The following is a 72,089-nucleotide window of genomic DNA, read 5'->3' on the forward strand; positions in this document are numbered from 1 at the left end:
CTTTAAAAAAAAAACAACAACCCCCCAAAGTAGGTATTTATAATAAAAAAAGGTTAAAAGAAAGCAGGCAATCCCTCCGGCGCGCAGGCAGCAGGCAGGCAGGTGCGAGCGGAGCCGAGAGCACCCAGCAGGATCAAGGGCAGCACCGCCGCAGGCAGCGCTGCGGGGCCGGTGAGGCGGAGCGGAGCAGAGCGTCCGCACGCAGCGCGAGCCCAGCGCCCCGCCCCCCCGCGGGGCGCCCCGCCCCCCCTCGCTGCTGCGGCTACGGGCGCCAGGCGCCGGGAGCGGGCGGGCCGCGGCGCCGGGCACATGGGGCAGCGCGGCAGCGGAGCCCGGCGCTGCCGGCCCCCCCGCGGGCGGGCAGCCCCCGCCCTCCCGCCCCGGCACAAGCGCTGCGAAGCCCCCCCAGCCCGACCCCCGGCGCGGGCAGCTGCGGCCGCTCCTCCCCCGGGCCGGCCGGCGCGCTCCTACCTACGGGACACACCGGGAGGGTGCAGCAGCCGGAGCCGCCGCCCCCCCCGCCGGGCCGGCACCGCGGGCTCCTCCTCCAGCCCCGCCGCCCGCCTGCAGCTGGGTGGGACGGCACTGGGGCGCGGGGAGGCAGCGCCGGTGCCGGTGCCGGGGTCGGGGCCCGGGCCCGCCGCTGCCGCCGTGCCCGTGCCCGAGGCGCTGCCGCCGGGAGCTTTGGGCTCAGGCTGATGCAAGAGGCCCGGAATTCGGCGGCTGCTCCGCGCTGGCAGCGCTGCCCGGTGCGTAACGCTGCAGGTCAGACCTGAACCTCGGCGTGAGGCCGCAGCCGGGAAGCAGCGTGTGCGGAAACCCTGCAAAGCTTCCGCAGCCGCGCAGAAAGCGCACACGGTGCGGCGCGGCGCTGGGAGCCGCCATCGCTGCCGCGGCTCCCGGAGAAGGGCCAGAGGCGGCTTGTTGCCGCGCAGCCAGGCTCACCCCTGGGGCCGCCCCGCAGGAACTGGAACATGGCACAAAGGTAGAGCGGGCCGCCTGCTTGGAAACTGTTCCGCCTGGCAGCGGCCACTTGTTGATAAACGTGTCAGCAAGAACCGCTGGAACAGGAAGCAGCTGTTTCTTCCAGCTGTGATACGCTCACCCTTGGTCATCGAGAACATGGTGAAAACACCAATGCGACACCCATTGACCTGTCAAAGCTTCATTTATTGCAACACTGCTACAAGTCTGACAGGGGATCCAGCTGGCAGCTGCTGCACATCTGTCACCTCCAGAAAGCACCCCTGCTTCCAAGGTACGTCCACCAGCAGATGGAGATCTAGGAAGAAAAGGGAATACTGAGTACATAGCAGTGCTTGGGTATGTTTCCCGTGGCAGCATACAGAGCAATCGCATTTCTATCGGGTACTATAAAATATGCTTTCAGTGGCAGACTAGAACCTGATCACCTGAGGCCTACCCTGCCTGAGCAGGGGTACAACAGAACACACAAGGGAAACCACATCCCACCCTGTCCCATTAACAAGACTATCGGTAAAAACATCTTATTACAGAAGTTGCTACTTATTTAAAAATACCTTACTACAAAACATCTTATTACAGAAGTTACTACTTGTTAAAAAATATCTTATTACAAACCATCTTATTACAGAAGTTACTACTGGTTAAGAAATATCTTATTACAGAAGCTGTAATGAAAGGTTTCGCCTCAGTTCATCTTACTGCCCGGTGCTTTCTTAGCACATCCTGGCCACAGCTGGGAGCTACACAAGCCGAGGTGGTCCTGACAACTTCTCTGCTCCCTTCTTGTGTGTTTTGCTCAGGACTGGCTCGTATGAACACGCATGAAGCCATTACAGCGATGGTTTAGGTGGTCTTCCACATGGAAAGTAGAATTTAGCTGAGAAGGTTGGTTAAATACATTGTTTTTCCATTTGAAGGAAGCAGATAACCTATTTCAGTGATTTATGATGCTGCAGAGATGGGCTGGCAGCTATGGAGGGAAACCCTGGGGACGGTGTTTTAGTGAAAGGACGCTTGTCTTTTCTTGCTACAGAATAGCTGTGAAATGCAAAGAAATCCAGTCCAGTTCTTCAGAGGGAAGCAATGCCTTCTCTACAAAGGCGGGCTTGATTCTTGGTGAGTTTTTACAGATTAACACCTTGGGTTTGGCTCGGAGCTGCTCCCAGTCACTGAAGTGACTTTTCCTTCCCGCTTCATTATGTACCACATTATATTGGCTCTTGCTGTGTGGTATCTAGAATTTGGTGTCACCATGTAACAAAAAAAGTGAACATATCAACAGCCTACTGAAAGAGATGGAACAAAAGCCTTTTCCACAGCAGGGTATGTATCAAAGTGCAGGCTCGGAAAACTTGCAGAGGAGTGCCCAAAGGAAAACACTCAGAGGGTAAGTTGCGAAGAAACACATGGAAGTCATCGTGATGCATTTTAGCACAGAAAGATTAAGAAAGAAGTTGTTTCCAAAGTCTCACAGAGGACAGGAGGTGTTGACAGACAAAGGTGTAGTCAGAGCAGCAGAAGTCAGCTTGCATTTGAGCCTGCCTGCTTCAGGCTTACAGCTGACATGCAGCAGACAGGCTATGCCAGCTTTGAGGCTTGTATCATGCACCCAACTTATTTTGGGCTAGCTTGAGCCTGATCATGTTTGGCTCAGGTGTGTCTATCTCTACCCTTTACACGCACACCAAGCCTAAAAGGTACAACAGTGGAAATGCAGACCTGGATGACCATCACATTTCCCAGAGAGTAGACTATGCCAATTGTTGCTAATTAGCGTTAGCATAACAGTGTTTCATCCCTGTGGAACAATCCCATGGGAATGCTTTCCAACATGTTCCTGTACATAACTTTACAACTGGCACGTTAAGCAAATGTTTTGCTTCAGATATGAAAGCTGAGAAGTTTGCTAATTATCCATGATACCAGGAAGTAATTGAACAAGAACTCTCGATTCTGTGTTTTAAACAAAAGCTTGTCTTCTTTCAAGGTGGCATCTGACCTTTTTTCTCAGCTTCCTGACAGAAAGACTTTATTTCTTACTTAAATATTTGAAACTGATGGGCATTATGAGCTGAACTATTAACTAGCATCATGATCTGGAATCTAGAAACTATCCTTTGAAGTGAGCAACAGCTCTTCAAACTCTACCATCAGCTCTTTGATGAACAGCTGTGAGGGAAACAGCTTCTTAGAGACTTGCAGGCTGCACCAAATTCTCCTCTAGAATGGATCCCAAGTACTTTTTGTGTCCTCTTGTGTCTCTCTAATCTGTGGACATTTAGGTTTTTCCTTCAGTTACTAGATTTGTGCATTTTTTAGCCTCAGATACTCTGCTGCTTGTTTTTCTTATGTGTTCCAGGACACGTATCAGACTGGTACAATGTATTCAGTGATCCGAGACAAAGAGTTCAGACTTCTACACTAACTTCATCAGTTTGGTGGCTTTTTCCCCTGGAACTTCCATAGTTACCTCATTACTCAGCATTTCCTTCACAGCACTGTCGCCCTCCAGCAAACACATCTATGGACTTAATCTCAATATTGTGACATCCAGGTTTCTGACACAACTCCCAGAACTTCAAGTTTTATTTACTTACATAATTTATACCCTTTCCCACATCAGAGTAATTAGCGTAAGTGCCTCTATAGAAGTGTGTTGGTAAGTACACTAAGAGGTTGTACAAGTATAATATTTTAACTGAAGGAACAATGAGGTACTTACACGGCAGACAACAACTAAATTCTTCTACTCTCCCCTTTCTGTAATAGTTTCAGAGTAGCTGTCTCCATAATCTCTGAGAAAATGTAGAATCTTTCTTACCGAGGGAGTTGCCTGTGTCTGAACTGCATCTTTTCCTGCAGAAAGATTTTACAGATTAATCTGTCTGTTCTACAGATTAATTCAGAGGCTCAGTTCCTGAAGTGAATTGTCTCTCTTCTGTCTCCGATGTCCTGGATTCACTTTTAACACTAGTATTATCCTTAAAAAAACCCACAACACATCAACAAAAGAAATAAAACCAAAGGTCACTCAATGTTATTTTGTAATAAAACTAATATAAACCAATAAAACAAAATAAAAGCTATTCTTCTCCACTCCAAAAGGGCATCTAACAGGTGTTGAACACTGCCTAGACAGTTGACATAGTGTTTTTAACTCAGAATTAAGGTTGCCAAATTAAAACAACCTCTTACAAAATATCGTATTAAGCAAAATATGAGATCAGAAAACTAGAATACACAAAGTTAGGGTACATGTCCTCACAGCCTGAGCTTTGCCCTCAGTTATCAAACTAGCTAGAAGAAATAAGCTAGAAGAAATCCAGGTGTGCTCATTGTTACCAGCACGTGTATTAATAACGACAGATCTAGCTCAAACAACTTGACAGAGCTGTGTGATGCAAAACCACACATGTGAACCACACATTTCTGGTTGGGAATCTTACCCCACCCCATCCAGTCGTTAAGACATTAAGTTATAATGTGTTGCTTACTTTTTGGAGCCCTCTGCTGCTGCTCCACATGGATTTTGCAGGCAACAATTTAGTAAACTGGTACATTTCCATGATCATGTAACAAAAATCTGTAGCTTAAAAAAAAAAAAAAAAGGGCCAAACAACTAAGTTCTGTTTCTATTTCACTGAGGCAGTACAGGCACAAAGTTAAGCACCTGGAATTTACCTTTAGACAGAAAAAAATTCTATCACCTGTTTTCAGAAAATTCATCTCTTCTGCAAATATCTTATCCATCAATAACCTAAAGATGAATGACTGTTCAGAGCCTGCAATGTTTCCTTCTATTAAGGGGAAAAAAGCTTTTGAAAACCAGTATGTGTGAGTTTACAGAAGACAAGAGGTCACACTTGGTAATAAGATAGTCTTTCCAAAAATCACGCCCGCCACCTTGAGTCTGTCATTACTCAATGTTGAGTATATAACAGGCTATGTGTATACATGTCAATAGAAACACATATACATTCCTTGACAAAGTTGTATAATAACATTCAAAAAGGCCTGTGCAAATACAGTAATGGAGTACTCCAGGGAGAACTAGTTCCCTCCAACACACCTCCTGCACTTGCTAGATACCCACTTGACTCTTTCTTTTTTTCCTCTTTGAAATGTGCTGTCTGGATGTATTGCATTAGTACTATTAACAAGGCCATGTGAAAAACATGTGGCTAGCAGTGCCTTTTGTCTAATGTCTGAACCACAACTCCTTCCCAGGCATAAAAACAAAGAAGGAAGGCAGGCTGTAGGTCACTATCTTCACCAGCTAGAATCCAAGTTTCATGTCCTGGTGACATTTACATAATAGTAAGTTCTAGGAAAATTAGTGAGCAGCCTTAATCAAGCAGTGAGAGAAGGGAAGATTTCTCAAGTAAGCATTCTAAACTGCATATTCCACAGGACAATTGCTCTAGAAACAATTCTGCAAATTTCATTATTTAAAAAAAAGAGAATAATGAAGAGTAATACCAGGCAGGGGATGTAGAAACCAAATTGCAGTGTCTGATAAAGAAAAAACAAATAACATACATATTGGGATAACCATTATTAAGAAACTGTTACTAGCCTACGTGGTAAAAGAAGTCCAGACAATCTAACTAGCAGTTCTGCAAAGGACGTGGGGATGCTGCAGTGCCCAGTAAGGCTAACGACACCTTGGGCTACACCGGGACGAGCGTGGCCAGCAAACTGAGGAAATTTCATTCCCCCTCACTGGTGAACCTGTACTTCCAATGCTGTGTCCAATTTTAACCCTTACAGTTGCGTGTGTGGAAACTGAAGAGCAGTCATACTGCACAGTACCCCTTTCAGATTCCTTTTTATCACTGTGTTTATATAATATTACACACCAACTCTTCAGTAATCTAATATAATAGGTAATAATAAGATTTTCATCCTAACAGCATCAGCCTAGCCCACACAAGTCTGGTTCCCAAGCTATCTTTTTTTTTTTTATTGTTTGGTCTTTGAAGTGAACATGTTTCTGACCACGGATTCACCACACCTGTGGACAGACCCTCCACTCAGGTCTAATACTTCTGCAACTTCAGAGTCCGAAACATTGTTTGGCAGAGAATCAAACAAAGCTACCAAAGCTGACAGATGTGAAAGTTTTGCCTTTTCACTTCAATTACTGAAAACCATCAAAACTGCTGCATCTCACTAGTTACACGACTTACAAGACACTGACTGGACTATACCTATACCCAGCTGGAACCATGATGGGAAGTTGAGGTACTAAAATTAGCAACTCACATGAATGAGGTTTGCTGGATTAACCTTCCCCAAAGAAAGCAAGCGTTTCAGCCTTCAGATAGGTATGCTGCCAAGGAGACTGAACAAAATTGGAGGCAAATTCCTCTTGATCAAGCATTACAGAAATGTTCTATTTCCACTTTAAGAAGAAAATAAAACATTTTTAGGAGTAGGAGTGGAATAAAATAAGCCCATTAAAGGCCAAAGCCTGTAAAAGTCTAGGACAGAAATTCACTGAGGCTAAGAGGACAACGCTGGATCTGAACTGTTGAATGTACTAACTCTTTTCACGTAAAGAACTGCTCTTTAATTTGCTGTCTATTAGGAAATCAGGAAAGCAGAATAAAGCAGGTTTCTACTAAACTGTTAGTTCTATGAGGAAGACAGTTCAAGGCTCAGTGCTGGTCACAAGAGTAATTAAATGCTAGGACATACTGTGAACGAAACAGAAAAAAACCCAGCAAACATCTTTGTGTCACTGTAAAAATGTTCTCTTCATTTCAGAAGAGGATGTACTAGAAAAAGTTGAGAACAAATCCAACGCTAACCAGAGGTGCACAGCAGCTGCCATGCAGAGGAAACTACAGCAGGGCTGTACAGTCAGGAAAGACGACTACTGAGGCGGCTGTGATAAGCGATGCGGAAAGTCACAAGTGACATGCAGTAAGCAGACAGGGATGACAGCTGAATGTCCCTTCTGAGATGGAAATGGGGAAGCATCACATGAAACTAGTAACAGCCACGCTCAAAAGGAGCAAAAGGAAGCTCTTTGTGCAGTAATAGCTCGTGAGCAAAGTACCAGCTTGGTCAAAAGGTCCCGTATGCTAAAATCGACAGTTTCAAGGGCTGACTTCAATCCACAGAGCAGAAACCTAAGATGAAGTACACAATATCATTGCAAGTCCTCGGGTTGAAAGTAGCTGGAAGGTATAAGCAGGAATGCCCTGTTCTGTTTGCGTGTCTTGTTCTTGCTCTTCCCTACACATCAGATTACAGCTATTGTTTTGAGACTTGACACTGGGCAAGACAAACCTTTGATCTGACTCAGCAGAGCTGTTTTGATGCTCTTGTATGAACAGTGGAGGAATTTGCTCCTCCTCTGATCCTATAGAGAGGAATAGAACTGTCTTCTGTGCACGCCCACTATTCTGTCATAAGCTTGCTCTAAAACACAGGGTACCGACAGCCACTGAAAGCCTCAGAGTGCTTCCAGATTCAGGGATGAGGAAGAAAACTGTTGGAGCCTGATGGGGGGAGTACAGGCACAGAAGCCTCCTCTGGAGAGTTCTGCACCTGCCATGATCCCAGGCTCTGGACAAGCAGGGTGTTAAGTTAACCTTCCCTCTCCTGAGTTTGGGATGAGGAGACTAGTTAAAGAGTATTTCTAACAGAAAGAGGGAATCTGTCAAACAAAATGCTAAAACAGTCCCTTAATTGCTCTTCAACACAGAATGAGGCCAGTTATTTAACCAGTTACGGTCCAGGACCAACATCAGGATTCTCACAAATATACAAAACCTCCCTCCCAAACAAATACGTGGTTCATGCACTTAATCCCCCAGTTCGTGACAAGGAAGTTCGGGTCACGAACTCCAAAGGCCTTCAATGAAGAGGGTCCCCCGTGGAGAGTTGGCCAAGTCACGACAATCACACCAATATGGCTACATGCCGTGCTCACTTTATTAAAAAAACAGGTTATATTTATAACTTAAACCGACCACTCACCCGACTTTACACACAGGTGATTGGATAAAAGTCTCTGGGCCACGTGGGGGTCTGTGTCGCTGATTGGTGGGCATGCTGCAGGCGCCTGATCTGAGTGTGCCGATGAGAGTGTGCTGATTTCGTGGTTCCCAGGGCTTGCTCTGCACCTGGCTTCTTGTTTGTGCATAGCTTGTTTTCCTTCTCCCACTGCTTGTTCCCAGGACAATTTAAAACTGCTCTGCAGCTTCAACTAACAGGCCTGGGTTGTCCAACCCAGACAATGGCAACATATGTCCTCGGTCCTTTAAAAATCCCTCTACATATCCCCCTTTTTCTTTTTGGACAACCCATGTCTGTTTCACAATAGATTGTTAAACCTTTCTTCACACAAGAAAACAAACAGCTAAAAACTAAAAACATTACAACAATGATTATAACAAAGCGTATTCCTTTCATCAATAACATCTTTAACCAACCTGATATCCCAAATCCTCTCAACCATTCATCAAAGGGATTATCATCAGCAAGAATATGCTTCATGTTTCCCTGCAGTTGTGACAACTTCTTGTGTATAGATATGGAATGATCAGAAAGGTTCATACAACACATCCCTTCAAAATCCTCACAACCGTGTCCATGTGCTAATAAAAAAAAATCTATTGCAGCTCTATTTTGTAATGTAGCATGCCTAACACTATCTACATCAAGCAATAACGAACTTAAAATATGCGATGTAAGATTAAATTGTTTCTCTCCCCAACACGCTAATCTTCGTATATTCTTAGCATATAATGCAGCCATTGCTCCTGGCATAAATATGGAGGCTAGGACATTTGCTGTTACAGACTGCAGATCGACCCGGTCATTACATGTTTCATCAAAGGTGCGCAGTGCCCTCCGTGATCTATGAGATTGTGGAGTCATTTTTAATAAGTCTTTCATATGTGGAGAAAAGTCAAACACCCTAAATAACATGGTCCACCGACAGGATACAAAGGAATCCCTGGCCACGCTCTGTCCCCACATATCAGAAAGACTCCTGGTGGCAACTGATAAGCCCCTGATACATCTATCTGGGACCCCCAAGTTTTCAATTCACCCCAAATAGGTGAACCGGTTAGATTCTGAAACCCTGTATAAAACCCCCATTCACCTTGACATGTTAGCCATAACTGCCACGGGTCACCAAAACAAATTACTCCAGTGCCATTCACGGGTTGAAGTGGTGATGACATGTGGGTACAGTCTGCCATACCAGTTGCAGTTACATTAACATATTTAACAGGTACAATGCTAGCCAATAGGTCTAACTCCTGCAAAGGTAAATGATATGGTCGATTCAAAATATCAATAACTGTCTTCTGCCACGCTGCATTACTCATAGAAGGCCAAACATATTGCCCATTTGGACTCATACATGTACCATTCTGATTGGAAGTCAGATCTACTGTTTTAACATTCCAAAAACCATCAAAATTTGTTTCATTCTCTTGCAGGGGAATGCCAATTAAACAAGTTCTAAAGGGGTTGTCTGCCTGTTGCAGACTTAAACAAAAGTCTGTTACTCCCGTGATATTTGCCCATGTCACCCATATGTTTGTCCTAGGCAAGATGTCAAAAATACTTTGGCCAATGGGTAAAAAATTCATCAAGACCGTAATCCAAGTCCACCACTGAAACACGTTTAGTCCTACAATTTCCACCTTTTTATTTATTTATTTATTTATTTATTTTTAACATTCCACCCCACAAATCGGTGCTTTCACAGATTCTGATGATGTATACTGTCTCAAATCAGCATGGTATTACACTAGTCGTATGCTTTCTCTTGCTTCATGCTCGGTTACTAATCAAACACATACACTCTTTACACCATTTACATTTCAGCTTTGGCTTACAGAACCGTTTTACCCCACATAGCATACATCGGCACAATACCCGCGGGTTACATCCCTTACAACATAGACAGTTTGTTCTGTCTACTCGCTCTGAGTCTTCTCTTCCGTCTTCCAATCTTGAGATACAGGTCGCACAAACTTGCTAGGGACCCATATAGGTCCTTTATCTGTGGAGATACAAAAATAACCTCTACTGATAAATAACACCGGATTAGGTCCTTCCCATACACCTGAACCCATATTTTTATACAGAACATTCAAACCAGGAACTGTAGTTGTTTGGTTCCCTCGTGCTGTTTGGTGATGGATAACAACAGGTGGTCAGTCCCTCTCTGTCCTCCGTAAGGGAGAGATAGTTTAAGGTAAACAACACCTTAGTCAACCGTTTAGTTACATCTATGTCCTGCAATACTTTCTGTCTCTGAAGATAATCCTTCAGGGTACGGTTTGCCCTTTCAACATCTGCTTGCCCCGTTGGGGAGTGAGGAATCCCTTTAACGTGTTTAATTCCCCAAGTTGTCATAAACCTAGTGACTCGCTGACTACTATACGCTGGACCATTGTCTGTCTTTATTTCTACAGGTACTCCCATGACAGCCAAACAAGACATTAAGTGTCTCTCCACATGTAATGCCTTTTCACCGGTTTGTGCAGTGGCCCATATAAAATGAGAATAGGTGTCAATTGTGACATGCACATACTTAAGCTTACCAAAGTCAGGTACATGTGTTACATCCATTTGCCAAACCTGAAGTGCCTTCAGACCTTTTGGGTTAGTGCCCACCCCTAAACCAGGTCCATGATGACTACATTGAGGACAGGAGCGGACAATACCCTTTGCATCTGCTATGGGTATTTGATACTGTCGATGTAAAGACTTTGCATTCTGATGAAACATCTCGTGGCTGTTACGAGCTTCTTCAAGCTTATTTGTTGGAGGAGTTATTGCCAGACAGCTGACTGCTTCATCAGCTCTAGCATTACCTTCGCCCAACCCAATGGTCCACTGATGACTTCTAATATGCATAATACAAAACTCATGTTTTCTCTGTCGAAGAGTACTACGCAGTTGTATAAACATTTCACCAAGACGTTGATTCTTTGTCTCTCTCAACAAGGCATCTTCAATGTGCTGTACTACACCAACTACGTACAATGAGTCTGATACTATGTTTACAGGTGTATTGTTCCAGCTTCCCAAAGCCCAACACACTGCTTTCAGTTCTAAGGTTTGAAGGTTGTCCCGTGGTTCACTGGTGATCACTTGTTTCTGCCACTGATTATCGGATTGCCAAACACACGCAGCCTTCTTCATCTTTCGTACTGCATCTGTAAACACCGTTGGCCCATCAACTGGTCTTTTTGAGCGTAACGGTCTCGCAATCCACTGATAATGTTCTAACATCTTCCAGAGAGGTCCTTTTGGCCGGTTGTTGTGTACAACACCTGTATAACCCATCAAGGCTTCCTGTATGGCTGTTGAATGTCTCAGGAGCCACTCATAATCATCACCACGGGCTGGAATACTGATATCTGATGGTTCAGTCCCATCAATTTCAACAATCCTGTCTCTTCCTTTTCTCACCAAGGCCGCTACTGCTTCAGGGCGACTTAAAATACGATGTCTGGGTTGCAATGGCAAAAACAACCACTCTAAAATGATCGCCATATTTTCCCCCTTTTTCTTTTGCCACTGCAAAATAAGGGCAAAAGGTTAAGTGGCAACATTACAAACTAAAAAAGATAACGGATGATTCGCCATTCGGCGACCACACCAGCCTGTCTGAATCTTGTAGGATACTACTTTCAGGGCAGCCCGCTGTTCAGGTGAACAAGTTCAAGGACTGTTGGCTTCGGTGCCATGCAACCAGGATCGGAACAGTTGCAAATCATCGTTAGTGAGGCTCTTTGCATGTCATCAGGGTGTAAGGGAATTGTGAAAAAGACAGAACAGTCTTTCAAGTCTATCACAACAATTTCCCAAAACTGTGGGATCATCATAAAAGGTGGAAGAGCAGGTTGCAACACTCCCATCGCTAAAATCTGATCATTAACCTTCCATAAATCATGTCCCAGTTATGTGCATCAAGATTATTAATCAGTACTGGACAAGCTAACGAGCTGGTCACCGCCATTCTCCCTCCAAAATAGCATCACGAGTAACACCAGACCAACACTGTAGAATTGGATCTTTTCTCGAGATCAGCATCGATGGGGTAGTTGGGCTAACTGGAGGAATTACAGGTATTGAAGTAGTAGGCAGGTTCATTTTAACTTGCTTTACCAGGTTTCTTAATTTATCTATTACCTCTTGTAAGGACTCCTCTGTATTGTTATCACAAAGTTTCTCCCCACCTTCCTCCTCAAACCCATACGATGATGTTTTAGGAAGAGGAGGATACGTCATCGGACGGATGGTGCTTTTGCCCACCCTGATGTGACCTATGAGCTGTTGCCACCTTCTGTTTTGGTCTTGCTCCACCCACAGCTCCAATTGGTGCAGCAGGACTCACTGCCCCGCCTTCCTGGTGAGGCTCAGCAGCCTCTTCCAGGTTCGGCTCAGTTACAGCAGACTCCCGAGGAGTGTCCACTGTCTTATCCAAAAGCTCCTGCACTGTTGAACACGCAGGGGCTGACATACCCTTTGTAGGATGAATATGCCCAACTCCGAAAAATGTAGCCAAGAGAGAAGGATTAGGTTTATCACCCTTCTGCTCTATTGGCTTTTCTACCACATCTGCCCCCAATGCTTCTATGGCTGCCGCCGCTACTTTTTTTTCTGCCTTCATAGTTTCCAGAGTGTTAACTATCAACTGCCACGTAGCTCCTAACTCTTTAGCTTCTTTTCCTTCTTTACCTCCCTCGATCGTAGTATCCCAGAGGCAATTTCCAACTTCTCTCCATTCCGCAATACTAAACAATAACGTGGGCTCGGGGATCTTACTCTTTTTTTCGTGCCCAGCAAACTAAGGTCTCCACTTCTGTCTCTTTAACACCCTCACCTCTCACAGAAAGGATATCAGCAGAGAAGCCCTACTGCACTCGTTGCAGTCTTCCGTAGTGCCCCCCCCCTCACAGAGAGGAAATCAGCAGGGAGCCCCACCGCGATTTACTCTATGCGGTCTTCCTTAGTGCCTCCCCACCTCACAGAGAGGAAATTAGTGGAGAGTCCTGTCGCAATTTACTCTACGATGTTTTACCACCGGCAGGGGTGCGATCTGCAGCTCTACACCGAACTCTGAACTCCGCTTTTCACCTTCTAGGTTCCTCCCACCCCTGACCTCCAGCTCCCTAATTGGAAAACTTCCCTTTGGGTCCGATGCACGGAGACTTCCGCATTTAAGCGAACAGCATTTAAGCTAAACTGCACTTAAGCGAACCGCATTTAAGCGAATAAATGGGTCCCTGTTCGGGCGCCAGACGAAGAGGGTCCCCCGTGGAGAGTCGGCCAAGTCACAACAATCACAGCAATATGGCTACATGCCGTGCTCACTTTATTAAACAAACAGGTTATATTGATAACTTAAACCGACCACTCACCCGACTTTACACACAGGTGTTAGATAAAAGTCTCTGGGCCACGTTGGGGTCCGTGTCGCTGATTGGTGAGCATGCTGCAGGTGCCTGATCTGAGTGTGCCGATGAGAGTGTGCTGATTTCGCGGTTCCCAGGGCTTGCTCTGCACCTGGCTTCTTGTTTGTGCATAGCTTGTTTTCCTTCTCCCACTGCTTGTTCCCAGGACTATTTAAAACTGCTCTTCAGCTTCAACTAACAGGCCTGGGTTGTCCAACCCGGACAATGGTAACATATGTCCTCGGTCCTTTAAAAATCCCTCTACACTTCAACAAGGGACAAAATATCATTCTAAAAATGCAGTTCAAAAATTCTCAAAACTGACAATGCTTAAAGGGCGGTCAACACTTTAATACGAGTGGGCACCAATTAAGGAGTATTGCCAACTCTATGCACTAGCACAGGGATGTGCTCTTCCCTACACAGTACAAAGCAGAACAGTCTAGTCTAGGCTTGAGCTATGTAGAGGCTTGATCAGACTACACATCTCTTTCTAGAAAGATACCCAAGAGGAAGATGACTAATCTTTATAACACTGAAAGCAATAATGGGAGGTTTGCACCAGCTGATGATTTCCGATCTAGAAACTTTAGTGAAAGCATCAAGATACCGATAGTACAATAAAACAGTAGCTTCAGTGCATACACAAAAATGAAATTTTGAGTGCCTACATGCAAGGTAGGTCTCATGCCGCAGAAACAGATGCCGTCAATCTCCTGAGCTTACTTTGTTTTCAAAACAAAACAAAAAAAAAAAAGCAGAGCATGCATTTGCTGCCTTTAACAGAGTAAGATCTAGAAAGCCCCTCACTCCTCATGAGACTTATATATACAATTTTATATACAGAGAAGACCAGGTACAGGTAGACCAAAGTACAATTACAACTTGTTGTACGCCAAAGTATAAACCAATGAAGATGCTTTATACCATTCAAATGTCAATAAACTATACTTTCCACAGAAAACAGAAACTTAATAACTATTTATCAGAAACAATCTATCCATTTATTTAAATTTAATCAAAAAACTGCCTTCAGTAGCAATTCTCAAAATACTCTTCTTTGTTGAAGATTAAAGATGGTATGTTATAACCTAAAAAAGCAGCCACTTCATCACCACGAATACACCTGCACTACGCATGTTTCCCATGCAAATGAGCACCCTAACTTGGCCAACAGGCTGACATGTGTCATGCTCATGAACATGGGATACTTTTTCATTCCATCTTCTTTTTTATTTTATCTTTTTTTATATATATATTTTCTTTTCCAATTTGCTTTACCAAGCAAACCCTTCACTGGCCATTAATAGCTTAATTACAGAAGCCTTCAGTTCTTAAGCAGACAAGAATATTGAAAAGCTATCGGTCCAGACCCGAGCATTACTATCAAATATAGCTAGCTCAAGAAAGATGTTGGTTTATCTCCCTTTACCCCTTACCTGCTCTGGACTGAACAGTTCTTCCTGAAAAAACATTAGGGAGAACTCAGCTGGGCGGTGATCTGGTTCTTTGCTCCATTTTTCATCTGCTTCCTGTGTGGTCAGAAGTTCTTGTAGTATTTCAGCAGCAGCAGCAGTTTCTATAGACAGAGTGGTATCGGCAGCACAAAGAATGTCAGAAGGCTGTAATGGAGACAAATTCAGTGCTTGATCTGCTTCCACCAGAAATGATGTGTCTAAAGTTAGAGGAGTGAGACGTTCCAGCTGGCTTTCCTCAGTTGAAGAAGGTGCGCAACTATTAACCGGCAATGCCTGATTTCCATTAAAATCCGGGATTGAATACTGGCTCTCTACAGGTGCCACTTCCACCTTTTCAGCTTTGCATGATGAATGCACCTCATCAGCAACCTGAAACATGGCTTCAAGACTGACTTTTGCCTTCTTGTTTTCTTCAGATATATTACATAGCCAGTCAGACGGCATCAATTCAGCTTTGTAAGATGACTGCATTGGAGGATTCTGGGAAAAACAAAATACAGTGAACTTTTGTATCAAAAAATTACCATGACAGGTTGTGTATTGATTCTGTTTATCCAAAAGCTTGAAAGATTGTCTGTTATTCTCAGTTAAAATAGCAAGTTTAACCCCTCCCAAAAAAATAATGCTACTACTTTGTCTTGATTTTCATTAACCACCTTACTCTTAGCATGCTTCCTTTCTTCTATTCATTGTCTATCCTGGAGAGAAGGTTACTTACCAGGAGCTGGTGTATGCCTGCAGATGCATTGTCTGCACACCCTTTGAACTGCAGGTGTTAAATATACCCAAGCATTCAAATCAGAGACTTCTGGTCTTAGTAGGACCTGTGAGGGTACATTAGAACCACCCTCTTCACGTGCCACATACGTAATAGAAAATGAGAGAGAAAATCCACCCGCCTTCAGTTCCTTCTAAAACTCAAGCATTCCTGTTGTGTATAACCCCAGTATAAACCACATTTTTAAACAAACGAAAAAGGTCCATATGCTGTAAATGTGCATATGGACAACACAACTTGAGGAACTCACCGTTTCTTAACCAATAATATCGTTTTCCTCTTCAAGTGATTGTCCATAGGCACATCTACACAAGGGGTGCCTCCCAGGGATGCCCCAGTCCCAGAATGAGTGGGAGTTCAAATACCTATGAAAACAAATACTGTAAAACTGCCCTGCCCGTCACAGCCTCATATCTGGACTCTCCTGTCATGACAGTGTCTCACAAAGGCACAACTCAAAGTCTGCATAAAAACCCTACGGAATTTCAGGTCAGAAACACTTCTTGTGGAACCTATAGAGACTGCCTTTGCCATCACAGATCAGGTCTGAACACTACTAAAATTTTTCACTGTAATGACATCACAGGATGACAGGACACAATCAGCAATCCAGTGATGATTTTTTAAGTAGAATTCATATATATCGAATAACCTTTAAAACACAAAGACAATGAAAGAGTTTTTCAAAAGCAGCAAGTCCTACCCAAGTGAAATGATAGATGACATTTTAACAGCCAGTGTCTGTACTGCTACTTTTTCTGGAGGTGACTCAGTCAAAGGACGCTAGAAGGGTCATTTCTTTTGACAAATACAAGTCATACAATGATATTGAACAGAAACTCAGGTATATTTAAAATACAGCCGCCTTTTGGAAGAGATCCAGTATGAAGGATTAGTCCTTAGTGCCTGACTATCCTTAGAACTTCTAGCTGAGGTCATGGTTAATAAAAAGCTACTTCCAGAGACGAGTAAATTAGAGAACAGGAAGCTACAGGATCACCTACTAGGAAAGCCGTATCAGATCAAACGCCAGTGAAGGACTTGGTCTCTCCCTGATGGAGATACCACAAAGAGATGAGATCCCATCTTCTGGGTGTGTGAAGTCAAGTCCTAGTGTGGATTCATGTAGATGTGCCAGTTTGTAGATAGCCACAAATGTGGAAGGTGGGGGGAAAGGGAGGGGAAAATAAAACCTGGAATTTGAGAAATTTAGGTTAAGCAAAATCTTTTCATTAAAGGCTAAGCCACCTTTATGTTTTTATGAGATAGGTTTAACAATTATTCCTCTCATTTGATATTTTTTTCAGTTCTATTTTTTTAAAATGTTAACAAGGTGTTTCATTTCTGTTGCATTGCTTGTTTACTGTTGTAAGTAGTCAGGATTTTAAGGAAGATCTGGGTTACCAAACCATCCAGGAATAAGATCATCCCTGCCAAAAACAAACCAACCAACCAACCCACCCATACTGAATCTTTTTCTGCCTCTTCTTAGGGGACCTCAGCTTGAAGCTGTTCTAACACTTATTGTCTTCTTGGATGCACTACAGGATCTCTTATGCATTTCCAATAGGAGAAAGTGGTCACACAAATGTACAATTTAAATCCTTTTAGCTCATCTGGAGAAGATATGACAGACAAGGATGGGAGGGAGGCAGCAATGAAACAAGGAAAAATGATAAAAGATTGAGAAGTCAGGGCTTGAAAAACTAATAGTTTGCTGGTCATTTGATCTCAAGAGGAAAAATGGTCTAACTTAGCAAAAGTGGTGAAAGAGAAGATGGGCATTTCACTTATAAGATTAGCATAGCGTATGCAGGAATTAAAGAACAACCACACCTTTTCAGGGACTGCTAGGACTAAAAAAATCTGGCTTGAGTGCTTGGGCAATCAGAATTAGTTCAGATTTGATTTCTTTTTGAAATAACATGGCTGATGATCATTCCTTATTACAAATAAAAGCAAACTATTTAGGACTGCTTTTAAGGTCAGAAAGTTTTTCTTTTTTCTTGCACGTTTATTTCTTCCATTTCCCATTAACCTCTTGCTTCAGTTCCACAAGGAAATACTGACAGCTTAATAGCCATGTTAATAGCAATAATCAAACAGCAGGGCTGCTATTAAAAAAAAAAAAAAAGAGGTGGGGGCAGGAAAAAAAAATAGCTGAAAATCCAATACGTAGCCTCAGTTCACATCTATGATAAAGCAGCGGGGAAGTACTGAGCTAATGGTTGTGAGCTGCCAGCACTGCTGTTGCAGAAGATAGCAGGAGGTCTCTCAAAAGATTCATTCCTACCCAAGGATACTGATTCATCACACTAATCCAAACCCCACTTAAGAGAACCCAAATGAAAAATGGGTAAGAAGTTGTACCTGAGCTCCCTTTTTTGTAACCAATTGTGATGAGAGTGTAATACAAATCTCTGAAACCCTGATTTCAGAAGCCTGGTGAGATACACCATAATCAGCCACCATGTCTGGGTATAACCACCTATGTCCCCTTGCCATTCCACGCAGTAGCTTTTTCTGGAGAGCAAACTGCAGCCAACCAACCAGTTAGTTACCGGCCTGGTCTGCCCGTGTTCCAGTCAGGGTCACCTAATGCTTTCAGCAGCTCAGGTGTGTACTGTACAAGCCCAGCAGCTGGCCTCCAAGACCCAGAAACTCCGCCTGTCTTAATCTCTCCTAAACTTAAAAGTGATGCTCTCTGCAAGACCCAGTAAGGAACAGCACAAGGTTTAGGCTTCCTTGTCCAAGAGTGCCTGCTTTTCCTTCTGAGACCACAAAGCACCGTCTGGATCCAACATAAACGGGGCTGATAACCAGCTTGCTGACTACTAGTGTGCCGATATGGTTCACTGTCTTCTGAACTGGTCCAGCAGTTTCATATAGGCTTTGCCGCCTCTATCTAGCCGCACACAGCGTGACCAAACAGCCTAAAATGCCCCGCAAACCACGCTTCAACAGCATTGCACTGAATTCCTGCAACTGGTGGAAGATGTTGAGTGGAACGATAGGAAACATACCATGCAATAGTTCTATTTTTTGTGAAGAACAAGAAAAATGCTTAGTCAGCCAGGGTTGATGAATTTTACCGCTTTTGAGGATTTGTGCAAGTGGTTACTGATGATCAATACACCAGCAGGGCAGGATGATCAATACTGCAGCTTGCCACATCCCCCAGCAGAAGTTTGGGGAAGTATATGCCCCAGAACGCACAAAAGGTAAACTGATTATTCCCCACAGCTCAGCAAGAACCGCAGGCAAACTGCTGTCTTCTGTACCACCTGCACAGCCTGTCACCACGTTCCAGGAGAAATGACCTATGCTATGCTAAGACTCAGAAATCTCAAGAAGTCTCGTTGATCCACGTGGTACGATAGTTGTGTTACCCTGCTCAGAGACAGCCAGTTACTGACTTGGTGGAACTGATACAGGGCACTGCTTGCCTTTGGCCTTCTCATGCAGAGGATCGCCTTCCCGCAGTCTCTGCACAGATGCTCGGCAGCTTTTTGCTGGGGGTTTCCAGTAAACAAAGCAACCACTAGCAGGTGGCCTAAAGCTCTTCTGACTCCACACACTGCCCATGGACTTGCTTCTCCAAACAACTGATTTTTACTAGACCCTTTGGACATCCTTCAATCTAGCCACAACACCGCCTTTGACAACTCCTTTGGAATGATTTACTATCCCATTGATCTTGGCCTTCCGAGATAAGCTATTTAATTGTGACTTCCCATCGTTCAGACTGATTCTCATGTCCTGGATGACAAAAGCAGCTCACGATGAAAGTGAGAGGACAAAGATGCACTGTGTGAAAAATAAATACTACAATATTGATGGCATGATTGGCTGTTGGCTATTTATAGCCTTACACTAACGTGTTATCCTGGCCATAACCTGCCCATCTTGGATAAGCTTATATTTTAAAAAGTCATGAATAAAAGACAAAGGTTGATATTTGCAAGACAGGAAACTGGATGATCAAGCTTGGGTAGGTCAACCCTTGTTCAACACACATAAGCATAACTTGCTTCGCTTGTCCTCTGTGAGGGGGAAAAAAGTATATGCGTTATGCTGTAATAGAAAAGGAAGCCCTTGCATTCTTACTTCAGATCTTCTGATATTTGATAAGCCAGGCCCACCAAATAAGGTGTGGTTTCCACCAGAATTACATAAAGCGTTCACAGTAAGTACTGGAGTTATCTTTAATAAGAGATCTCTGAAGTGGGGCCCATTCCAAAAAGTCACCTTAGTTTTTCTCGTTCATCAAATGAAACTCAGGACTGAAGGAAGCTGTCTGGGACAAAGAAGTGGAGCTGCTTCTCAGTATTTTCATAATATTAAAGTATCTCTTTTTGTCCAGGCAAGAACATTCTTCAAATACAAATGCAGGCTCATTAACTAAAAGTGATTCTGGTGAAGTCAAGCAAAAAACACTCCACTGATGAGGACACCCACTATGCTGCTACCCTGAAACCTAACCTGAATTACAAAACTACCTGTTTAACATTCAGTGGTTCTTTGAAATAGGTATTTGTAAACCACATCACTTTCACTTTATCAAGCAGATCAATTTTCAAATTTATATCCTTAATTACACAAGTGTATAAACCTGCAGTTCATTCATACAGTCTCCTTCGCTTTCACCTCCTTTCAGTAGGCTACACTCACCTGGACAAAGCTGTCGTGGGCGTACGTTGAAGCAGTAGGACCAGCACAGCCAGCCAGAGGATCTGTGTGGGCTGCTGCTGAACAACTCTGTGGTGTGACTGCAAGAATTCAAACACAGCTATCAGACTTCCAGAACTTGTGTTTGGTGTGCAGAGTTCTATTTCTTACTTTGATTAAACATTTCAATAATCACACAGTAAATGAAATTCCAGAAATGTATTGCTACCTCCCAAGTGAATTTAAGACCAATTTCTTAATCTTAAAAATATTTATTTTAAGGTATGTATAGATATATTAAAAATATATATTGTAAAACTGATACAAACACACACGTGCAGAAACTTCATAATCACAGTCTTTTGTGTCTTAACATCACCTCTTTGATTTGGCTGCTTGAGTTTCTTGTCACAATACACCACAGAAAGCATATTCACATAGCTGAGCCTAGATGTTCATACACACATACACACTGAGATGAAACAGTGATTCTATTCCAAAAAGCAACTCTGCAGTTGAGGCAGTATGCTGCAAGTATTATTGTTTGGTGACACGCAGAAATAATTTAAAAGTAAAGGTGTTATATGCAGTACGGATAATCTTTAAAATCTGCAGTCATTCTGAGAGAGAAGTCCTTTTTAGTCCAAATCATAACAAGTAAATGTAATAAGTATAACTTGAGATGGCAAACAGATCAGATGATTTATTTGCAATGCTTGACACTTACATGGGATTCCACATGAGACAGCTGCTACAATAACCAGTATGCGTTTTTAATATCTATACCTGTGGCCCTTCTTAATATGATGTTGCTGAATTTTTGTGCAGTTGGGAGCAACAAACACAAGAGCTAAACAACACAGAAAGAGCTAGTGGATATCCTTCTAAACAACCATGAGATATGTGTATGACTCACATTACTTCAAAAGCTAATTCTGAGCAAATTTATAGTGAAATCTGGAGATCTTTCAGAAGAATGTTCTATGACCTGTGAACATATTACAGTTCTGGACATTGCCAAAAAAACTAAATGATATCTGGTCTTCACTCACTGGAAACTCCAAAGCATGTTTACAAACCCAAGAAAACCACCAAATCAAACTTTTGAAGGACTATTGTAAAAACAATGCAAGAGAGCAATGACAAAGGTGAAATTTCTTGTAACCTGCAAAAGTGATTCTAAGGAAAACTAAACACATATTACTAAGAACCTATTTTCTAAGAAAAGAAAAGGAAGGACCCAGGGAGAAAAAGTGCTTATGAAATAGTAGGCAAGTGTAAAATATTAATTCCAGATCATACACTATAAAAAGCTACAAGTAAAATATAAATTACAGGATTCTTACAGTTAGTAGAGCTTCTAGCAAAAGCAACTCATCAATGAAACAAATTGTCATGTTTGTAAATCAAAATGAGAACAAAAATAACCATGAAGACAACGAGACTGACAACTGATTCTGAATGTTTTGAAATGCAGAATGTTACATAAAAAGAATGGTTTGCACTCACAAGAACTTTCTCAAAATCAACACAAGATGTAGAAGCAGATTAAGGGAGCACAAACTTAAAAAAAAAAAAGGATTAACTATGCATCGATCAGACAGAAGGGCATGTAGTTACACAGAGGTGAAGCCTGGCACTATTGACAGAAGACTGAAGATACTTGCATATTGTTTTGTTCCTAACTCTTGCACGTACTAGAAGCCAGAAGTAAACTCATCTACACAGAAGAGCTGGTGATTTGTCACTGCAGTTGAGTTACAATACTTCTCTCCTAGGTCACCAGTGATATCTTTTGAGTACAATTTAGATTTTAGGCTGACTTACTGGGCAGAGACCATCCTTGTGGTCAGTGGAAAGAGAAAGATTAGTTTGAAACTCATCAAATTAGGACTGGTGGTGGGGAGGAACAAAAGCACTCATACTCGGTAAAAAAAACTCTGAACAAAAAACCGCTTGAAGAGGTAAGAAGTGAAACAAGAAAGATGTAGTCAGAACAATCAGACAGGCAGGAGCCACCATGATGTGATGTAGTGGTTCCAAAAGCCATAGTTAGGGAATGTGGTAGGAGCACATGGCCAAAAGTTCATTCAATACTCAACAAAACATTGAGTCCCATGTAACTGAAGGAGTAAAGAGAAGGTGGCAGAAAAAATAAAAGAAACAGCTTTGTGATTTTCTGCAGAGCCCTATAGACTGATACTGTGGACAACCGGCCTTTGAAGGAGGGTTTTGGAGAAGTAATGGTGACAAGATCTGAGTAAGCAGCCAAGATACCCATTTGGAAAACTTATTTTGAAGGAGGAGGATGAATATTGAGCAGTCAAAGAAGACTTTACAGTAGTCAAGGTGCAAGATGAAGGACTAGAGTTTTAACTGTTGACACACTGAAGGCATGTTTTTGCTACAAAGGAGAAGGAAGCTGCAATAGCTGTCAGCAGCCCAGATGCATATGGAGGAGAGTGACCCTGAGGTTATGAGTCTGAGTGACAGGGAGGATGTGGCATTATCAAAATCAGAAATGAAGAGAGTTCTGGTTTAGCCAGATTAGGAATGATCTGAAGGCAAAACAACCAGGATTTTGTGTCAGGAAGGCAGTCAGATATGCAAGACTAGATGGAACTGAGCAGAGGGTTTAAAAGTTATTGGCAGAGAGATGATAGCCAAATCCATGTAACTGCATGTTGTCATCCAGGGACATGGATACAGAAATCTCCAGGCAAATCAAGGAGTGACTAAATCCCTTCCCTGCCACCTCACAGAGGTTCCTACCTAGTTCCAAAAGAAATTATCTGAAATAGTGCTGTAAAAACATGCTTAAATAAACCTGTCTCTCAATAAAATCTAAAGATCATACTGTTTCTAAAATTAGGGTGACTACTAAATGAAAGTTAACCTGAACAATAACTTTAGCTAAACTTCAGGTCACATGCATTTAATATAATGAGATGAAGAATTTGAACAGACCATTCATAATGGAATTCATTGAGTTAGGAATGCCATGCTTAGCTGCCTCATAACAAACATATCATTAATGATCCTATAAAAATCCAGCAGTACGAACTCTCCTGGCTGCCTGCAGAACTGTCCTTTATGTTGGGTAGGACAAGCAAGCATCTGTTTCCACAAATACTTCCCTTTGAGAAGCTGAAAAGCTTTTTTTCCCCTGCTCCATCAGGGATCACACTGCCATTTCCATGACACACTGAGCTTTGAACCATTACCCAAGTCAGACTATAGCATTTGGCAACTCAGTACACATCTGTCGTGATGGACTGGTTATTGGTGAAATGTTAAAGAAAAAGTCATTAACTTTTCCATTGTTTCTAATACCCCACCTTCCTCTAGATTATTTATAATCCCCACTAAACCCACCCTCTGTTTATAGTCTTTTAACACAACAGAGAAATATATACTGTCTGGAAAGCTGTCTTGCCTTATACCACTCCCAACCATTTGGTACAACAAAAGATGTTCTCTCTCCATCAAAAGGCCTGATCCCTCCTGAAGCCTTGATGCTCAGATTCAAGGTTAAAGGCCTGAAGCATTGAGTACCAGAGGAAAGGAAGCCAAATATCAAAAGAAACACAAAAATCAATCCTCTTCACCACAGGAACAGTGAGAAGAACAAATCAGCTGGGCTGAATCTAAATTTTTCTCTGCGTGGCTCTCAAAAATTAGCACTGTTATAAATGTAATGGGTAGTTCTGCAAAGCCTCAGCATCCATATAAAGCCACAGAGTTCAGCTCAACACACCAGTACAGTTTGGAAAGTTTTACGTCAGAATAATGCAGTTAAAAATACACAAAGCCCACTTCAGAGAAAGTGATAGCTGGAGAGCGAGCGAGAGCATGCATGCCGTTATCTTTTTATATAGTCTGTACATTTGCAAGTGGAAGTGTTGGGAGAGGGGTCCGCCGGAGTCAAGAAATTACTCAATATGAGTTATGCATCTTGCTCATCTTTATTGGCTTCTAACATTTCTTATATAGCCTCAATACACAAGCATGTTCCCAAAGCAAACATATAATTGGTTATTAGCCCCTAAGCACGCGCTGCTCACACACCACTAATTGTCACGATTGGAACAAGCATTCTGTCCATGCAGCTATTTGCGTTAGCTATGTTTTAGCCTTGCGGTTTGTTACTCCCTTTATCCACATTCCGTTCCCTATCTCCCTTGGCCTTGCACATGTCTTCCCTAACAGCTGCAGCCTAACAGCCACGGCCTGTTATTACAATAAAGTTACTTGGTCTCAGGATTCAAGAATAGATCAAGGCCACTTTCTCGTTAACTTCAGCACAACAACTTCAGCACAATTCTAATTCCAGGCCTATTCTAATTCCAGGCCTGGATTGTACAGATCCTTAGGGATTCTGTGGCCACACTTCTGCAGCCATTCTTCTACATGGAAGAATCTACTATTTACTAGAGTTTGCCTTTTGCTTCAATTCTATGTGTGCTGAAGCACAGCCAAGGTCACGAGAGGGGTGGAAAAGTGGATTCAGCTTAGTGCAGCTGTGATCATGGCCAGAACAGCAGGGTACAGAGGATTTCTTGCTTAACTTTGTAATACCAATAGTTTTTGTTCTTAGTTCTGCCCATTAGCTCTGATATTAGCTTTTAAATGGCATGAAAGTTGTACGGGTGGGTTTAAAATCTCCTAAGTTAAAACTACATTCCAGAACATTTTGTTTTATAAGATTTTTCTTAACTTTTCCAATTCACAATTTTTTGGGAAATACACATATCTAGATGAAACATAATTTTGGTCTTCATCCAAGATTATATATAAAAATAAAAAGTAACAAAATGATGTCTGAATATATAAAAAAAGAATTCAGGTTTTCAAAATTCAATTCAGGCAGTAAACTAACAGTGTCTACATTTTCCTGTAAAGGAGGCATCTGCAAATGACTTGCAAAAATGTCTCTCACTGTCTGCAAGTGTTGGCAAGGAACAAACTCCTTCAGAGACGCATGAATTTTAAATATTTCAGTTTAAAGATAAGAATATAATCTCCAAGCATTTTCAGTTCTGATACAGGACCAAACCCATGCAGAAGACTGGCAGGAAATGCAAGTTTTGTGAAAATATTGAAGTACTAGTTTTAGCAAGCCTATTTCCACTGATTGCCATCCTATGCTTAGCAGTGTTTCTAACACCAGAGTTCCTGTTCTTTTTGAAGACCTCACCTACAGGTTAGCTCCATCTGCCTAAGGAAACTACTTATGGTATCTCCCACTTACATCTTATACCTCAAGTCTACCAGTAGGTTTCCTGATCAAGGTTACTTTGGACTGTAATGGAAATGATGTAATACTGCTGTGTGCAGCATACATGATCAGAACAAAATCAGCATAATTCAGGTAAATGTTAGACAGGCATCTTCAAAACCCTGTCGCAGCTGAAAGTAAACCTAAAAATGAGATTAGTGAAGCAACCAGATCAACGGAAATGAATTCCTCACTTCCCAGTCTGATAAGGATCGCTGCCTACCTTAAAAATAAATAGATAAATATGCATGGATAGATAAACATAAAAAATTGCCACATACCCCCCCCTTCAGCAATAAGCTTTCAGTAACCACATCAGAACAAAACCCTTCACCCTGCGTATGAAAACCTACTACCTTTGGACTCTGCACGTGGCACTAATGAGGCAAAAATGTTTATCTAACTCTGACCATACTCTCCCGTTACATCACAACAGACTCCAGCAGCCACCTGTTGCAGGGATGCTGTGCCTGTATATAGCCAGACAATGCCACAAGAGAAAGAAAAACTCATATCTGCACCTAATTCAGTATTTGTACTATTAGCAGATCTGAAAGCTTTTTTTTTTACTGGCCAAACAAGTGTTCACTCTGCAAACATCCTATCTAAAATTTATACAAACTTCAACATAAATTACTTTGGAACAAGAAAGTAACTTGGGCATTAAAAGGAGCACTAACAAGTGAGTAAGCAGTTTCCAGATACACAGATTTTGTGGACCATTTGCAAACACAGTTGATTTCAGCCCAATTTAATGTGCCAGTCTGCATGAAAAAAATCCCAACAAACTGTATTCAATATATTCATAGAAGTTGGCCAAGTACTATATAGACGCACCTCAAGAGACCAAGGATAACTCACTAATGAGGTGAAGCCTGGGAGTTCTCAGACAACAAGCCAGTTTTTGCACTGGTGATGGTTTCTCCTCCAGAGGTTCAGGACAAGAGTAACAGGAGGTGGCGCACGCTGGCACAAAGAACTGACAAGAAAACTCCAAATAGGAAACAAAATGAGCGCCACCATTGCCACCCATTTTTAAATATCATTTCCCTTCAAAAACAGGATTAACAGGGCCGGTGCAAGTCAAGTCAGAGGTGGCAAAGCCATGTGATTGCAAGTGATTTTTATTTTATTTTTAAATTAGTCAGAGGGGGGTATTGTGTGAACAAACCTGGATATACCTTGGACAGCAGGGGGAGCACCGAGTCTGTGTTCCTCTGCTCGTCTATTTAATTTTGTTGAATATTTGGACAAAAACACAGAACTATGCTTGCACATCACCAAAGATGCCTGCATGTCTAACAAGCTGCAAAAAAAATATCGAGTTCATAACAAAGCATTAAACAAGGAGCAAGACATATTTGTCACCTTCTCTCACAAGATAATAAAAGTTACACCATAAACATGAAAATCTTTTAAAAGACCCCTGACACCATTCCCTCCTGGAACTATCACCATAGCAATGAGCATTCAAATAAAGGGAAAGCACTGCTGAATTCTGTGTTTGATATTTTCAACTAACTAAAAAACAAACAAAAAAATTACACAGGGGTGATATAGAATGAAGCACACAAACATAAAAAGCCTTTGATGAAATTAAAGGTGGCAAATTCCACCTTGCAAAAATACTCCAGGAAAGAAATCCTTTAACCTGGTAGCATACATTGAAAGAGTGCCTGCAGATAACTGTAAACCCATCCAATAGCTGCTGTATCCAACAATTCCTATTTATAACATTTTGCACAGATCAGTGTACAGGTGCAGTGACAGTACTGTGTGAAAGCTGAGGGAATGATGCACATTAGAAAGAAGGCAGTAAAAAGACTGCACTGGAAGAGCTGTATAGGAAACCTAAGAATCAGAAAAGCAGGGAATCCTGTATATTAAGATTTAGGCACGCAGCAGAGCACTGGGGAGGGGTACTTGCAAAGCAGCAAATTGTATCTTCTCTAGTCAGTGCTATTCAGTAGGTCTTATTTCTATGACATTCAGATCCAAAGTTAAGACTAAATAAAGGAGAGAGGATTGTTTTAAAATTCCTCTCCCAAGATGCAAAAGTCAGGAGTACACACAAAAGCAAGTGCCGGCTGTATTGATCCTACTGAAAACACATGGAGTGGGTACTTGAGCATGTACCAAGCATCTGCATCTGGGAGATGGAAAGCACTTTGTAAAAGGCTGGTTTATGCTAAATAAATGCATTAGGTTATGTTTTTATTTTGAATATTTTAAAGCATCTTGCGCACTGGGGCAGACTTGAAAAGAAATTATACAGACAAGTTGCCATTAATTGTACAAATTACTATCTCCATAGCTGAAAATTGGTCACGGGCTCACTTAGGAGTACTCCAAGATACTGAAAACCATCCTCAATAAAGCCTGCACTGACTGCTGCACCTTAGAGAACTGGAGATCCTGCATCTGAAGACTCTTCAGGTCCCACTCATGGGCCCAGCTGCATGCAGGCAAAGGGAAAGACACATTTCTTCCCAACAGCTCCTCAACATACCCAACAGAGAAGTGACAAATTCAACACTGCAAATTCATACCAGGACCATCCAAAGAGGCTGAGATGGACAATGCTTCCTGACTTTGATAATGAAAAAACCATAATGGAACATTTAGAAGAAAAAATGAAACAGGCATTCATTAGAAAATTCAGCTATGGTTTGTAGTAATCCCTAAGATAAAAGTTTTCCTTTTCACAGACAGACAAACTATGACCAAAATCTGTATCAGAAATCAAACTCTGTACTATATTTGCTCATGGAATCTTTCTTTTTTCAAGGAGGAAGAAAATTAATCCCTACAGGAGATGACAAAATGCTTTTTAAAGTACATACCTCATTTCTGGCTACAATTACCTTTCAATAGCCTGGCACAGCTGCACACTTCTATTTGCTTTTTGCTTTTCATTAAGGGCTTATCTATTATTTGTACCCATCCTATAGCATTTATGCCTGGCAGTGATGCACATTCCCTTGCTTATAATTTTTCCCACAGAGAGTAGAGAATAAATTGCAATTACATTTTTGTAATTGTAGATAATTAAAGGGAGCTGTTAATTATAAACCCCCCTGGTTTTCAGTTCTTGATTATATTATTTATTTTACTTCTAAACTCCAGTATCTCACTTCAGCAAGTTTAGTATTTTAAAGGACTTTCACCATTTCATTTAATCTACCAGGATATTTTAAAACTGGTTTGCTTATCTGAAGACTGAAATCAAGTTTCACACTGTGAAATTTGATAGAGGAGCTTTCATGTATGAACTGGAAGTCGGAGAGGGCTGGTTTTCCATTAAAGTTCTGATAGCATTTGCTGCAACAAGAAACATTTGGTAGGTAGGTCAATTAAAAAAAACCAAATACAAACAAACAAAAAAAAACCCACAAGAAAAAAAACCAAAACAAAATAAACAAAAAAAGAAAAAACAAAAGAGGCTGTTTAAAAAAAAGGATGCATTCCTACCAGTTCTTCATCTTTTCTAAGCTCTAGCCACACACTTGCACAGTCTCGATACTGAAGAAAACATCACTTATATATTCAAATACATAAAAGAGACAAATGGACTTGTCTTCTGTAGCCTCTTTCAGCCTTACATTAGAGTAAATTATTTAGGGAACATTCATCTGGTAACCTTTGCAAAACTGAAGATGGCATATAGGAAGAAAAGCTTCCAAGTGTTTTGCTGCCAAACTTTGGAACCAGCTGGCATGGCAACTTGAGACTGCATGAACACATATTAACTTCGAAAAATTACAGCAAATTAAACCAGGGAAATGAAGAGAGGGTGGGGAACCTTTTGAAATCTGGAACTCCCATTTTGTTAACAGCACAGATTTTCCTCATTTTCCCTGTTAGGCTCTGTAGATTTTTGCAAATTTTTGGTAAACTGTTGCCAAGAAATCCTACAGATGTTCTAGGTTACATTTTTCCTCCAGGGGACTTAATGCTAGTGCAGCTTAAACATATCATGAATCTGTCTCTTTAGTTACAGTGATCACACTTTGATCACTTCGATCTCTGTGAAAATGAAACAAGAAAGCATCAGAATACATCGAGGACATGCCAGTAACTCACAGCTGCCAAATACATGGTTAAGCAGTGAAGTATTCTAAGGAAACTAACTCTTGCTGTTCTAGAGAAAGAAGACTTTTTCCTCTTCAGTGAAGAGGATCTCAAAAAACAAAATTAGTATCAATTGATATTAAAAAATAGTAAAATGAAAGTATTGGACCCTTATTTTATAAATAAACTAACAGTTCTTCCAGTATTCTCATAGTGGAGAGAAAAGATTATTTAAAAGTCTTCTCTTGTCACTAAAAAAGAGGCCATTCAAAGAACAGCTGCTCTTCTTGTCCACCAAACAGGGGATACATGGGTCAAAAGAATAGATATAGTTAAAGCATAGAACAAGAAGCTGTTACTTTTTGAAAAAGGGAGAAATACCCTGTCAAATCCACAGGTTTTATTTGTGGCTTATCTAATAAGACTGAATGTTCTAGCGGTGTCCTGGTTTCAGCTGGGATAGAGTTAACTTTCTTCTTAGTAGTTGGTGCAGTGCTGTGTTTTGGATTTGGTATGAGAACAGTGTTGATAACACACTGAAGGTTTTGGTTGTTGCTGGGTAATGTTTATACTAAGTCAAGGACTTTTTATCTTCTCAGGCCCTGCCAGCCAGAGGGCTGGGGGGGGGCACAGAAAATTGGGAGGGGACAGAGCAAGGATAGGTGACCCAAGCTAGACAAAGGGATATTCCATACCATATGACATCATGCTGAGTATATAAACTGGGGGAAGAAGAAGGAAGGGGGAGGACATCTGGCATTATGGCGTTTGTCTTCCCAAGTAACTGTTACACGTGATGGAGCACTGCTTTCTGGAGATGGCTGAACACCTGCCTGCCCATGGGAAGTGGTGAATTAATTCCTTGCTTTGCTTTGCTTGTGTGCACGGCTTTTGCTTTACCTATTAAATTGTTCTTATCTCAACCCTGGAGTTTTACATTCCTTTCTGATTCTCCTCCCCATCCCTCTGGGTGAGGGGGGTAGTGAGTGAGCGGCTACGTGGTGCTTGGTTGCCGGCCGGGGTTAAACCATGACGAGCGGCAACAGGAAATGCAACAGGGTAGGACAAAAAGAAAATAAAATAATTTATTGATTAAAATTTTAAATAACATGCAAAATGGAGGTAAAGAACTAAATATTGGCTTCACTCCCATTTATTTCAGTGGGAGTTTGTTCTGATTCCACTGAAGCAGAGGTGCAACACAGCATTATTTAAAAAAACAATTAAGTATTAATAACTGTAAAATATCATTTCTATCTAGGAATTAAAGGCCAGAGTATTTTTTACATTAGGTCCAAATCAAGATGTTATAACCCCAGTTGAAAAAATTACAAGCAGTACCTAGAACAGAGAACAAAAGCTAAGATTTTGTGAAAACTCCATTTTGCACTGGGCTAGGCTAGTGTCCTTAAGAGATGACACACAAAACCTGAGACCTCTACAGGAAGTCAATCACTAAACGTTGAGTAATAACAGTTCAGCATAAATATTGAGTTAACTCATAAAAGGCAACAGCCAATGAATTTTACTTTTCCTGTGGAAAAAAATTCTTAATCTGAAATAAACACATGACCAAACATGAACAACAGACTTGTCAGCCAACAGTACACTGTCAAGAAGATATACTGACACTGTGAATTACTTAAAAGTGAAGAGAGAAATTACCTTAACCCCTATGCTGTTGCTGTTCATCATCAGAGCAAGTTCTCCAGGTGCTTCATCAATAGGCACATCTTCTGAACCAGGTATGTGGCCTATAAACCTGAAAAAGAAGAGTTAGCTGCTTTTGCAGCTGATCAAATCATCACACCAGGAACTCACCAAAATAAGGCGAGTTCATCTTTAAAAAGGGTACTTAATGGGTTAAATGCAGAAGTTGTCACAACTGTTTTCACACTTTCAAATATACTTTTGTTTTGGAAGGGTAACTTACATCCAGTGCCTGTGCTTCTGAGGTTTTCCATTGGAAAAAGATTAGAAAATTTTCATTTACTGATTTCCAAGGACCTAATCCCTTAAGAAAACAGTCACAGTATCCAATAACAAACATCCCTGTTCAGCTCAGATTACAGCTCGAGCAGCACCAGAGTTCAAAGGCATCATGTATAAACCACATAAAATATAGAAGTTGAGATGGTTGTGTCTCCTGAAACTATGGGCCCACAAAGGATTCTCCATTTTTAATAATTACCCCACCTTTTTCTTTCTCTCCAACGAAGACAGAAAAATCAGCAATAGAGGTACTTTTCCATTTTTATTTGAATAAAATTCCTGTTTTCAGGATTTACCCATATTTGTCTACATTACTAAGAGAATATTTTGTTATTTATGGAACTCTCCTCTATTCTGGTGTGGTTAGCATCAGGACTCACTGAACTGCCCCTTTCCCTGCACACACATCATTTTTGAATAGCTGAGCAGCTATTTCACATAGATAGAAACTGCAAACTGAATGTACTAGACACCTGTCCTGGTTTCAGCTGGGATAGAGTTAATTTTCTTCTTAGTAGCTGGTGCAGTGCTGTGTTTTGGATTTGGTGTGAGAACAATGTTGACAGGACAGTGATGATTTTGGTTGTTGCTAGGTAACGTTTATACTAAGTCAAGGACTTCTTATCTTCTCAGGCCCTGCCAGCGAGAGGGCTGGAGGGGCACAAGAAACTGGGAGGGGACACAGCCAGGTCAGCTGACTTGAACCAGCCAAAGCGGTATTCCATACCATATGATGTTATGCTGAGTATATAAAATGGGGGAAGAAGAAGGAAGGGGGAGGACATCTGACATTATGGCGTTTGTCTTCCCAATTAACCGTTACATGTGATGGAGCCCGTCTTTCCTGGAGATGGCCAAACACCTGCCTGCCCATGGGAAGAGGTGAATTAATTCCTTTGAGTTTTACATTCCTTTCCGATTCTTCTCCCTGTCCCTCTGGGTGAGGGGGAGTGAGCAAGCGGCTGTGTGGTGCTTGGTTGCCAGCCAGGGTTAAACCACGACAGCTCCTGTGGCTAAATAGGGAAATGTGGGATATTAAAATGCATTATGATGCAGCGTGGCCAGCAAAAGGATAAATTCATACTTTCACTAAAAGAGCAGAAGAGTTAATAGCCAATAATTACAAATGGTCAGACCTTTTACTTGTCATTCAGTGTCAATACTTTCAGCAGCTCAGAATGGACCTTAACCAGTAATCCATCCATTCAGAAGGACAGATAAAAATAAACACTATCAGGAAATGGATTTTTGTTGTATTGGGTTTTTTTAAACTGTCATGATGTTATAAGATTAACTAGGTTAGAGCCGCCTGACAATGAAGCAAAGGGTATTTGAGCTTAGCTAAACAAATTTTTATTGTTTTTAGAATATAAAATTACCTTGTTATCAAGTGCAGAAGTGAATTATATACCTGGAACTGAAACAGAATTGTGATGATTAAGAGATTTACCTATAAATATCAAATATTTAATTCTATAAAGACTGATTTTTTTTTAAGAGCAAGCACGCTATATTCTAGTTGCTTTTCTGAGAGAGAATATGGCAATTGTTCCTACGCCTTTGAAAAGAAAACACAAAAATACTTTGCATTCTCAGATTGATCATATATGATCTTTCATAGAATTCTTGCATAGAATTCTTTAGGTAACTAGAGCTCTATAAACCATAAAGGTGTATTGGTTTGGGGGAGTTTGTTTTTTTTCAGAAAAAAATGGCTAAAATAGGCATAATGGCATTAACAAGCACATCATTATAGATATATTTAAGGTCCATTTGTTTCTGGGCTTATGATGCCTCAAAGTAGTCTGAAAAATATCCAATGGAAATAAAACCACCAAAAAACTCAGTCTCTATGTCTTTCATATTCTACTTGTTTTTCATTAGAGGGATGCATGCATAGAATTAAGGTATTCCATAATTAAGAATACATCTGTTCCTATGAAATTCTACTTGAAGTCATAATCCTTTGTTTGTGACCTCACTCATTTTCAACACACACAATTGTGATTGCCTCTGATATGAAAGACATTTTTAAAGCCATATAAATACATTATTTTCAATGTAATATGCAATCCAAGAAGACAAACCTTCAAAACTGACCTCTCCAAGGAAAGAAGGGGGAATACCACATCTATGTCATCCATGCTCACACTGCTCTCTTGCCAAATGTCTGTTTTTGTGCCTGCACTAAGATCAACCTCTCATTTTCTTCTGTTGCTCCTCTTCTCCTACCTAGTCTTTTAGCACTGCTTTTCTTGTGCCACATATTGTTTTCCTGTGCTGCTTTCCACAGCTGTCATGCTGTTTCCCAACAGTATCTGCTAATATACTAAAAAATCTCCTAAGTCACTGTTAGAATTTGTATCACAGTGTCGTGGTTTAACCCCGACTGGTAATGAAGTACCATGCAGCCGCTCGCTCACTCCCCCCCTCACCCAGAGGGATGGGGAGGAGAGTTGGAAAGGAATGTAAAACTCGAGGGTTGAGATAAGAGCAATTTAATAATTGAAATAGAATAAAAGTGAAAGAACAATAATAATGATGATGACAATAACAGTTATAATGAAAAGGGGGGGGGGGGGAAGAATAAAATCCAAAGAGAAAGGGAGAAAGAAAACAAGTGATGCACAGTACAACTGCTCACCACCCACTGACTGATGCCCTGATGCCCAGCCAATCCCCAAGCAACGATCCTCCCCAAGCTAACCCTCCATGTTTCTATGCCAAGCATGACGTCCCATGGTATGGAATACCTCTTTGACTGATTCAAGTCAGCTGACCTGGCTGTGTCCCTCCCCAGTCTCTTGTGCCCCTCCAGCCCTCCCGCTGTCAGGGCCCAAGAAATTGAAAAGTCCTTGACTTAGTATAAACATTACCCAGCAACAACTAAAAACATCAGTGCCTTATCAACATTGTTCTCACATCATAGCCAAAACACAGCACTCCATCCCAGCTGAAACCAGGACACACAGATATCACCTATCTTATCAGTTTCATTCTCCCAATTTAACTATTGCCCATGTCATCATTAGAAATTTTAGAATTTTTTTTTAACTCTAAGTCTCAAAATCAGCTGTTATAATCCATACAAGATCGGTGTAGCTGCTGTTGTTTTAGGAGCAGTTTTGCTTCTTGCTTAGCTAACAAATGTTGGAGTCATTCCTTTTCAATTTTCAGTTCCATTTTCTGCAGAACCAGCTTCCGCTTTCTTTCTTCATACAACCTTTTAGCCTGCTGTTTCTTTAGAACCGGAGTCCACGCTGCCATTCAGCCCAGAAACTCAAGAGCACCAAGGATAATTACAGGTTTTGTGAACTGGCCCAAAGTGTCTTCTAAGTACCTGGCTGACATGGTGGGTCTTTTGCATGCTCCCTGAGCTCCCTCCATACCTGCAGGCACAACTGTGACTTGCTTGCTGAGGGCACAGTGCTCTGAAATTCATTTGCTTTCTGGTCCGTCTCCTGAGCTTATTTTACATGGTGAGAGTCCTCTGCTTGTCTGGGGAAAACATATTGTTACACTTTCTATGCAAGCCATTTTCCACTGGATATTCCTTCAGACACTCCTGATGGTTGCAATGGCTTTCAATCACATAATCGTGATTATTCCTGCACAGCTGAGACAATGCAACAAGGGCTGGGCTTCCAGCCTTTGATGCTCTACTGTTCTTATAAAAAGTTTGTGGTCCTTCAGTACCTAGGTAGGAACAATCTAGCTCCAGAGATGGTTGTTCGCATGAGCTCTTCTTACTGGATACCTGCAATAAGAGAAACAATTTCCTGTGAATTACCAAAATTTATCTTTGCTCACTCAGAAATAGATTTGCTGTATCATGCTGATGGACATACAGCCAGACATGAGAAAATATTTATCAGAAGACAGACACAAATCTGCTATCAAATCTACTTTTCATTCCATGTACACAAATGTAATAAATGTAAAACTACTGCCTGCAGGATCCTCAGCATGAAATGAGTCGCTTCAAGTATCAAGTAGCTGTGAGCATCTAGGGTTACATAAAATCAACTTGAAGAGTGGCAAAAAACATCAAATGTTAATGTTTGAAAATATTTAATTTTGAATACGGAGCCAAAAAATCCATTCAGCCACCATAAATACTCTTTGATTGGCCATTACACAGCAGGAGATTTGACATAAAACATTTCACCTTGCACTGAATGGGATATTACTTACTGCTGGAAATTTGATAAGAGTATTTGAAGTATCTTTACAGAAACACAGATAAAAACCAACTACTTTCTGTAAAAAATGGTTGTACATCAAAAGCTGTCATTTACATACAAAACGTTTAAATTCAGCTGTAAACATAAGTGATTTTTCAATTAAGCTGGGCAAGTGATTATACTCTGATAAAATTCTCAAGAAAGCAAGTAACTGTAATTCACATTTGTCAACCCAGCACAAGCAAATTCTAGTGGTTTTGTTATACTCGTGGATATTATGTAACAGACATCAAAATCCTACTTACATCCTAGAGTATCTTTGCACTGTGGTTCAGCTAGGCAGTGAAGCATTTGAGGTTTTATGCACATCAGAACAGCAGTGAATCAGTCGCTCCCATTCCTTTTGCTAGACCTGTTATTAATTTCAATAACATACTGAATTTAAACCCCAGTCTTTGGGACCTCTCATAAAGATCTAATTTTTTTAATTACAGAAGCCAAGTTTCTTAAAGATAACTAACCCACTGAGGTAAAAGTGGTTTAGCAGGGAAATTTGGTATCCACTGGTGGAAAGAAAAGTATTATTTGCACTCTGGCAATGCTTACAATAGATAGGTATCATCCACATAGAGTGGAAGACACCCAAAACACTAGAACTTAGGAATGCAAGCAAGCATCCAGCAGTGATTAGAAGAGAGATATAATCCAAATCTATGCAGTGTTTATATGTATAATTTAAATTCTTTTACATAAATAAACAAAATACCAAATATACTCTGCTGCCTTTCAAGACAACCAATTACAAGTTTCTTGTAGACTTCACAGAATGTAAAATAACATGGATTAGCTACTGAATACAGATAATTTATTTTTTTCAGTTTTGTGAATACAAATAATTTATTTTTTTCAGTTTTGTGAATACAAATATATCCTCTCTGCCATGTGGTTGAAAAGCCAAGGATGTTGTGTTTTGCCCCAAAGGGCCCAGTGAGTTGGAGGCATTTGCATTAATGTCAGTGCCAAATGTCTGAGGAAAGTCTGGTGCTTGGACTAGGTGAAAAGTGCAGGACATTAAGACATTTTAAAGTCAGATGGGCTGGCAGGTCAACTGAGCATAAATGAAACATGCTGCCAAAAAGATGGAGTTTTGTTATTTGTAGCATGCCATCCTTGTCTACAATATTTTCTAGACAAATAAAGGCTACAAAGCCCTTTTAATATAAATTAGACAATACATAAAGGGATGACCAGCAACATGAAGAAATATTACAGAAAACGGAAAGTAAGAGAATCCTGTGGTTACACTGTCTCTCATTTCCCATCTCACACTGGCTGATAAGGCAGTTGTTAATAATACAGTGCTCCAAGAAAACTAAAGGAAGACACCTGTATGTTGCATCTCCAAAGTCACTGCAAGCAGAATGCCCGTTAAGCCCAAACAGTACCTACATATGGCAATGCAATACCTGACCACTAAAATAAAGCAAACATGTTTGCTTTCCAAACCAAAACTATGTCGGACCTGTTTGCACTACAGAAATATGCCACTGTACTAATCTTGACAGCACCAGGTCTATTAACATTCGATGTGCTGCCAACATTATAAAAACTAAAAATCACAATCTTCTGACTTTGGTCTTTTACTTCTGCCCTTTATTTTACTGAAGAACCAATAGTTCAAGACCTAGATAAATATTTCAAAAACTATGCTATTTGTGAACAGAGCAGGTCACTACCATTTCCTCGTGCATTTGTAGTTCATGTGAAATAAGGGCAGAAGAGTGATGAGCTGCATTTTTAACATGGCCATACACAGAATAGTTGTCTAGCTGATAGAGGATGTGTAATGCAACATCTGCACGGTACGCCTTGCCAAAGCCCACCCCAAATAAAAGTAGTGCATTTTCCCTAGTACAATTAACTCTTGTACTCTGGCAGGTTTTGCTAGAAGATCATCAAGGTAGATTACCTTCCAGCATATCAACTAAATACTTACAGGTATTATATCATCAGTTATTACTTACAAACTTCTGCATTTAACAAGACATCCAGGCAAGTGAATGATCTAATTTATGAATCATTTATAAGACTTTCACAGAATGCTCCTGGCATCATCCATGACCTTTTCCAGGTTATATGACACCAATTAGAGCTGAATTTTAAATTATTCAATAACCTGAACTGTCTTGTCATTTAACATGTAGATATCAATGCATTAAACAAGTTAGGTCTAATGGGCCCTGGAGGTTTGCGTTCCTCTGCCCATCAGCAAGCAGAGGCTATATGCTACCACTGGAATAGAAAATAATAGAATGCAGCAGTCAAAAACATTTGCAAGGTTTTAATATGCTATTTTAACTCCCTTAAGGATTTTAGTATAACTTACAAGCACTGAATCTAAAATATATTAAAGTCCTTAGCTATGTGCTTTAAAATCAAAATTAGGACATAGCAAAAGAGCAAGTCTGACACTAACCCTAATTTAGGACCTTAATTTGAAATGTAGTGGAAATTATGAAGTAAACAAGATTTATTATGCACAACTAATTACCTTCAGGCTCTCCTACAGTACAGCCAAAAATAGTCCCTCTCCCAATACATATACACCTGTCTGTAAAGATAAGACTACATGCAGGGAAATGGAAATGTTAATTTAACAACTATCAGTTGACAGGTGTACTTTGCACTCCTTAGCAATTGGGTGGAGAAGGGACCTCCACCACTCTTCTATCCTAACAGCCCTGGGGAGACCTGCTCTAGAAACCTATCTGGATTTCAGTATTGACTTCAAGATGTACAACTTCAGAGGAAAGGTTTAAGGACCTTTGTGGCACATTATGAAAAAGAGAGGGGGTATAACAGCCTCTGAAGCACAAATGCAATAAAAGACATCTTGAAAACAGTTTTCCATGATGACTACAAGAAGATATCAACAGCAAAAGTAACTGAGTTGAATAATTACATATCTGATTCTGCCTCAGTGTAAAGTCTGCAAGAAACACACAGCAAGCATGCCACATCCTGGCTCCAATTCAGTTGCCCTCCAACATCTCATGAACTTGTGAGCATGGCTTCATGACTGAAAGGATACATACAGACCCCCTATCTACTGCTGATATAGCCTAAGTCCAAGACATACAGTGGAAAACTTTTGAGATTGGGTGCAGCTTAGTACAAGCCTAAACTGTTCCTGCCAGCTGACTTATTTTTATAGTATCTGTGCCTCAATTTTCTGAATGTTGCTGTATGTACTAAACCCCAGACCCACTCCCACAGATGGCCACTTGCAGACCCCCTGTCTTAGAGGACCCAGCTACCCCACTCATCTGCGCACATTTCCTTTGCATTCTCACTGCTTTGCAAGGATTAAAAAATTTCCTGAACTCTATACAACAGCAAGAGGAAAAGATGGAAAGGGAGGTGTTCAGTTTATCCTTTTAAGCACTAGCAAGAAGTTCTGTAGCTACTGTTGTCAAGATGAATGCCAAAAAAAATTATGTTGAGAAAACATCATGCCAAATAAGTAAAAACACACCTATCAAAAATGTCTAGCCAGATTAGGAAGAATAAGGATTTAGATAAAAGAACATAACATTGGATTTTCTGTCCCTCAACCTTATCATAGGAGGGGACTGCAAGAGAGCTTTTTCTTTTTTATAATTTTTTAAGAAAAATAGCAGAGAGGGGAAAAAACCCACAATTGCCTAATCTCACAGCACACATTTTTATGAACATACAAAAATAGCTATAAGGGATTTTATTTTGGTTACCAGACATTTAGTTTCATTCCTACACTGGGCAGCATTTGATTATTTCACATTAAGGGTAATAGTAATATGTTGGATGATAAGAGGGAAGTTCATACTGGTTTTCATTAAAGAGTAATATCCACCATGTATTTGGTCTTTCAAAGTAACTTTTCCAAACTTATTTTAAAAAGCAGTTTTCTACTTAGAATGATGAGTTTAGCATATCAGGGGCTACACATGTTCCCAGCTACTGCTACTCTCTTTAGAATTCAACCAACATCTGCTCCAAAGTCATGCTTTCATAGCTCCAGACACAAGGCAAAAGGGCAAATATACCATGACCTTTCTAAATAGTCCTGAATACTACGATCAAACAGAAGCCAGATACGTAGAGTTTGATGAGTGAAGATTACCACAGGAGTAGACATTGAAACAGCATTTGCCAATGTGTACCTCACCATGACAGCCAATATCACCTTTCCCCTGTATTTACAGTAGGGATAACTGTGGTACCCATTGGCCAGTGATGAATTTTAAGTAACAGCCACTGTTCACTCAGAAAGATTACCAGAAAGCTTTACCTCCTTCAGAAGGTGTCTCTTCCAGAGTCCTTGGGGTATGGATGCAGGTTTTGAAATGCCTATTCTGAACAAAGAAAAAAATGGACAACATTTAAGAATTAAAAGCATGTGCAGAAGTATGGCGAAGCAAGTTGAGATGGACATAAAAACACTATATCTACGTGTCTGGGTTCAGACAAAATGGCCAAAAATGGCATTTATTATTTGTACATATTGTTTATATATCTTAGATAGTACATGTGTCAGGCTCTGATAGGCTTTCTGTCTTCTTCTTGCTTGCTTGCTATTTGCTGTTGCTGTAGGTGCCCATATGCTGTGGTTCTAAGTTCTGGTTTCTCACATCCTGTTTACATACTTGACATTTTTGTGGCTGTCTTAAAGGAACACAACTAAGTCTTTAAAGTCAACTGACTCATAAAGCAGACCCGCTGCAGACCCCAACACACACCTTGGTCACGAGCCCATCTGTATGTTGCATCTCTCCCAAGATGTCCCGATTTTTTGTGAGCCCATCGAGTGACAAATAGCTCACCCTTACACTCCCAGTCCATGTGTACCTGAGCTACTTCAATTTTGGCAGCCTTGTCTACCTGTTCATTGTGTCGATGTTCCTCAGTGACACGGCTTTTGGGCATATGAGCATCTACATGATGTACCTTTAGAGTCATGATTTTTACCTGGGCAGCGATGTCCTGCCACAATGCAGCAGCCCAGATGGGTTTACCCCTGCCCTGCCAATTGGTCTTCTTCCACTGCTGTAGCCAATCCCACAGGGAATTAACCACCACCCAGGAGTCAGTGTAGAGACAGAGTACTGGCCACGTTTCTCATTCAGCAATCTCTAGGGCTAGTTGGATGGCTTTCACTTCTGCAAACTGACTTGACTCCCCTTCTCCTTCAGTGGCTTCAACGACTTGTGTGAGACTCCACACAGCAGCTTTCCACTTCCCATGGTTTCCTACCACACGACAGGATCCATCAGTAAACAAAATATAACGCCTTTCATCTTCTGGTAACTCATTATATGGTGGTGCCTCTTGGGTACGAACCACCTCCTCAGACAATGCTGCAAATCTCTGCCTTCTGGCCAGTCCATGATCTCTTCCAACATTCCTGGGCAGCTGGGTTTCCCCAGTCGAGCTCGTTGCATGATCAACACTACCCACTTACTCCATGTAGCACTGGTTGTGTGATGTGTAGAAGGGATGTTTCCTTTGAACATTCAGTGTAGCACAGGCAATTGTGGTGCCAAAAGGGGATATGCTTCTGTACCAATAACTTCTGAAGCAGCTCGAACTCTCTCATATGCTGCTAGTATCTCTTTTTCAGTTGGGGTGTAGTGGGCTTCTGATCCTCGATACCCCCAGCTCCAAAACCCTAATGGTTGACCTGGAGTTTCTCCTGCTGTTTTCTGCCAGAGTCTCCAGGTGAGACCATGCTCCCCAGCTGCAGTGTAGAGGATATTTTGCACAGCTGGTCCTGTCCGGACAGGCCCAAGAGCTACCGCTTGAGCCATTTCCTGTTTGATATGCTCAAAGGCTTGTTGTTGCTCAAGGCCCCACTCAAAATAGTTCTTCTTCCAGGTTACTCGATAGAGAGGGCTCACAAGCTGAATATCACCTGGAATATGCATTCTCCAGAACCCCACAAGGCCTAGGAAAGTTTATGTTTCTTTCTTGTTAGCTGGTGGACATAGTTGCTGTCTTGTTGACCACACCCATAGGCACATGACAGTGTCCATCCTGCCATTTTATTCCCAAGAACTGAATCTCCTGTGCAGGTCCCCTGACCTTGCTTTTCTTTATGGCAAAACCAGCTTTCAGAAGAATCTGTGTTACTCTTTTTCCTTTCTCAAATACTTCTTCTGCCTTGTTGCCCCACATGATGATGTCATTGATGTATTTTAGATGTTCAGGGGCATCACCCTTTTCCAGTACAGCCTGGATTAGTCCATGGCAGATGGTAGGGCTGTGCTTCCACCCCTGGGGCAGTCGATTCCAGGTGTATTGGATACCCCTCCAAGTGGAGGCAAATTGTGGCCTGTACTGTGCAGCCAAAGGGATTGAGAAAAATGCATTGGCAATGTCAATTATAGCATACCACTTGGCTGCCTTTGACTCCAGTTCATATCGGAGCTCTAACATGTCTGGTACAGCAGCATTCAGTGGTGGCGTCACTTCATTCATGCCACGATAGTCTACTGTTAACCTCCACCCTCCATCAGACATTTGCACTGGTCATATGGGACTATTAAAAGGTGAGTGAGTCTTGCTGATCACTCCTCGGCTCTGCAGTTGATGAATCATCTCACCGATTGGAGCCAGGGAGTCTTGGTTTGTGTGATATTGCTGCTGGTGCACCGTCCTGGTAGCAATTGGCACCTGCTGTTCCTCAACTTGCAGCAATTCCACAATGAAGGGATCTTCTGAGAGGCTAGGCAGGGTAGATGATAGCTGTTTGATCTTCTCTGTGTTCACAGTGGCTATACCAAAAGCCCATCGGTACCCCTTTGGGTCCTTGAAGCACCCTCTCCTGAGGTCATCTATGCCAAGGATATGAGGGGCCTCTGAGCTGGTCACAATGGGGTGCTTTTCCCACTTGTCCCCTGTTAAGTTCACCTCAGCTTCCGATATGGACAAATCTTGGCATCCCCCTGTCACTCCAGAGATCCAGATGTGTTCTGTGCCCCTATACCCTGATGGCACCAGCATACACTGTGCACCAGTGTCTACCAAAGCCTTACACTTCTGTGGGTCTGATGTGCCAGACCATCGAATCCACACAGTCCAGTATATCTGGTCATCCGTTTCTTCCTCCTGGCCAAAGGCAGGGACCCTCTATTCCTGTTCCTGGTCAGAGTATTCACTGTCTGACCCTTGCAGTGCCAGACCAGAAGTCCCCTCACCAAGATCAAGGGAGGTGATTTCAGTTCTTCTATGTTTGGGAGAGTACTGATTGCCTTCTTGGGTCTCTACAGCAATTAAACTGACAGCCTTCTTGGGTGATCCCTTTTTAACAGCCGTCTTCCCTCTCAGTTCACGTACACTGGCTTCCAGCTTGAAGGTGGGTTTGCCATCTCACTTCCTCATGTCCTCCCCTGGTCACGCAGGAAGAACCACAGTGCACCACACGGCATGTGCCTGGGGCTCCCTTTCACTCTGGCTGGGGCAGGAGAGGACTGATTTCTTGGGGCACCCCTGACAGCCAAGGTGCTTCCCCTGTAGGGATAAGGGAGTACAGAGATTTTCTTCAAAGTTTTGGAGCCAAGATGACACTTACTCCACAGTCGGTGTATCCATATTCAGGCAATACATCGCTGCCAAGATGTTGGAATATGACGCTGGGGCACTTTGAATCACCTTCCTCCACATGGCCTGTGTGCACAGGACATCATGTGGATCTTTGGAGACCTCATCATCATCTAGATCACTGTAGATGACTTCCAGTACCACTAGTTCTCTCAGGTACTGGATGCCTTCACCTGCAGTAGTCCACTTTCCTGGGGAGGTCACAAGATCTTCCTTGAATGGATATCTCTCCCTCACACTTGACAGGAACCATCTCCAGAGACTGCAGATTTCTGCCTCTTTTCCAATTCCTCTCTCAATTTCCCGGTTTCTAGCAAGGGATGCCAGCTGTTGGGCTTCCTTGCCTTCTTGTTGCTGACTGTTGGCCCTGTTATCCCAGCATCAGAGCAGCCAGACAGCAATGTGCTCACCTGGCTGCTGGCTGTAAACTTTCCGCATATCTCGAAGTTCTGATGAGGTCAGGGACTGGGTAGTTTCTGCTCCCTGTCTAAAATCTCTCACTCCTTCCTCCAATTTCTGTGTTGATGAATCGGCCTCTTGATCAAATCTTTCTTCTTCCTCCTCTTCTCTTACTAATTGATTATATGGACCCGTTGTTCTTGTCCCCTGTTTCTTTTTCACTACTGGGGCAATTACTCTAGTTGTTGATGCTTGTGTCCCTGTCTCAACCATGGTGTCCTCAGATGAAGTTTGGGTCCCTGCCTCAACCACAGTCCTCTGAGAGTACTGAACTGTGGCTCAATAGGCACAGGCCAGGCCCCAGGACAGTGCTAGAAGCTGTTGGTTTTCATTGGGGTGGGCAAGGCACCCTTCTATCAGGTGGTGCATCAGTGTGCCAGGGTTGCTTGCCTGTTCAGGTGTAAAGTCCCAGGTTATGGGAGGTGATAACTGTCCTAGGAATAGGACAGTTATAAATAATAGGAGTATATAAACTGGGGGAAGAAGAAGGAAGGAGGGGACAACTGGTATTATGGCGCTTGTCTTCCCAAGTAACCAGTAAGTGTGATGGAGCCCTGCTCTCCTGGAGATGGACGAACACTTGCCTGCCCATGGGAAGTGGTGATTTTCTTGCTTTGCTTTGGTTGTGTGCGCGGCTTTTGCTTTACCTATTAAATTGTTCTTATCTCAACCCTTGAGTTTTACGTTCCTTTCCGATTCTTCTCCCCATCCCTCTTTGTGAGGGGGAGTGAGCGAGCGGCTGTGTGGTGCTTAGTTGCCAGCTGGGGTTAAACCACGACAGTCCCGTTGTCTGATGCGATTCTTTCTAGAGTACCATGCTGCCACAAATAATTGTCTTTCAAGGCCTAAGATGGTGTTTCAGCACTAGGAGGGCTGCTATGGGGCTCAGACAGACCCAATACAATCCTTTACATCTAGGTGAATTTCTCTATCAGAGCTTTTTTTTTTTTTTTTTTTTTTTTTTTTTTTTTTATACTCCTGCAGACTCAGCTGTGCATGGGATAACTTTTCATGACTGTCCCCTCCATGCCTTTTTCCTTCCTCCCCAACCAAAACACAGGTGCACACCAGAATATATTTGTAGGCTGCATTCAGGATGGTCAGCCTAGACAAACAAGTGCTCTAGCTCTGTACTGTTATCACCAGAAAGATACCTAAGGCTTGGTCCTATGGCCACCACACTTCCCTGTAGGAAGCTTGAGCTCAGGTAATCTACAAGTCCCCTCTGTCATAATGACAAGTAATGCCCAGGTCCTTCCACATCAATATTATGACCAAGCACAGCACACCCAGCCTACTCACACACCAGGGCATGGCTGAGTGCGTGCTGAAGGTATTGCAACCTGGTATTTCCTTCCTATGTGGTCCTCAGGTTTCTTCAGGTGACAGTTACTATAGGAACATGTGTCTACACAAGTGATGTGAAGGCAAACTTGGACCCAAGGACAGGTCTAAGCCTTTATTCCCATGCCCTCAAAGATGAGTACCTGCTGTTAAAACTATCCTGCCTTCCTCTCCCTGATTTCTTCCATTTAAAGGAAGAGCTCAGCCATTTGCCATCAAGCTCTAGAAGCATGAGTATGTTTGCATGGCATAGGTAGGAAGATTTTTGAAACTGTTCTACAACTGTATTCCAGACAAAATTGCTTCATACGGGTCTGCTTTACTAGCGTGGTGTTATTAAAAGCACCAAGGCAAGACCTACAGGATCTTTTCACTGTCTTTACAATCCAAACCTGTAAACCAACTGGAAGGTAAAAGAGCTTTCTCCTCTGTCCTGTTATTAACACATGACTTTGTAACTCTAGTGTCTTCATCCCAGGAAAAGTTTTATTTTCCTGCCATCCTCACCTATCAGAGCCCTTACATCTTCTCTCCTTGACACTCGCACAGCGTTGATGCAGCTCTCCTCCACCTTTTGGCAAATTCTCATCTGGATCCAAATTCCCTATCTTCAGCCCACCTAATGTCATATTTTGGGAGAAGTACACAACATGAGACTTAATTTTATCTAGGTGTAATTAGTCCAGAACAATTGGCCATGGAAAAGATGGAAAATTAACTGAAGGTTGTATATTCACTTCCCTTAGCGTATAAAGGGCTGTGCGTGTTGGGGTGGCAATGGGAGGGAATAAGGTGAAAGGGGAGTTGAAACTGTGAAGTTTGAAGGTGAAAATAGTCTTTATATCTGAATTAGTGGGCTCCTGGGGCCTTAAAAAATAGTTTAAATTCCCTTTTTTTAATAATGGAGAAGTAGTTTGCACTGGTATTAATAATTTGCTTATAGTTTTCCTGGGGGTTCAATGTAGTGGTGAGTGCAAAGCTGACACAGCTCAAAAGTTTTATGAACCTCAGGTAACAGCGTCAAAGGAAATTTTAATAAATATTACATATATTTATATTTTTTTCTTTTTTAATAATAAAAGCCAACCTTGGTCTTCTGGGCTTTTTTCTTATGCCTGCTTAATACAGCAGCTGAATCATAGAATTATTTATGTTAACTTTGTTTTCAGTAAATTGTAAATCATTCACCTTTCAAAAGCATTAAATTCAGAGACAAACAGCAGGGGAGAGGGAGCCTGAAAAATAAATATTGACTTTCAGGTGTTTTGTGGCTGTTTTTTTTTAAACAGGGTTAGAAATAGAAGCTGTTGTGGGTGATGAGTAAAAGCACACAAAAAGTTAAAGACATCTGTTCCTATAGATTTCTTCCCATCATAGACCTGCAGCTCTATTTCTGCTCCATTTGCAGGAAGCCACAGCAGCACCAATGGGTAGTGGCCCTTGCTGGCTTAAAGAGGCACTTGGCTGAAAATTTGGAGTCTGGTCATCATTGGGTGAATAGCCTTTCTTACAGAGGACACCTGCTACTAGCCATGGATACTGGTATTGTGAGCAATAACTGAGATCCCAAGGAAAACCCAAGAAAATAGATGCATGATAGAATTGAGAAATCCATCAAGATTGCCATATAGTCTTATAAGGAAGAATCTTTGTAGTCTTTTCATAATTTCAGCAGCCCTATCAATGCCTTAAAATAATGACAGACTCTCTTGTTCCCAGGCAGGCAGCAGCTCACCATGTGAGAAAGCAAGCAAAAGGGGAAACAAAACTTAAAGAGAGGTTAAAGGAATAGGAGAAGAAAAACAGATGACACCCCCCCCCCCACACACACACACACATACTGAGTCTGGGGCCAAGCAGCACATATAATAGGAGTCCCTGGAAACCAGTTCATCCATGTGCACTGCCCTTGCTGCCTTCCAGTTTCCAGGAGGGGGGCTAATAAAATTTACAAAAGAGCAAACAGCTGAAAAATGCTTGTATTTAAAAATATATTGAGAAAATTTGTATGTTGTTCCCTTTTGTGTGGGGATGGCATTTATACATCCGGCATTTCTGCAGCACTGCATCTCAGAGTGCTTTAAATAGCAATTAATTACACACTGGTAGCAGAGTGACTGTCTACAGGCAATCTCAGCCATTATCCACTCAGAAACATCCAGCATACAGCTGTGAACATTTACATTAGCAGAAAGTCATGCTGGCTGCCATTAGCAGGGTGCAGGAACATCAGGGAGAATGCTAAGGGTTGGCTCAACCCCTACTCCTTCCCCGAAAAGCCTTTAACAGCTACTGTCACAACTTTCACAGTCAAGCTTGTGACCCTTCCCTCATTTCACCCCAGCTTTGGACCAGGGAGATGTGTCAGCACACTGCAGTCCAGATCCTGCGCTATGTGCCACATGATGCCACCTTTTCGTATAACACAGAAAACACTCTTGGACAGGAGACTTCTGAGATAGCACATAAAAAGTGCAAATGCCAAATCTGTATAGGGGATAGCTTTATGGTTTGAACTTTGTCCGTAGCCTGTGCAAAATTCTGGTTTGTATCCTTGGTGCAGCTAGCCACAGTGCCAGCCCCCATGCCCCAGGATTACTTTCAGCACTCCCCAGGTCTCTCCATAAATTATCCTGGAAAGACACTGCAGACCTGAATGACCAACTTCTTACAACTCCCATGGCCTCAATGCTTTTGTGAAGTATTTTGCAATGCCAGATTCTCTCCCAAGTCCCTTTTTTGCCTCTGCTTTGCCCGCACTATGGCAAAACCATACATGTGACTGGTGTCAAGAGATTAGAGGAAGCCTGTTGGCGATGGGCAATGGGAAGAAACTCACTGACCTTCAGAAGGACCTGAGGACAAGAGGCCAATCAGCAGTACTCACAGAGGACCTGGAGGTATTCTAGCTAGAGCTATAACATAAATTCCCAAGCTACATCTTTACCATCAGAATGAACAGCTGAAAAAATGTCCCTGGTCATTAGAACTTGATCTTCTGTATTGCAAGTTGTTAAAACACTACCTGGCATGTTTTTAGTACAATCTAACTAGCATTTTCCCAAATGATGCCTAGACACAGCCTGGGAATTAGTACAGACTAGTGCCCATTCTCAGTAGGCAATTTGGATGCAAACTTTCCTTTTTTGGAGGGTAAGAGAATTTAATAGTACAGATGCAGGATATCCTGTGCCAGCTGGCCTCTGTGCAAGAGAGCAAACCCAGCTACAGTTAATTTACAGGTATAGATGCAGCCTCAGAGTCCTGGACAACATCCAGTCGATGATTGCATCCTCCTCCTTTCAATTCCACTGGCCTGAAATGCAAAACAGAGCCACAATGCTTCTAATCTTTAATTGCTGCTGTGTATCATTGTAATGTTTCTGTCTTTTGAACCTGGATAAGGTGATTTTTGAATTTCTGAAATTTATTGTCATTTGACAGATAACAAATCTTATCCAAGTTGGACATAAAGTGAGTTTATAAAGATCATATCTCTGGCCAGCAGTAGACCTAACACACAAATGGGATCTGATCAGAGAAATGAACCATTTAAGCATATCTTCACCCTTCAAACTGTGCTGATATACAGGTGGGAAAAATCATGATGGAAAGCATATTCTTTGAATAAACATGTGCACAGCCTATCCATTAGTTCATGCTGCTTCCTCTTAACCTGAACAACTTGTTAATACTATTTACCAGGGCTCTTTTACAAAGACTGTGTAACTCAGAACATATCGTAAACTCCTCATCTGCATCCTTGCCTCTCAGTCTAGCACTCAGCATTTGTTTGAGAGCAAATCCTGCTTCTGTGTGTTCTTGCTCATGGATTGAGGTCCTCCAGATTTTATGGTCCAGCAGTTAAAGCAGGATGAGGAATATAAGAAAAACCTACAAACCTGTGTCATGGTAGTACAGGTCTCTTTCGAGTTTCTGATTTATAAGAACACAAGTTGTATGGATGAGACAAAAAACTAATGGACTAGTGAGGATAAATATTGTCTTCTTACAAGTACTGTCTCTGGTGTACAAACTCAGCTCTCTAGCTTTGGGCTTCTTCTCATTGAAAGCCCAATAAACAAGGGTGCTGGCAGCATGAGACCATTGCCTGAACGTAGAATGGGTCTCCCTGCTCAGTCCTCCTGCCTACCCACTCCACAGCCTGCACTTGCTAGCCAGAACTGCAGGACTGGCAGCACTAGAGGTAAGCAGACGTGGTCTCATCCCAGACCCCTTTTGCAAACAGGAGAAAGGAATCAATGTTTCAGTGACTGGAGGGGGGAAAATTCTTCCAAGTAGCTGGTTTACAGCAAAAGCACAAAGTCTTTGGAAGCCAAATAAGATAATCTCTCTTGGGTTTCCTTTATCTTGTCTTTACTTCTAGAGCTAATTTCCTAATTTCTAACCCCTCCCTGAAATATGCACAGATGTATTTTAATGACCTATTTGGAGAAAGGGTGCTTATCCCATTCTTTAGGGCAGGCTGGATCTCATTCTGCCTTGCCTACTATTAAGTTCATCTGCCTTTAATTACTCACTGGTTTCCTGTGTGACTTCCCAACTTCTTCCCCAAACCCTAAACTCCTTCAAAATCCTGCCAACCCACAAAAAATGATAACTGTCATTTGACGTTTCAATGGCGTGTCATTGTTCAGGAACTTCAATACAGGCAGGGAAACAAGTAAAAAAAAAAATTAAAAAATATTTTCCTGAAGAGATGGAGGAAACGGGAACAGTAAAGCCCACATCTATCTGTTCTCAAACCAGATGTCCATGGAGACTTCCCCTGATCAACCAACCACCAAAGTTTGGCTTGGCAGGAGTCACCTTGGCTTGGTGGGTTCATTTCCCACAGGCTCCTAGAACAGTTTTTACAACCAAAGCAATGTTTTTCATGTTAGCATTATAGGAGCTTATATTAGACTTGTGTATTTCCCAATAGCAAGCTTGCTGTCTTCACAGCTAGATTCACTGGGCTAGACTCAAGACTCCTTGATTCAATCCCAGGTGATGATGTTGGGAAAGTACATTTCCTGTTGGTTAGTTATTGTTGAAAAGAGCTTTGGGCATTGATTTATGCTGCTGCAGAAGCTGTAATAAAAGGTTCTCCTTACCAGGCCAGAGCAATGCTATGCACTGCTCAGATTCAGGCTTTTTCCCATGAGCCAGAGATAAATCTATGGAAAGTCACCACAATGAAGAGGAGACAACAGGCAAGCAACCTCCACATCCAATCTCTCTCTACCAAGAGCTGTCTCTTCATTCCTACTGATGGGCCTTCGCCAGCCACTGCAGTCTAAATGCCTAGCACTGTTTTATCCTCCTTCTCCTCACACTCCACCCCCCCCACCTGTTACATTCCCTTGTACTATTCCCAAACCTATTCTGTCCTGATTCTCCCTGGTGTGTTTCTGCCCTCCCCAAATCCTTGTATTATTTTTTTCTCTAAACCAGCTCTTGCAGCTTTCCCCAGTTTAGCCTCCTCCACTCATTTAATTAACATGCTATTTACTTCTGCTTGTAGATCATTAGCAACAATATTAAACAACTGGCAATTTGCCCAAGAGGCTGATATCTCTGGGGTTGATGACTTGTTTTATTTTCCCTCCTTGAGAGAACAGTAAAAGTGGCATAGATGGATGGACATGGAAAGGCCTGAACCACAAGCAGAGATGAGAGGTGGTTTGCTTGCCTTTCCTAGTAAATCTCCTGCTTTGTCTTTAAACTTCTCAGTCGGGTCCTGCTCTCATGGACACGGCTCTGATACCTTTATGTGGACCTTTTGCTTGATATAAGCACCTTCCACCCCTTCTGCCCTTTAAAAACCCTTGGTTTGGAGTCAATTAGTCCATATCTAGGGCTGAATTTTAGAGCAATCTCTTTCCAGGTTCCTTGTATCACAAATCCTTCCTGTTTTTCAGCTGAGAGCTAAGCCAATAAGCTTATTGACTAATTTCAGCCCATTGTCTCACCTGCTCTGGCTCAAGGATTTAACCACTTTCAGGAAAACCCCTCTCCATGACTTACTCTCAATGCTTTCATATCTTTCCCTTGTGAAAATTCCTCCAAGAAACTTTGCAGAGATGCAGACAAGTTTAAGTTCAACTCAGGAACACTGAAATTTTTTTTAGTAATCCAGACCAAGTATGAAATGAACTCAAGGCAGTCTGTGGAGTAAGAAGGAAGCTCAGACAAAGGCAAGGGAGGCTTGGTGCCCTGCAACAGCTCCTCTGTTACGAACAAAGCAGAGAGCTGGCTGCAAATTTTCATTTAATATTCATCCCTTTCCTTTCTAATATGATTTTTTTGGCCAGGAAAAGCTGGAGGGAAGGAGGGGTGAAAGGAAATTGACACATTCAAAATCTTCCAATAACTGGCAAAAATGTTAACAGAAAAGTTACTGGAAAATTCAAATTCAGATGATTTTGACTATATCTGATCATTATATTCCCAGTGCTGTCACACAGGTCCCTTGGGCTGTTGGCTATCTTGTCTTTTCACACCTAGACTAAAAGTACTATCCACATAGATCTTGCAGGGACCTGCTTTTTAACACCTACAGCCCCTGTTATTACCTTAATAAATTCTAATGTTAATCCAGAGCCATCTTCAGAACATGCTCCTTCACTCCTCTTTTCAGCATGAGGCTGTTTTCAGCCATCACCACAAAAGGGTCAAAAACCATATCTAGGTTCCTCACTCAACTCAAGACCAGTTTATGCCAGCTTGTTTCTACTCTAGCATTGCCATAAACCTTTTCTTCTCCCCTCTGCCCACAAGAGTACTTATGAGGAACCACTGGACCCCCTCTTGGCCCCAGTTAGGTAGGTTAAGCAAGCTAAACTCTTTAGACTCTCTCTACCTGAAGTACCATGACTCTCCTAATAGTCCATGGTTCAGCCATTAGGAACTGACATGGTGCATTCGAGTGAAATGCCTTCTTTCCTTCTGTGCAGCTGGCAACCTGCCCAGAGAGGCCATTACCTTTGGGGTTGATGACTTGTTTTATGATTCTTCCCTCAGAGTGGTGAGAAAAGCAGAGATGATCAGGCAGGTCTGGAAGCTCCCCAATTTGGGAAGGGGGGGGGGGGGGGAGATCCAGAGAAAGCTCCACATCTCTACATGTTAAAATTTTCAGTGCACTGGTAGGTTGGTGTTTTTGCCCCATCTCCATGCAGAGCCACCATGTGCCCTGGGAAAGCCCCAAGAAATGGCCTTTCAAGTGGGGACAAGCAGACATGAAGAAGAGAGCTGGGAGATAGTGCTACTCTTCCTCAGGGATCTTTCTGCTCCCCAAAATTGAGGGAAAGAGGGGTGGCAGCTAAACAGAAGCATGCAGGACATCCTCTGGCACTGGCACATAGTCTCTTATCACCTGTAACAGGTGGGGACCAATGCAACAGCATGACCCCTGGCCAGTAAAACTCTACATTTCCTCCTGGACACACATAAGGGTGGCAGGTTCCTGCAGGCTGTGAGCAAGGCATGTGTTTTAACTGACTGAGGTGAAATTGGTTCTTTTGACAAAGATATCAACAGGACACCAATGTCTACCTGAGAACTAGGGAGTTGGGTAAAATCCCTTCAAAGAGCCTCTCGGCCTTCATGAGTCCAAGTTTCAGCAGGACCAAGAACTGTCACATACATATCACAATATGTATGGTTTTACTAAGCACCCTGATGGGTCCTAGGACAAACATGGGAGCTGACACCTTGACCCCTGCCAAGCTGCAACATGGGTTCTCTGCTTCCAGGTCACTGCTCCTCCAGAGGGAAAGATGCTTTCCCCTGGAAGAGCTTACCTTGCCAAAGCACCACCCAGCTCAGAAAATCCTCCAGAAGGCAAGTTTACATCTGGGAAACCTGTTTCCTGATGGTCATCTCACTTGATTCAGTGGTATTTGGAGCCTCTCAGCCTGCAAGATTACTCTGGATTGTTACCAGAGTGTCTCAGAACAAGGCTTTTGATGAGCAGCTCTCAATACAACAGTGGTTCCAGGCCAGAGCCCTTTCACAAATGAGTCACATTTCCACCAGCCAGGCTGCTTCAGTGCAAGGAAGATGCGGGTCACCCTTACAGAAAAGCACTCTCTTTGGGGGCTTTTAAAAATACAGATCTTACCTGCCTTTTACACTCCTTTAAGGAATGAGATGCAAAGTAATCTCTTCCCCAATGAATAAAATCACTGAACTGAGAAAGGAAACATACCAGGTGGTTCCAACTCTTCTCCCTTTATTTGCTGGTGGGAGAGCAGAGGGGATGAGAGTGAGGGAGGAGATAGAAATATTTGGTGAAGATAACTATCACCTTTAGCTGGCTCTTCAGGGATGCTAACTGATTAAAAAATGATCTTCTAGTTCTTGGTTGGATTATCCCAGCCCACACAGTAAACATCTGAGTTATCCCTACAGCCTATAGCATGTGACACAGAGGGAGGAGAAAAACTAGTTTCTCCAGCAGATCTTGAGGATTGCTTTGGAGGCTTTGTAGGTGGTTCTGCACAAGCCCAGATCCACCTGTCTGGAGATCAGATGAGCTCAAGGCTCAGCATATCTCCTCTTATCAACACTGAGCTCCACCAGCCAGAGAGCAGTAGATGCCATTTACGTCAATATTCTTGGATCCAAGCTAGGACATACAGTCTGGATGGGTACACAACCAGACATATAAAAAGATGGTTGAATGGCTGGGCTTAGAGGGTCACAGCGAAAGGATCATGCTCTACATGGAAGCCAGTGATAAATGTGTACTGCAGTGGTCTATTCTGGGACCCGTCCTGTTCCACTTCTTCAGCAATGACTTCGAGAAGGCAACAGACTTTGCAGATGACACCAGATTAGGAGGACCAGTCTGAGAGAATCTGAGACAAGAGAGGTTCAGGCTGGCTATAAGGGAAAACTTCTTCCCCATGAAGACAGTCAAGCATTGGAGAAGGTTTCCCAGACAGCCTATGTCATCTCCATCCCTGGAGGTTTACAAGACCCAACTGGATAAAGCCCTGAGCAATCTGGTCCAATCTCATAGTTGACCCTGCTTTTAGCATGAGGTTGGACTAGACACTTCCTGAGGTCCCTCCCAACCGGAATTATTCTGTGATCCAGATGAGATGCTGATGCCTCTCCTCTCAGGTAGCCCCCTGGGTCACACAGCCAGCTTCATTGCCCTTGCTCAGCCAGGGTATCTCTGTCCACTCCAACATCTTCATGCTCCTGGGAATGGCTCTTTCCTACTGAGGAATTCTGTGACAACCAAAATTGGGAAGGAGCTCATAATTAGTCTGTATATTCCTCCTACTCTATGTCAAAATGAAATGTCCTCAGATTAGCCCCTCATTTGCATAGTCCCCTTAAATCATTAGCAATTAATGTATCACTCTACAAAAGCTCAAAGAATTTCTTTTTGCTTCTCAGCTCCTTACCCTGTCCAGGACTTCTCTTTTTTCATCCTTCTCTCAAAGCAAAATCCATGTGAGCAGCCTTTGGTCAATCAACTGCTTCTACAAGGAAAAGAAAATAATATTAGCTTTTAAAAGCAAAACCAACAGACTTTGGCTCCAGTTAAATTTGTGAGAACATTTATCTGGTACTGAGGTATGGGGTTTCATGCTTTATCTTGGTATAGCCCCATGTACCAAGCAGCTGTATCCCATCCAGGGGTAGATGTGCCCAGTGATAGGAAGAGAGAAAATTATGAGGTTGCTCCTAAAGCATATAGCCCAGAGCACACTCTACACAAGGCAGTGCTAATGTTAGGGGGAGGGGATTACATTCACCCTAAAAATCCCGAGTCTAATGCAAAGCTATATTTACTATATTCTCTTTGAACGCATTTGCCTTTTTGCAAACAATTCTCTGCAAAGCCATAGCCAACATTCAAGAAAGAGCAATGAAGTGAAGCACCAGGAGCTTTTTGCACCAGCCAGTGAGCCCACTGCTAAGCTGCTTTGTGCAGAGGTTGTAGAAATCACATCCCATGCTGACGTTGATGCTCACGCTTTGGGGGAAGCTGTAAGGGAGAACTAGGTTGCCTTCCAAAGATTGACAGGGCTCAGAGAAGCATTTAGCAAAGCCACACTGAACCTGTTTGGATGCAGTTAGACTTTGTAAAGCAGGGAACCCTTCTTCCAAAATGCATTTCTAGCTTTGTATTAGAGTTTCATTTGTCATCTCAGAAAACTCTGTGCTGTTTCTCTAGTGAAGGGATAGGAAAGGTCCCAGGTCTCCCTGCACAGGGCCAGCAAAAACACTAATTCCCAGACTGTTCCTGACAGGTTTCCTCTTGCAACTCATCTGCCCCCTAGAACATCTCCCAGTCTCCTTCAATACAAAGTCCCAGGCTCAGTCTCATACTAGGAATACTTTGCAGAAAAGACGATAGGGAAATGTAAAAGTGTCCTGGTTTCAGCTGGGATAGAGTTAATCTTCTTCATAGTGGCTGGTGCAGTGCTATGTTTTGGATTTGGTGCGAGAACAATGTTGATAGGACACTGATGAGTTTAGTTGTTGCTGGGTAATGTTTATACTAAAGTCAAGGACTCTTCAGTTTCTCAGGCCTTACCAGCCAGAAGGCTGGAGGGGCACAAGAAATTGGGAGGGGACACAGCCAGGTCAGCTGACCCGAACCAGCCAAAGAGGTATTCCATATCATGGGGCATCATGCTTGGTATATAAACTGGGGGTGGGGGGTGGCCCAGGCCTGCTGATCGTTGCTCGGGGACTGGCTGGGCATTGGTCAGCGGGTGGTGAGCAGTTGTACTGTGCATCACTGTTGTGGTTTAACCCCAGCTGGCAACCAAGCACCACACAGCCAGTTACTCACTCCCCCTCACAAAGAGGGATGGGGAGGAGAATTGAAAAGGAATGTGAAAGTCAAGGGTTGAGATAAGAACAATTTAATAATTTAAACAGAATAAAGAGGTAAGAACAACAATAACAACAAAATGGAAAGGTGGGGGAAAAAAGGTAAAGCAAAAGCCGCTCACACAAGCAAAGCAAGGAATTCATTCACCACTTCCCATGGGCAGGCAGGTGTTTGGCCATCTCCAGGAAAGCCGGGCTCCATCACGCATAATGGTTACTCGGGAAGACAAATGCCATAATGCCAGATGTCCCCTCCTTCCGCCAGTTTATATACTCAGCATGACGTCATATGGTATGGAATATTCCTTTGGCTAGTTTGGGTCACCTGTCCTGGCTGCGTCCCCTCCCAACTTCCTGTGCCCCTCCAGCCCTCTCGCTGGCAGGGCCCGAGGAACTGAAAAGTCCTTGATTCAGTATAAACATCACCCAGCAACAACTAAAAACATCAGTGTGCTATCAACATTGTTCTCATACCAAATCCAAAACACAGCACTGCACCAACTACTAAGAAGAAAGTTAACTCTATCCCAGCTGAAACCAGGACAATCACTTATTTTTATTCCCTTCCCTTTGGATTTTATTCCTCTCTCCTTCTCTCTTCATTATAATTATTTTTATTATTAATATTTTTTTAAATTATTAAGTTGTTCTTACTTCAACCCTCAAGTTTTACCTTTCCTCCCATTTCTCCTCCCCATCCCACCAGGGGACAGGGGAAGGAAGAGAGTGAGTGGCTGCATGGTACACTTAATTACTGGCTAGGGTTAAACCATGACAAGCTGGGAACATTGTATCAGCAGCCACAGGAATGACCAAGTGAGAGGCAGCATGATCTGGTAACAGGGAAAATGGGCAATGACTAGCAGAATATATCCTAGCTCCTACACAACCTGATAAGTGACCTTTAGCACATCATGCTGGATGACCTCTGCCCTTAGCACCCTGAAGACCCTCACAGTGCAGCACACCCCACTCAGGGCTTTCAGAGACCCTACCAGCCCCCACAATCCACGTGGCTCTCTAGTAGCCTTGGTGCAGTCCGTCTCAGATGACCAAGCTCCTCAAAGGACTACAAATACTGGCCCAGACCTTCTCTTTACATTTTCCAAGGACTCCACAAGGGGCTTGGCTAGGTCTTCTTCAAGGCACCTGTTTTGCTGATCGACTGGATACCAAACAAAAATGAATTCCAAATCAAATATAAGAATAAATGCAGCTCATTATATTACACTATAAAGGAAAAATAGCATGCAATATGATAAAAGGAAACAGTACTAGTTATTATGCACAATAGGAGCAAAACATCCAACCATTACTGCAAAGCATTACAGAGACTAAGAAAAGGAGACATCACCAGTTACTCTCTTAACATCATCCAGTCCCACCCTTCAGCTGGGAAGCCCTATTGCAGCTGGTGTCAGGAATCTCTCTGTAACTGGGAAAATTCCTACATAGTGCATCCACCTGTAGGTGAGGCTTCTGGCCCAGTCCCAGAGCTTGCCTGCCTTTATACTCAATGAAAACCAGAAATAGCTTATGTACCTCTGGCATATGAAGGCACAGACTCAGGTTGTGGTACAACCAAAGACACTTTATTGTACAAAAAAAGTTATATTTATAACTCTGAGCCCAGATACAAATTCCAGCTGCATGCACCACCAGGCTCAGGGTAGAAACCATTCATACAGTTACATAGCTATACATCATTACAAGCATACAAACACCTTTTGGCTAGATAACCATGTTTATCTTTCTTACTGCCCTTCACAATACCCAGTTGTTCTCTTACCTCCTGTCAAATCAGATACTCTCCATTTTCCTCTTATACATCTCTCTTCAAACATTCTCTATCCTCCTCTCATACAGCTCTTATCTCCCATTAATAATAGTCAGACATTTGTAGAGGAATGAAGGCAGATTAATTAACATTGATAATATACAGCTGTGGGCTGGCTTCAGGGGCAGTGGGTTGGTTGATGTGGATAAGGTGCAGCTGTGGCTGGTTCCTGCTAAGTAGCATGGAAGAGGAGCACCAGAGGAAAAGACTTGGAAGAAGCAGTGGAAGGAGAGAGTATGTGCTCTGGATGTAGGAGAGACAAGGAGAGGCCCAGGGAGAAGAAGGGGGCCTGGATGTGGAGAGGCTGGCTGGAAGAAGAGCCTAGAGAAGAAAGAATCCAAATGCAGCAGAGGCAAGAAGTAGGATGGACTGGCCTGAAGAGGCTGAAGAAACAGCACAGACAGTAGATGAACTTTTGAAACCTTGTGGGGCATTGGTGGCTGTGCCAGGGCAAGGTGCGGGAACTACTTATTGAAGTTAACCTGGTATGGGGTGGTAAAAGCCTTTTTGCAGCTGGCAAGTTTTGGGAGTGCTGCGACACATACCATAATATATTGACTTACCTCTAACTTTAATGGGAGAAGTGTTATTCTTTTGTATACCTGATGGAAATGAACAGGCATCTACTCCATTGGAGTCCCAGTTTTGCCTGTGTTTGGTCACCAAGGGTGGCCAAAGAGTATTTTCAGAGCAGAGGGATACACTGCAAGCCTAGGCATGCTGTCTGCATGCCCCCCCCCCTGGGTGCTCACCTCCAATAAGCATTTCCAGGGATACTTCAAGCTTGAAGTTCAGCATCACACACACAGAGGGGGTGGACAAATGAGATTTGGCACATACCAACAAATCCACACTGACAAACACTTTTGAACCAATCCTTGCCAACCAAAATCTGACTTTTCCTGGCTCTTTCTTTTTCCATCTCTCCAATACCTGCCCACCTCCTGACCCAGACATCAAATCCACAATGCCTTCACTGATTTTTGAGGCGAGAAGAATGTGGGGTTTTTAATTTATTTCTCCCTTTACCAGTTTTCATGGGGGTTTGGATGCCCAGTATTTCTGTTTGGGGAAGTTAAGAAAATGAAAAATCAGAGGCAGGCCCCTCTGCCCATGGCAGCCAGTGAACCTCCACTGTAGATAAACACCTGGCTCTGGGCCACATGCAGTCCTGTTGTGCAGAAACTGTCTAGCAGAATAGATGGTCTTGTAGCTCCACAAGACTGTCTACATCTATTAAATAAAATCACTGCCTGTTTTCTGCAGCATTAAAAGTGATCTAGAGTACAATAAATATATTGATCACCACTTAACACACCCTGGACCTTCCTCCAGCTTCCCCCTAGCCTGGTTATTTAAGCAAAGCCCAGAGTGCACATAGACACGTGCATCCTCAGGATGGGATGTCCCCTGTCCATGGAACAGGGGACCTGAAACTGCTTCCCAAACCTCTGTAGTTGATCTTCCAGTTGTGCTGGACTTCCACAGCCAGGGACCAGGGAGATGGAATCACAAGGCAGGAGAGGGAGAGATGAGCTGGTGATGGGGCTGCTGTATCTATTAGAACTGGCAAGGAGGCAATGGGCGTTAGACCCCTGTGATTAAAAGGAGAAGCACAAATGAGGAGGAACCAGTGGAGAGGATAATGGAGGTATCTCCACACCTTTCCCTGGGCCAGGTATCAGAAGCAAGAGCAGGACTGAGCCTGCAGCAGAAACAGATGCCAGAAAGGATATCCAGCATTGCACAGGGTGGAGGGGACAGAACAGAAAAGCCCAAGTCCTGGTACAGCTTGTAATGCAGTGACTCCTGCTTTGTTACTGCTCCTTGATGTCTTTGGGATCCATGGCAGAGAAACAAGCCCCTGGATTTATCCCCCTTTTCCAACTAGTCTTGTTCTCCCTCTTCCTCTCCCTGCTGGAATCAATCCTCATCCTAGAATTTTAAAGGGAAACATGCATGTTTTATGGCTGTCCCCTATAAAACCATTCTGTGTGATAACACATCCCCCAAATAAGGCTGTTTTGCGAGTGTATTGGCCAGATATTTTTCTGTGCTGACAGGTAAGGTCCTGCCATCACTTCTGGGAGCACACGGGGTCCTCTCCAGTCCCCTCCTCCCCTCTCCCGAGCCATCCAGCCTTGAGGTTTAGGGCAACTCACGGCTATCCTCCAGCCTTGTGGTTTGGGAAGCCCACGGCTATCCTCCATGCACTGCCAGCCCCATCCCTGGATAGCTGAAGTCCTCTGGTGTCCTACATCTCACCTGCAGCCAGGCAAGAAGCAGCAGCAGTGTCACACACCCCTCCCCACCCCCCAAGAACCAGCAGCATTTAAATTTAATTACTCCCTGCTGCAGCCACATCCACCAAAGACCCCTTAATTCTTTAGAGCCAGGGAAATGCCCTTGTTTGTGCACTGGCATCCTGAGAGGGCAGATTTTCTCCTCTGTCCCCATCATGGCAGAAATGACTCCACACATCTCATTTCTCTACAGCTTGGCTGTGCCTTGGGGAGCTGGAAGGCATTCAAGTATCTCAGGGTAATTGCTCTCATTAGATACTAGGGAACTGATTGGCCTTTGCCATTTTGGGCACTGTGATGCTTTGCCTTTCTCAACCCCAATCTCAAATCACTGCAAACATGAGACCCTGTTTCTGCAGCGCTCCATTACAAGACAAAGCAGACTGGGACACAAGTGTTCAGCAGACATTTACATGGTGCAGAGGGGCTTTATCATATTGCATTCATAGCCTTTCATGTGCATAATGGTGAGTAGCAGGGCCAGCAGAGGTTTAATGAGAGATCAAGGATTAACAAGAGAGACCAAAAGTTATCTAAGTTACCTGGCACGTCCTCACCACACTTCAGGGGCGCTGGCAGCTACTGAGGGATCTACTCCCCGCACACCATCGTAAACAGAGGTGAATATGAGGCTATGCTGTGATTCCCACCCTGCAGAGAGCTTTCTGCTGAACTATTGATTTTGCTTGCTGATCTTGACTTGTCACTCATTTAACTCTCAGCCATGTCACCAAGAGCAGTGGCGGGCTCCCTGCACTTGCCAGCCCCCTGCCTGGTGTTGGTTCATGTCACATTCCCAGGCTGTGTTATTCTTAAATACTGTAAATCTCTCACCATTATTCTCCTACTTGATATAGTGAGCTGTGTCATTTTGAAAGGAAATACATAACAGTATATTAGAGTAATCATGGATCTCCTCATTCATGTTTAAAACAAATTTATTGCAATGTAAGAAACCCTGAATAGCATGAATTTATTATAATGATTTAAGGCTCCTGGCACTTGAGTTAAAAATGTCTCTCAATAAATAAATTTCCCTTGAAAACACAGCAAATTAATATAGTTTACCATTTCCAAAGTTATATAAATCCAAGAGGCTTAAATCAACAATATGCTGGATAAGATTACTGTTGCTCAGCCAGAGCCTGGTATCACAGTTCAGGAGGATGGAAAAAGTAGTAAAAAATGGTGGAGTGGTTTGTGGGGGTTTTGGGGGTTTTTTTTTGGTCACCTTTCTCTCCCTTCCACCACCCTAGGCTATGTCTGTTCTGTGAAAGTCAGACTAATGTGAAATGGATGAAAGCAGCTGTGACCTTTGCACACAGGTATCATTAAAACAGAGCAGCTACTCCGCCATCAGACTCAACAAACACTGCTCTGATATTTCCTCAAAGTGCCTCTAACATGCATGGCCCTGTTGCTTTTGGTAGCAGCCTTTTAATTTGACTGCAAACCCAGGAACCGAGATGTCTCCAGTTTAGCTGCTTCCAACTCTGCTATGGTCTCTTACATCCAGAGAAAACCCAGGGCTCTCTCCTCTGCAGTGTTGGGGAGCGTGTGAGATGGCCATAGTCTCAGTCAAGGTTTTAAATAACTCTCACTGTAAGGCTGCTGTGTAATTATTCAGACAGACCAGCATGCCACCTTCCCTCTTCTCAGGAGTCTCCAACTCAGGAAAACCAGAATGCAATGGCTGCTTGTGTTTGGTAAGATATGTGTAAAAACATATATTTAGTGGGTTTGTGCAAAACTACAGGGGAATATGCATGAACACCCACCCACATCAAGGTGCAGGAATCCCCATGGGTGAGGCAGCGAGTTGGGCCATGTCAGGGGGAGAGCCCGCCTGTCCCCCAGGCTGGATCCCACTGTGCAGGGGCTGTAGGAAGGGAAGTGCAGGGTTTTGGCTGACACAGAGCTTGCTCCAAGAGTTGTTTGTGGAACTCAGCAGCTCTCAGGGACAACAGCCTGTGCACATCAGTGCATACTGGAAAGCAGTGGTTTTGCTCAGCTGCATGCACAGCTGGGTGCCACCAGCACCTACCTTGCAGAGAAAAAGGCTCACACCTGCTCCCTCTGCATGGACCTTCCCACCTGACAGACCACCACGTGGGCAGCAAGAAGGGCTCAGCTTCATCCACTGGTTGAACAATCTGGGAGCCCTTTCCAATCAGCCCTGCACTCAGCAAGGATTTCAATGCTTTTTTATTTTACGAAGGTCTAATTTTTTTCCCCTTCACTGTCAAAGTGTCAATTTTATTCCACAGCATGGTTGATGATTATTTTTTTAAACAAAGTATAGTACTAGTGAAATTCTGACAGTGTCAATACAGCCAGAGTACATCCACCTGAGCTTCTCAACATGGGAAGTTAGGGCTGTTAAGAGTCAGATTGACAGACTTGGTACATTCAAGTCCTCTGTACAGCAAACAATAAGAAGTTATTAGATGCAGACGAGGCTTTCAGGTCACCCAGTCCATCTCCCATCCCACCTTTTAATTCTCTCTTTCCCAAGCTATAAATATGACTCTTCTCATCTTGTTTCCTCATTATGTCAATTCTAGCAGTCCCTGATCATTTTTGTTACTGCTCAGTGAAATCCCTCCAATCTGCCAGTAAACTCTCTTGTAATGACATCCCTGTGCTGAGGGCGCTAGTGCAAATAGAGGGGCGCCAGACCCACTGACAAGGAGCCATTTCCTCTGCAATTTGGAGATGTCATCGCCTCCTCACCTGCAGCTCAAAAGTCTTCTCAACTGTTTTTGTTGCTATCAGATATCATTGCCTCACGCTTTGTTCACTCTGCCCCTTCTGAGGGTTTCTGCTGTCTGGGTCTCCCCCATCCTATGAAGCATGTGTCTTTCAGATTGTTTTCAAGGTGGCTGAGTTCACAGATGCTGCACCCCCAGGTTCATGCTCCATCCCAAATTGAATCCCACAATATTTTTTTCTTTGCTTGGTATTTTACTTCACATTATTTCTTCTTCCTTAACTCTTCTAAATTTAGCAGGGTCTCCTGGTTTCACTCACAGACTTTCTGCTTCCAAGAAATAGAGTGATGATCTGAAGTGCAATGAGACCAGGTACCCAGCCCAACACCTCCAAACAAGGCTCCTGAAAGTGTCAAAGAGGAAACTGTGTAGAATGAGGTCACAATTTCATCATTCATAGCAACAGAAATGCTGAACCAGCCCACAAAGTGTTCTTTGGGAGCAAATGGCCTAGAACTTGCCCGTACTGGCTCAATTCTACCTTTCCCTTCCTGCAATTTTACTGTGCAAAATAAGTATTTTAGCCTCATATTTCTAGGAACACATGCCGGTGGCTACTGTTACAATAAAATATGAACACCGCATTGTGAAGAAAATGACCATTAATCCTGTAATCTGCAGTAATTTTTACCAATTCGGCACATTTCTTTAAATAACCAAGTACATGCAGTAGGTGAAAGTGCATTTAAAGAAACTGAAATAGATAAAACATGAATAATTAAAGCCAGCAGGGAAATGTGCATTGCGAGCTGCTAGTGGAAATAATTACTGATTTGCTTTACTTAAAATGGAGCCTGGATACAGATTCAAAATAGTGCAAGTTAGCGAAAATGTCTAAACTGTTCTTTTACTACCACTACTATATAGTTCATCTTGAAAAGTACATCAAATAGGTTTTGGACCACTACAATGTCTGACTGTGTTCTGCTATTTCAGTGTTAGGTCACTCAGCACATAAACTCTGTCAAATAGCACTGATTTAAAGAGGAATATATTTCAAACGGATGCCTAGTACATCACCCTGCAAAATTGTCTATTAATTTTATTAGACACTGTATAGTTGAGCTTACAATATACTCCCTAAAAACCCAGCATGTTTAATATCAGAATGTTGAAGGGAAAAGTAGATCATAAAATCACTGTAAAAAGTACTAAGATGCTTGCACCTTTACAATATGGCAAGTTTTGAACAGACTTGTTTAATTAGAAAATAATCTACTTTGAAGGTGGTGGTTCTTGAATGTTAGGCAGTTCTTTCAACCTGCTTTAGAGATAAAAATCGATAATGAAATATACTTCTGATATAAGGCAGGCAAAATGTGACTCAATCTATTAGAAAATATTGCAGATTAAAAAAAAAAAAAATTTAGAATGATTACTTGGCACATGAAAAGTTTAGAAAAACGTTAACACTTTCTGATTGGTCTATCCCAACAACATTCTTGCACCATGATTACTAAATCCAGAATGAAACTGGATGCTAATTAGCTATGTTTTAGAAGACGGAAGACAAGCAGTTGTCACTCAATTTAAAAATGGTACTTTAACACAAACAAATCAGCAATAAAAAGGTCCTAAAATTTCTACAGAAGGGCTGTAGACCAATGAGGTATGTCCAATGAAGAAAATCTCCTCAAGGAGCCAGCTCTCCTCTAGCTCATCCGCTCTGCTTCTGGAGCTGCAAGGAGTCCACAAAGACCTGTGGCTTGCATGACAAGGCATGTGCATTTTGTTCCTGTTGTAAGATTCTCTGCAGAGGTTCCTGGGGCAGATATCTGGCTCATAGTTTCAACCAGGTCAAGAAGACAGGCTTCATACCTACAGAAACACACCAAGAAAATGGAGCTCCATTAAGCATCACAGCATCACAGTTGAACCCAGTCTTCCCGCCTTCATAATTCAGACTAGACCTACATTTGTCTGATGGGAGCCACCAGCACAGAACAAATTTTTCTGTATGGGTTCCTATGAGAAATACCAACAAAGAGGTAGTGAAAAAAAAGTGAGAAAAGCATGGGTGCTCAGGTAATTTGAGGTATGTAATGTCTTAGTCGCACTCCAGAGACTAAGGACAGACCTCAGACATATGACAGCCAAACACACCAAACGGGTACAAGGCAGACCCACACAGGTAATGGCAAAGTGACTTATACACATGCTTCACTTTTTTGAAAAGACCTCTACGCTTGATTTAGTTTCCCAGAGATTTGAAAACAGCAGGAGACTTTATTATTACTGCCACAAACTACACATGCTTCCTACAAATCTATGTGCACTATATGGTCTGTTTGGCAGAAGTACTGAAGGAATATAATCCAAGCAAGGCAATACAAAAATCAACACTTCAGACAGCAAGAGAGAAGGCAGAGGTGCTAAACATTACTCAGGCTGTCCAGTAAGTGTGAGTATAGATGTGGTTGCAAGCCAATGTTAGCTGGTAATGCACAGTGAATAATGGCAGTTATTTCAGACAGAGACATGCCATGCCCACTTTATTAAACAAACAGGCCATATTTATAACTTAAACCAACCGCTCAAACAGCTCTACACACAGGTGATTGGATAAAAGTTTCTGGTCACGCGGGCGTCCGTATCACTGATTGGTGAGCATGCTGCAGGCGCCTGATCAGAGTGTGTCGATGAGAGTGTGCTGATTCCGTGGTTCCCAGGACTTGCTCTGCACCTGGCTTCTTGTTTGTGCATAGCTTGTTTTCTTTCTTACCCTGCTTGTTCCCAGGACAATTTAAAGCTGCTCTGCAGCTTCAACTAATAGGCCTGGGTTGTCCAACCCGGACAATGGTAACATATGTCCTCGGTCCTTTAAAAATCCCTCTACAAGGTACCGAAATACTTCCTCAGCTCAAAGGAGTTAACTGTTGTACTGATGGGTTAAGGTGGTTTAACCTTGGCTGAACACCAGGTGCCCATCAAAGCTGCTCTGTCACTCCCCTCCTCAACTGGACGGGGGAGAAAAAATATAACAAAAAGTTCAAGGGTCAAGACAAGGACAGGGAGTTCACTCGGCAATTACCATCACAGGCAAAACAGACTTGACTTGGGGAAATGAGTTTAATTTATTACCATTCTAATAAAGGTAGGATAATGAGAACTAAAATCAAAACATTAATGCAGTGGGTTTGCGTGGCAAGGTTTTGGTAGCAGGGGAGCTACAGCAGTGGCTTCTGTAAGAAGCTCCTAGAAGCTTCCCCCATGTCCAATAGAGCCAATGCCAGGTAGCTCTAAGATGGACCTGCCGATGGCCAAGGCCGAGCCCATCAGCAATGGTGGATAGCACCTCTGTGACAAAATATTTAAGAAGGTAAAAAAAAAATCTCCACAACAAAATTACAGTGGAAGAGTGAGACTATGTGAGAGCAACAACTCTGCAGACACTAAGGTCAGTGAAGAAGGAGGGAGAGGAGGTCCTCCAGGCTCCAGAGCAGAGATTCCCCTGCAGCCTGTGATGAAGGCTATGGTGAGGCAGGCTGTCCCCAGCAGCCCATGGAGGTTAACAGTGGAGTAGATATCCACCTTTAGCCCCTAGAGGACCCCACACTGGAGCAGGCAGATGCCCAAAGGAGGATGTGACCCATGGGAAGCCCACACTGAAACAGGTTTTCTGGCAGGACTTGTGACCCCACAGGGGACCCATGCTGGAGCAGTCCATTCCTGAAGGACTGCACTCCATGGAAGGGACCCATGCTGAAGCAGTGTGTGAAGAATTGCAGACCATGGGAAGGACTCATGTTGAAGAAGTTCATGGAGAACTGTCTCCCGTGGGAGGGACCCCATGCTGGAGCAGGGGGAGAGTGTGAGGAGGAAGGAGCAGCAGAAACAACATGTGATGAAGTGACTGTAATCCATATTCCCCATTCCCCTGCATTGCTTGGGGGGAGGAGGTAGAGAAATCACAAGTTGAGTCCAAGAAGAAGGGAGGGGTGGGGGGAAGGTGTTTTTATGTTTTTATTTAATTCTCATTATCCTACTCTGATTTGAACGGTAATAAATTAATTTCTCCAAGTCGAGTCTGTTTTGCCTGTGATGGTAATTGCCGAGTGATCTCCCTGTCCTTATCTCAACCCATGACTTTTCATTATATTTTCTCTCCCCTGTCCAGTTGAGGAAGGGAGTGATAGAGCAGTTTTGGTGGGCACCTGGTGTTCAGCCAAGGTTAAACAACCACATGGGTTAATACTGATGTTTATGGCAAACATTATAGTTATGCTATGATTGCTTGGAAAAGTCAGCTCTTCCATTTCCTTCAATTTTTATTGTTTCTTCCAATCTGATGGTTGCCATCATTACTAACACAGTCCAACTCAACATTACTGCCTCACAATGCTCTCTCCTCTATTTGACTATCTATAGATTGTTTTATTTTCCTTTAGATGTGCTAGTTTACATTTCACCCAATCGGAAACCCATTTTGCAAATTTCTTTTTCACATTTTAAGCTTGTTTATGTGTCTTTCTGTCTGTTCAAATCACCCCTAATCACCAAAAATGAGTGACTTAAACCAAAAAAATACAGCTTTAATTTTGTTTCAATTGGCCCATGTGTCTAACCCTACTCAAATGTGATGCCTTACAGTTACCCTAACCAAGAATTTCAGAAGGATATAGGGGGTTTGGGCAGCTAAGCAAGACCATTTTAGAGGGATCTGTTGTTTCTATTAGCATTCAGAAAGTACCCTCTAAAAAACTGAGGCTCCTTAAAGATATCTCTAATGTAAGATGGAATAAGCTGCACTGATAGTGAGAACTAGCACATAGCAATATTAGACTTTTCACCTTGAGAAAATATTGGATTAGACCAGGGATCCTCAAACTACAGCCCGCGGGCCGGATACAGCCCCCCAGGGTCCTCAGTCCAGCCCCCGGTATTTACAGAACCCCCCTGCCCACCCCCCCCACCCCCACCCCCCCCGCTGGGGGTTGGGGGGGAAACCAAGCAGCCACAGATGACTGCCTGCCACTTCATCCGCGTGCCGGCCCCCTGTTTAAAAAGTTTGAGGACCCCTGGATTAGACTTTATATAGATATACACAGATGCTTTGAACCCCAAAGAAATGCAGTTAACACATACACTGGTTTTATTAGCCACACCTAAAACTTATTTTTAGATTAATCTAGTCTAGCATACAAATGCTTATCTCCTCTGACTGTAGTGCTATCATAAAATTTCAATTTTTCCAGCAGCCACATTCAGTCAGGTAGGGGGGTAACCAAACCAGCCAGTTATAGGAAATGTGCAGGCCCTAGGTTTCAGTAATACCTTTAAGTTAATTTCTTGTGCAAGTTTATCTAAGTTTTACAGCATTTCTGCTATCAGGAAGGCTAAATGACTTGGCAGATTACAAGCGCAGCAAATAGCAAAGATTATGTAAAAGACCAGGTGTTGTAAATCAGTCTATTTGACACCACAGTTATATATGCAATAAAGTGATTGAACTCTGCTAACAGAGCACTATCTGATAAAGAGAATGTTCCTCTCAGGTGTTTAGTGTTTAATCCCATGATAATGGTTTGCCCTGGTTTGTCTAGGCAACAACAGACAGCATCTGGCTGGAGGCAACATAGTAGACGAGTGGACCTAGAATGGTTTGAAGCTTGCAAAGACCATTTTCTCACCATTTATTTGTACTCAAATATTTAAAGAGACACAGCCAGAATGCTCAAATCCTGAAATGCAACTTTCTTTAAAACCAGCATATGTATTCCTTGCACAATCTGAATAAATGCATAAGTAAAACCAGGCTTCATTATTATTATTATTAATACTACACTGAATGACTTCAGTGAAGTCAAAGCTGCAGGATCAGGCACCCAAGAGTCAGAACATTTCAAACAGGAAAACTGATCTGGCAAACTTGGCTTGTGAATACTGAATGCTGTTTTAATGCAAATTAATGCTTCCCAAGGAGAAAAAATCCCAAACTTTCTGCAGAAGGACTAGCACTGTACAATAAACTACATACAGAAATTCCTCATGTTCAACCAAGCAACAAAATGTCCCATCAGTGCTAGATGCTTACACACATTTTCTTTGATGGGTTTCTCCCTCTCAACAGAAGGAATATGAAGTGGGCAACTGTCCCTTTAAGGATGGTTATAATTCAGTCTGTCTTCACCTCTTTGATACATTTGCCAGTGTGCCAATGAGCACCTCTGCAACAAACTGGAAAACAATCTCTTTTCTAAGCCTGATTTTGACACTTCACCCATGTATATTTTTTCATCTAACTAATGAACTTGAAAGTCTGCATGTTTCATCATGGGAGAAGAAAATTTGTAAAGTCTACTCTACAAGTCTGGATTAGAAGTCTAACTATTTGGACAGCTAGTTTGGTGAAATTAATCTTACAAAGTCTCCAAAAATACCATCAGGAGAGGGAACACAAAGAATTAGTGAATAAAGCATGAGGAAGGCAGGGCCACATACAAGAGGACAGAGATGGGAGTAGAAAGAACAGACCAAGGTAAGCTTTGAAGCTCTTCTTTCAATAAATAAATTTTACTTTTGCTTTTATTTTAGAAGGTAAAACTCAAAATATGGCTCAGAGAGCAGCATGGAGATGCCCAAAATACAGCTATTGCTTTCAGGATGGTTGGCATGCACAGAATCTACATCACCACAGTTCCCTAAACAACACACCCTACCATCTCAGCACATGCTGATGGGAGTGATGGAGGATGGAGCAGAGTGGAGACGCCACAGCCAGGCTCTGTTGTGCTCCTCACAGGAATGGGAACTGAGCCAATCATTGTGGCGAAATTACTTTCCTCAGATGAAATAATCTCATTGCAGTACTAACGCACACCTCCCTCCCAAAGTTATCTGCCTCCAAGGTACTACTACACCTCACTGGGCACATGATACCAGTTAGTAACAACAATAAGTATGACTAGAGTCACTCAAGCTCCACCTAAATGTGATTCCGGGGGGGAATTGTTGTCTAAAATCCCAGATTACCCAACTCTGATTCAGTGTTCACAAAGTTAGGTCAAGCTGACTCACTCTCTAAAGTTGTTATGAATGAAGGGATTTCTAATCAAGGTAGTCAGCCTTGGGGAGGATGAGAAACAAAGAACAGAGTGAAAAGAACATCGTTATCTGTGTTACACAGAAAGAAGCCTTCAAGTGAGGAAAGTTCTGGCCATGAGAGGAAACAGGATGATAAGGTGTTGCAATCCACTGACATCAACAGAGAATTAGTTGGAAATAGGACAAAGATAATAGTGGTAGTGGGAGATTGCGACCTCCGACTCAAATACACCCACTCACCCCCGAAAGAGGGCAAAACCCTGCTTGAGGAGCATGTGTAGTTAGTAGAGAACATCAGTAGCGCTATCTGAGGATGCGTACTAATTTGCATTAGAAGCGAGAAACTTGTAACCAATCCTGTGTATGGTGAATGAATATGCAATGTACTATGAAGTATAAAAAGTGGACAGATGAGGGGAGAAGTTAGGGAAGACTCCATCGTAATTTCTGGGATCTGTTGATGGGCTGAACCTGTTTTCTCCCCCATAGGGATGCCTCTATTGGGTAAGAACTTTATTCTATGATTAACTCATGCTAGCTGTTATTAGTGATTATAGTTTGGTTGTATATCACTTCAAGCTTGTTTTTGCAGACAGTCCCTATCACCGGTAATCATGAACCTTAATTTGTCACGATTTTATATTAGTAAAGAGTTTTATTCTGTAAACTGTTAGTGTGAGTCCTTTGTGGGTGCTAGCAGTTGCCGGCAGGGGGTAACGCATTCAAATAAAGTGGGAAGATCTGCTGAGGGGTCCCCCTGATCCTGTTGGCATGTTTCCCTGAACAAGGCAGTTGTATCGCCCTCTGATCCAGTGGGACTGTTCAGTGAAGGGTCCCTGTAACAGGATGCTGACAGACTGGTCGGGCACAAGGGTCTTGGCTTTCCTGGGGCGCTGATAAACCAATCAAACACTACGGGTTGAGAAAATCTCCCCCTCCCCTTTCATGTGACAATGATAGAGTAGCTTGGTGGGCACCTGGCATCCAGCCAAGGTCAGTCCACCTCAATCCTTTTTGGCACCCAATGTGGAGCTCAAGACAACGGCAGTTTTATATTGTGTGCTATAGCTATAGTAGCTATTAAGTGACAAGCTCTGTGCGGGTCATGGAATTTGATGGCTGAACTGCTTATCTCTATTTTGCTAAGCTTGGGGACATGTTAATAAAAATCATGGCTATGTGCTTTGCCCTGACTGCCTTGCTGTGCTGGGGGAGCTATCTTGTAGAGAAGATGAAGGAATACATCTCCCTCTCCCTGACCAGGACTGATGTATGTGATTTTGTTATGCAGGCTCCTGAGGTCCTTGGTCACTCTTATGTGAGCAGCTTAATACTGTTAATTAATACTGTTGGCATATTATGTATTTTTGGAATTTGGTCTCATCCTGGTGTAAGAGGAGACAACTTTTGGGTGAGGCAACACTGAAATGTGCCTGGAGACGGTTGATCCTGGGGTGGCAGGGTGTGTAGAAGGATTTAGGCAGATTCCTAGGACAGTTATCACCTCCCATAACCTGGGACTTTACACCTGAACAGGCAAGCAACCCTGGCACACTGATGCACCACTTGATTGAAGGGTGCCTTGCCCACCCCAATGAAAACCAACAGCTTCTAGCACTGTCCTGGGGCCTGACCTGTGCCACAGGGGTGGACCTGACTGTGGCCGCCATCACACAGGTCACTCATGAATGTGAAACATGCACTGCAGTCAAGCGAGCCACATGAGTAAAATCTCCCTGGAATAGAAAGGGTGGTGTCTGGGTTTTTGATATGGTGAGGCGTGGCAAATTGACTATATTGGATCACTGCCATGAACATGCCAAGGCAAGCGCTATATACTCACCATGATGGAAACAACTACTGGGTGGCTGGAAACATACCCTGCAAACCATGCCACTGCCCAAAACATTGTCTTAGGCCTTGAAATACAAATTTTGTGGCAGCATGGTTCTCC

This window comes from Falco peregrinus, chromosome W (assembly GCF_023634155.1).
Source record: "Falco peregrinus isolate bFalPer1 chromosome W, bFalPer1.pri, whole genome shotgun sequence".
In the NCBI taxonomy this organism is placed as follows: Eukaryota; Metazoa; Chordata; class Aves; order Falconiformes; family Falconidae; genus Falco; species Falco peregrinus.